The sequence below is a fragment of the Aegilops tauschii genome, chromosome 1, assembly GCF_002575655.3.
Source record: "Aegilops tauschii subsp. strangulata cultivar AL8/78 chromosome 1, Aet v6.0, whole genome shotgun sequence".
Taxonomy (NCBI): Eukaryota; Viridiplantae; Streptophyta; class Magnoliopsida; order Poales; family Poaceae; genus Aegilops; species Aegilops tauschii.
The window spans coordinates 95,040,167-95,112,255 of NC_053035.3; positions in this window are offsets into that span (position 1 = coordinate 95,040,167).

The following is a 72,089-nucleotide window of genomic DNA, read 5'->3' on the forward strand; positions in this document are numbered from 1 at the left end:
GTGCTGTGTACGATTTAGCCGCGAGAGTCGATGCATCCTCTCGTTTCCGGGCGTCCGGTCGGGACAGCGGACAGCTGCCACGCCCGCTCCTGACCAGCCTGGCCCACCCAAAGCCCCTCCATCGCCCGCGCGCGCTTCCCGCCCGAAACGGTCAGCACCGCTCCAAAGAATCGATGCTGCATTCATGACCGGGCAGAGCGGACGCGACCTCTCACTGGCACCTGCGTTGAAGGGAGAAGCGGATTCAAGAGTGATGGTTGCTTCGTCCGTCCAACTTACTGCTGGGTCTATGTGATTTGACGGCTCATTGGTCATTATTACTGAAGTGGTACGACTGGTGGATGTCCCACGCCTTCGGCGAAAGGAGGTACTACTAGATTGCAATTTTCTCCATTCTTACAATGGAGAAGAGCGAAAGCAGTGAAAAGACGCAGGCTCAGTGATTATATGGCCCATCTCACACTATGACCATATTTTCAGGACATCGTGCGACACCTAACTCTTTACATCGTACTGTACTAGTATAGTACGTACTGTAATTTCTCAGCGAGATAAATTTGTACAATGCTATGAAGCTTCCAGCTTCTGTTTCATGTATCTTGCGTCCAAGGTTGCCCGTTGCAACATTTCATCAAATACAAAGGAGATGAACATGCATGCTATTGCATCTCAATGATTGACAGATCATAGCCAATATGTACTCCCACCGTTCCAAAATAAGTGTCTCAACTTTATGCAAACTTTAGTACAAAGTTGTACTACTACTAAAGTTGACACTTATTTTGCAACACAGAGAGCTAAAGAAAAAAAACGATCCATGCAGTCCCTAGCCCTTGAACCATAAACCCTAACCAGGCTTTAATTTGCTAGCAATGTTGGAGCTTCCGAAGAAATGAAGTTTGCAACCCTTTGACCATTGTATCATTTTGTGCAGTTTCACCAAAATCGAGATGAGGATCCCTGTGGCAAAGAAATTGAAGAAGCGTGATTAGAATAAGATTACTGGGACTAGTTGATGAGACATAAACTCATCACAAATACAGTACGTAGAAGCCAGTAGAGGTATGTGTCGGTGTCAAAACCGGCGGATCTCGGGTAGGGGGTCCCGAACTGTGCGTCTGAGGGTCGAAGGTAACAGGAGACAGGGACACGATGTTTACCTAGGTTCGGGCCCTCTTGATGGAGGTAATACCCTACTTCCGGCTTGATTATCTTGGATGAATATGGGGTTTACAAGAGTTGATCTACCTCGAGATCGTAATGGCTAAACCCTAGTTGTCTAGCCTGTATGATGATTACGATTATGATGGCCTCTACGGACTAAACCCTCTGAATTATTTAGACACCGGAGGGACCTAGGGTTGTACAAAGTCGGTACACAGGGGAAGGAACCTTCATATCCGAACGCCAAGCTTGCCTTCCACGCAAAAGAGAATCCCATCCGGATACGGGAAGAAGTCTTCTGTCTTGTATCTTCCTGGCCCATTAGTCCGGCCCACGTCACATAGCCCGGACGCCCGAGGGCCCCTTAATCCAGGACTCCCTCAGTAGCGCCTGAACCAGGCTTCAATGACGATGTATCCGGCGCGCAGATTTTCTTCGGCATTGCAAGGCGGGTTCTTCCTCTGAATACTTCAACGGAGTCCTCAAACACAGAAAACGTGTCCGGCTCTGCAAAACAGGCACCAAACACAACCGCAAAGATTATAATATTCACAAGTCCCATCTACTGACAACTCTTGTAGCGAGACATTATGTCCCTGCCCGGTCATTATTTCGAACCGATTTTCAACCTCCCTCTCCATGTTTCGACATGCGGTTTTCATTTGCACGTCTTGTCGAAGCAGAGATCGTGTCCCCTTATCGCGGGATTCTCATTAATACAGGTGTGGGTAATCCAACTGCGCCGTCTGCACGACCCTTGGGGAATAGGCGAGTTTTAAGGCGAGTGGGGAGGCGCTTGATATTCGCCGCCTTTATAAGAAGATAAGGATCCCTTCTTTCACCCACGCCTTCTTCCTCTCCGCCCATCCGTTCTCGAGCTCCAGCACCCAAGCTTCCATCCTTTCCGCCCCCAAAAAGCACTTCGACCATGTCCGGATCTGGAGTGCAAGGCAAGTGGATGGCCTCCTCCGTCACGGAGGGGAACATCACGGAGCTCCGGGAAGCGGGGTACTTGGCCCAGGAGATCGCCCACCGGCTTCTGGCCAAGGGGCAAATTGTCCCCACCCCGGAGCCCAACGAGAGGGTGGTATTCATCCCCCACTTCATCCGCGGGTTAGGATTTCCACTCCACCCCTTCGTCTGTGGACTCATGTTCTACTACGGGCTATAGATTTCCATGATCTAGCCCCAAATTCTTTCCTAAACATCTCGTCATTCATTGTCGTGTGCAAGCCTTCCTCCTCATCCCACCCCACTTCGGATTATGGCTAAAGGTCTTCAACGTGAAGCCGAAAGTGGTGGATGGTCAACATGCAGAGTGCGGAGGCGCCATGGTGAGCAAACTGTCCAACGTCACATGGCCCTCAGGAACCTTTGTGGAGACCGTCAAAGAGTGGCAACGGTAGTGGTTCTACGTCACAGAGCCCCGCGACACCACCTGGGCCGCGGCTCCCGAATTCAAGTCCGGGCCCCCAATGCGGCTTACCTCCTGGCTAATAAAGGGCCTGGACTGGGCGTCATCGGACAAAGTGTCAGTGCTGCAGACGCGCATCAAGAGCATGGTGGACAAGAACATCAAGCTCGTCAATGTGATCCAGGTGATGCTTTTTTGCCGGATCCTTCCTTGCCAAAGCCGGACTTGCCATTTGTGGGAGTTCGATCCAGCCAAGCACCATACCTTGCAACAGTTCTTCTGCTCCACGCACGAAGGTATCTAGAAGGTGCTTTTCAAGGTCAATCAAACATGGCCGAAGACGACCGAGGACCGCGGATATAACCTGACTCAACCAGCCAGTCCGATAAGTTCTTCATACTTCAAGGTGTATTTCTACCTATGCATTCAAGGAAGATGTCTAAGCTTCCCCATTTGTCTTTTCAGGGCTGGATAAAGAAGGTGGAGCGGATCCAGTGTCCGGCTCCGTTACCCGAAAACCCAGTTATCCCATTTCTGACGAAGATGCTGGTTCCGGCACCATACCAGGCGCCGGAGAAGAAGGCCAAGAAGAAGGGCCAGGAGGCAAGAAGCGGCCTCCGTCGTAAAGGCGCTTCGGACGCAACATCCGAAGACGCCGAAACCCACTTCTCCCCCGCCAAGAACGACGAGGAGGAGGAGGAAAGCAACTCTCCCCCCGAGGGTGGAAGGAAGAAAAGAGCGGCCTCCACGGATCTGGAGGCAGAGGCAGAGGCGTCCAAGAAAGGGAGGGTCTCCCTTGCGGACAATCCCGAATCGGACTCCGATAGCAGCTCTGAGTGGCGTCCCAGGGAGAAGCCCCTGGCTGGATCGTAAGTACTCAAAAGGCACTTATGCACATATATATCCAGCTCCTTTCCGCTTCGTGGTTTTAACATGTTGAATCATGCACTGCAGTCCGGCCCACGTCCACCTCCAGCGATCCTCATCGAATTCGCTGGATCCAAAGGTGATGGACAGCGAGTCACCTCCTCCAGCCTCCTCCCCCAAGGCTACGGACGATGCCGAGGTGTTGTCCCGAAGGACCCTCCCAGGCCAAGGAGAGGTACAGGAGGCTGTCAAGGCAGCGCCAGAGGGCGATACCTCGGCTGCCGGACTCATGAGGGAGCAGACCCCTATGGAAACTGGCGATGGGGGCCATACCCAATTCGGCCCCCAGCCGAATACTATTCCGGAGGCCCATACGGCTCCGGAATCAGGTAAGCAGCCTCCTTCGAAAGAAGGAGGTGTACTTATTCCGCCGGTGACCTCTGTCCATCCAGAGGCACCGGATACTCTATTGGAAGCGCTTCGAGGTGCTTCCATTGTAGAGGAACACCGTATCCTTATGGGTACGGTGGTCGAGAGGGTTCAGTCTGCTAATAGTGGACTGACCGAAGCCTGCGCCAGCCTTCTAATAGGCTTTGAGGTATGTGACGTAATTATGCAAAAAGAATGTCGTAGTATAGACAGTAGCCCCTGAGACTCTGTTCGGTGTTGGAAAAGAAAGGCGGGACAGAGGATCGAATAACTTTTGCAGGAGACTAATCATATATGTCTATTTGAATAAGCAGGCATCGATGCTGGTTGCGACCTCCCATTCTGCCGACGTCTCCAAACTGAAGCAGAGTCTGGAGCAGGCCGATGAAGAGCTTGGCCGTGTCAAAAAACAACTAGAGGACAAGCAGGGTATGCAATGGCCCATTCAGATAAAAATGATATGAACTGTTTGTGTTGACCATGTTATTATGGTGTTTCATAGAAACTGCGGCCGAGGTGGAGTCCCTCAAGGGTGCGTTCGCCAAGGCCCAGAAGAAAGCGGAGAAGGAACAAGCTGCCCGCAAAAAACACGAGTCAAGGGTCGGGGAGGTTCAGCAAGAGCTCAAGGACGCCATAAAGAAATGCGAGTCCTTGGAGCGCAAGATTGCGGACCAAGAGTTTGAACTTGCTAAGGCCCGCCAAAGCGCACAAGAGGCCCGGATTGAAGCCCAGGGCGCCCTCCGGGAAATCCAGGAGGCCAAGCAGATTGCGGCGGGTAAGGCCTTTATTATGCAGAGCAAATTTGTGAAGAAAAGGTACCTCTTACTGACCCGGATTTGAAGTTCTCTAGGAGCATTTGCGGATCTGCCTCGCAGTGTTGCTGATGCTGCGGAGTTCTTCTGAGCCGAAGAGGGGAGCTCAATGGAGAAGCTGTTCTGGTCGCAATACCTTGTTCCAGAGCATCCGGTGCCCCTTAGTGATCAGTTGAAACAGCTGACCGAACTGCATAGGGTGGATGGATTGGCCATGAAGGATTTGATAATCCGTCTATGGCCTGTCAAAGCCATGCCGAGCAGCCACTTCGGGCTCGTGAAGTGGCTGGTCGAAGCTTGCCCTCGGCTTGATGCCATAAAGCGGTCAGTCTGCATTGACGGTGTGCAGATGGCCTTCGCCCGTGTCAAGGTACAGTGGGCGAAGATGAACGCCGTCAAGCTTGTGACCGAGGGACCGCCTGCCGGCAAAGAGCACCGCATGCCCGAGCGTTATTTTGATGATGTCCTGGAAGGATCCCGCATTGTAGAGGGCCAGTGTGTAAAGGACATTATCTTTGAATGAATGTATTTGTGTTAATCCGGTCCTTTATTATGGAACAAAGCCTATATGCAATGTATTGCTTGTTGTTTTTTGGAAAATATTTCCTCCTGTGCGGCCGTTTATTATTAAATCTGAGAGTTGGCCAGTCGTCAGCTTGAGCCCCCACGTAGGTAGTATGAGGGTGTTCGGGTTGGAACCTAAACACACTTGACCCAAGAGTTTGGTCCTTGAAGGAGGTGTTTAGTATAGCGAACCAGGCAATCGGACTATGTGGCTTTATCACCCTCACTTATCCATAGGAGTTTGACAATAAGAGTGTAGGCGCAGCCCCTAGTTAGTATCTGCTTATCCAGACTAGGGCGTTGTAGACACCTGATCGGGTGGAGGCCGATCCGTCGCATAATGCGGAAAAAATCGCAAGAGATTTATGTTTAGCCACCGAATAGCTGACCAGCTCTCGCCGCATCATGACAGACAGTTTTCTGCTTTCTCTACTAAGGTGTTTATCCGAATAAACCAGAAACACAATCGCAATAGTTCTCCCTTTACTACCCTAGCCGATAAGACGGAACGTAAGGTAGCAAGCACAGGAGCCGGGCAACCCAACTGTTGACCAAAGACATGATTCGGAGCCGATGCATATAATGCTATATTCGGGGCGCCGAACTATACTATAAAAAGTGTTCGGACTTGATGCAAATGTATGGGGCGCAACGGAGACCCTAGTAAGTTAAGGCGTACCAAAGTGTACGGGTGCAATCGATAAAAGTAGTGAAATATAATGAAGGAGTAAGCAAGTGCCACATATGTTGGGCCGCAAACTGTTTCCACTATAATCTGATTGATACGTCAAAGCGTATTTGTACAAATAATGCGATAAGCAACAGAGCTATTTAACATGCCAAGACCAAGGGGAAGCTGCGTGCGGGTCCTGACAATAGGCAAAGTGATCGTCAAGAAGATCATCTAGATATTCTGCCACACGTCTATGCTGCTTGTTTCCTTAGTGTGTTTATCCTTCGAAAGGATCGATGGTCAGGCCGTCGTGAGGGGCCTGTGGAAAAGAAACCTGAAAAGGGTAGCAAGAGAAAGGAAAGTATGAGTGCCCAGATAGGGTCGAGCCGTATTGTGGACCATGATCGAGTTATGCCTCCGTCTTTGCCCGTGGTATTTTTAGTGCGTAGTTATGTACGTGCGGTACATATGCCGCAATTTGGTCGGAACTGAGACGGAGGCCGAATTCCTAGTCGAACTCCTGACGAGCTGGACTGTCATGCTGCGGGGTAGTCCGGACTCGTTTAATAGTGTCCGAGGGCTTGGCCGCAGAATTGATGTTTGCTGTTTGTTGTCTACTACACAACCTTCTTCTTGTAGACATTGTTGGGCCTCCAAGTGCAGAGGTTTGTAGGACAGTAGCAAATTTCCCTCAAGTGGATGACCTAAAGTTTATCAATCCGTGGGAGGCGTAGGATGAAGATGGTCTCTCTCAAACAACCCTGCAACCAAATAACAAAGAGTCTCTTGTGTCCCCAACACACCCAATACAATGGTAAATTGTATAGGTGCACTAGTTCGGCGAAGAGATGGTGATACAAGTGCAATATGGATAATAGATAAAGGTTTTTGTAATCTGAAATTATAAAAACAGCAAGGTAACTAATGGTAAAAGTGAGCGTAAACGGTATTGCAATGCTAGGAAACAAGGCCTATGGTTCATACTTTCACTAGTGCAAGTTCTCTCAGCAATAATAACATAATTGGATCATATAACTATCCCTCAACATGCAACAAAGAGTCACTCCAAAGTCACTAATAGCGGAGAACAAACGAAGAGATTATTGTAGGGTACGAAACCACCTCAAAGTTTTCCTTTCTGATTGATCTATTCAAGAATCCGTAGTAAAATAACATGAAGCTATTCTTTCCGTTCAATCTATCCTAGAGTTCGTACTAGAATAACACCTTAAGACACAAATCAACCAAAACCCTAATGTCACCTAGATACTCCAATGTCACCTCAAGTATCCATGGGTATGATTATACGATATGCGTCACACAATCTCAGATTCATCTATTCAACCAACAGAAAGAACTTCAAAGAGTGCCCCAAAGTTTCTACCGGAGAGTCAAGACGAAAACGTGTGCCAACCCCTATGCATAAGTTCACGAGGTCACGGAACCCGCAAGTTGATCACCAAAACATACATCAAGTAGATCACGTGATATCCCATTGTCACCACAGATAAGCACATGCAAGACATACATCAAGTGTTCTCAAATCCTTAAAGACTCAATCCGATAAGATAACTTCAAAGGTAAAATTCAATCCGTTACAAGAGAGTAGAGGGGGAGAAACATCATAAGATCCAACTATAATAGCAAAGCTCGTGATACATCAAGATCGTGCCAAATCAAGAACATGAGAGAGAGAGAGAGATCAAACACATAGCTACTGGTACATACCCTCAGCCCCAAGGGTGAACTACTCCCTCCTCATCATGGAGATCGCCGGGACGATGAAGATGGCCACCGGTGAGGGATTCCCCCTCCGGCAGGGTGCCGGAACAGGGTCCCGATTGGTTTTTCGTGGCTACAGAGGCTTGCGGCGGCGGAACTCCCGATCTATTGTGTTCCCCGATGTTTTTAGGGTATATGGATATATATAGGCGAAAGAAGTCGGTCAGGGGAGCCACGAGGGGCCCACGAGGGTGGGGGCGCGCCCAGGGGGGCAGGCGCGCCTCCCTGCCTCGTGGCCACCTCGAAGCTTCCCTGACGTCTACTCCAAGTCTCCTGGATTGCCTCCGTTCCAAAAATAACTCTCCCGAAGGTTTCATTCCGTTTGGACTCCGTTTGATATTCCTTTTCTTCGAAACACTGAAATAGGCAAGAAAACAGCAATTTGGGCTGGGCCTCCGGTTAATAGGTTAGTCCCAAAAATAATACAAAAGTGTATAATAAAGCCCATAAACATCCAAAACGGGTAATATAATAGCATGGAACAATCAAAAATTATAGATACGTTGGAGACGTATCATCATCCCCAAGCTTAATTCCTGCTCGTCCTCGAGTAGGTAAATGATAAAAACAGAATTTTTGATGTGGAATGCTACCTAACATATTTATCCATGTAATTCTTTATTGTGGCAAGAATATTCAGATCCATAAGATTCAAGACAAAAGTTTAATATTGCCATAAAAATAATAATACTTCAAGCATACTAACAAAGTAATCATGTCTTCTCAAAATAACATGGCCAAAGAAAGCTATCCCTACAAAATCATATAGTCTGGCTATGCTCTATCTTCATCACACAAAATATTTAAATCATGCACAACCCTGATGACAAGCCAAGCAATTGTTTCATACTTTTGATGTTCTCAAACTTTTTCAATCTTCACGCAATACATGAGCATGAGCCATGGACATAGCACTATAGGTGGAATAGAATGGTGGTTGTGGAGAAGACAAAAAGGAAAAGATAGCCTCACATCAACTAGGCGTATCAACGGGCTATGGAGATGCCCATCAATAGATATCAATGTGAGTGAGTAGGGATTGCCATGCAACAGATGCACTAGAGCTATGAGTGTATGAAAGCTCAACAAAAGAAACTAAGTGGGTGTGCATCCAAATCGCTTGCTCATGAAGACCTAGGGCATTTTGAGGAAGCCCATCATTGGAATATACAAGCCAAGTTCTATAATGAAATATTCCCACTAGTGTATGAAAGTGACAACATAGGAGACTCTCTATCATGAAGATCATGGTGCTACTTTGAAGCACAAGTGTGGTAAAAGGATAGTAGCATTGCCCCTTCTCTCTTTTTCTCTAATTTTTTTGGGCCTTCTCTTTTTCTCTTTTTTTTTTCGTTCGGAGTCTCCTCCCAGCTTGTGGGGGAATCATAGTCTCCATCATCCTTTCCTCACTGGGACAATGCTCTAATAATGATGATCATCACACTTTTATTTACTTCCAACTCATGAATTACAACTCGATACTTAGAACAAAATATGACTCTACAGGAATGCCTCCGGCGGGGTACCGGGATATGCAATGAATCAAGAGTGACATGTATGAAAGAATTATGAATTTGGCTTTGCCACAAATACGATGTCAACTACATGATCATGCAAAGCAATATGACAATGATGGAGCGTGTCATAATAAATGGAACGGTGGAAAGTTGCATGGCAATATATCTCAGAATGGCTATGGAAATGCCATAATAGGTAGGTATGGTGGTTGTTTTGAAGAAGGTATATGGTGGGTGTATGATACCGGCGAAAGGTGCGCGGTATTAGAGAGGCTAGCAATGGTGGAAGGGTGAGAGTTCGTATAATCCATGGACTCAACATTAGTCATAAAGAACTCATATACTTATTGCAAAAATATATTAGTTATCGAAACGAAGTACTACGCGCATGCTCCTAGGGGGATAGATTGGTAGGAAAAGACCATCGCTCGTCCCCGACCGCCACTCATAAGGAAGACAATCAATAAATAAATCATGCACGACTTCATCACATAACGGTTCACCATACGTGCATGCTACGGGAATCACAAACTTTAACACAAGTATCTCCCAAATTCACAACTACTCAACTAGCATGACTCTAATATCACCATCTTCATATCTCAAAACAATCATCAAGTATCAAACTTCTCATAGTATTCAATGCACTCTATATGAAAGTTTTTATTATATCCCTCTTGGATACCCATCATATTAGGACTAAATTCATAACCAAAGCAAATTACCATGTTGTTTAAGACTCTCAAAATAATATAAGTGAAGCATGAGATTTCATCTATTTCTTCAAAATAAAACTACTGTTATGCTCTAAAAGATATAAGTGAAGCACTAGAGCAAATGACAAACTACTCCAAAAGATATAAGTGAAGATCAATGAGTAGTTGAATAATTATGTAACTATGTGAAGACTCTCTAACATTTAAGAATTTCAGATCTTGGGATATTATTCAAACAGCAAGCAAAACAAAATAAAGTGACATTTCAAGGATAGCACTCATCATGTGAAGAAGCAAAAACTTAGGCTCAACCGATACTAACCGATAGTTGTTGAAGAAGAAAGGTGGGATGCCAACCGGGGCATCCCCAAGCTTAGACGCTTGAGACTTCTTGAAATATTATCTTGGGATGCCTTGGTCATCCCCAAGCTTGAGCTTTTGTGTCTCCTTAATTCCTCTCATATCACGGTCTCCCTAAATCTCAAGAGCTTCATCCACACAAAACTCAACAAGGACCCGTGAGATAAGTTAGTATAAACCAATGCAAAAACCTTATCATACTCTACTGTAGCAAATCACTAAAATTATTATTCAACATTGCATACTAAATGCCTCTGCATATTTAATAGTCCTATCCTCAAATAGAATCATTAAACAAGCAAACATATGCAAACAATAACATAACGGCAATCTGCCTAAACAGGACAGTATGTAAAGAATGCAGCAAGATCCATACTTCCCTAGCTCCAAAAATTATGAAAGAAAATTCCCACTGTAGTAAATTTATCAGAGCTTATTATGCAAAAGGTTTCAACATTTTATCACATTCTTACTTTTCTAGAGAATTTTTTGGCAATAGCGGTAAACTTTCTGTTTTGAAACAGCAACATGTATACTTGCAAAATAAGCATGGTAAAGGCTATCCTTGACATTTTTATTGAAAATAAATACGAAAAACATTATTATAAATAACAACAAGCAAATACTAACAAAAGAAAATGACGCTCCAAGCAAAACACATATCATGTGGTGAATAAAAATATAGCTCCAAGTAAAGTTACCGATGAACAAAGACGAAAGAGGGGATGCCTTCCGGGGCATCCCCAAGCTTAGGCTTTTGGTTGTCCTTGAATATTACCTTGGGGTGGCTTGGGCATCCCCAAGCTTAGGCTCTTTCCACTCCTTATTCCATAGTCCATTGAATCTTTAGAAGGCATCCCCAAGCTTAGGCTTTTGGTTGTCCTTGAATATTACCTTGGGGTGGCTTGGGCATCCCCAAGCTTAGGCTCTTTCCACTCCTTATTCCATAGTCCATTGAATCTTTACCCAAAACTTGAAAACTTCACAACACAAAACTTAACAGAAAACTCGTAAGCTCCGTTAGTACAAGAAAATAAAACCACTTTTGGTAGTGTTATGTGATACGTCTCCAACGTATCTATAGTTTTTGATTGCTCCATGCTATATTATCTTCTGTTTTGGACATTATTGGGCTTTATTATTCACTTTTATATTATTTTTGGGACTAACCTATTAACCGGAGGCCCAGCCCAGAATTGTTGTTTTTTTGCCTATTTCAGATTTCGCAGAAAAAGAATATCAAACGGAGTCCAAATGGAATGAAACCTTCGGGAACGTGATTTTCGGAACGAACATGATCCAGGAGACTTGGACCCTATGTCAAGAGATCAAGCAGGAAGCCATGAGGTAGGGGGCGCGCCTACCCCCCCAGGCGCGCCCTGCACCCTCGTGGGCCCCACGTTGCTCCACCGACGTACTCCTTCCTCCTATATATACCTACGTACCCCCAAACGATCAGATACGGAGCCAAAAACCTAATTCCACCATCGCAACCTTCTGTACCCACGAGATCCCATCTTGGGGCCTGTTCCGAAGCTCCGCCGGAGGGGGCATCCATCACGGAGGGCTTCTACATCAACACCATAGCCTCTCCGATGAAGTGTGAGTAGTTTACCTCAGACCTTCGGGTCCATAGTTATTAGCTAGATGGCTTCTTCTCTCTTTTTGGATCTCAATACAATGTTCTCCCCCTCTCGTGGAGATCTATTCGATGTAATCTTCTTTTACGGTGTGTTTGTTGAGACCGATGAATTGTGGGTTTATGATCAAGTTTATCTATGAACAATATTTGAATCTTCTGAATTCTTTTATGTATGATTGGTTATCTTTGCAAGTCTCTTCAAATTATCAGTTTGGTTTGGCCAACTAGATTGACCTTTCTTGCAATGGGAGAAGTGCTTAGCTTTGGGTTCAATCTTGCGGTGTCCTTTCCCAGTGACAGTAGGGGCAGCAAGGCACGTATAGTATTGTTGCCATCGAGGATAACAAGATGGGTTTTTTTATCATATTGCATGAATTTATCCCTCTACATCATGTCATCTTGCTTAAGGCGTTACTCTGTTCTTATGAACTTAATACTCTAGATGCATGCTGGATAGCGGTCGATGTGTGGAGTAATAGTAGTAGATGCAGGCAGGAGTCGGTCTACTTGTCTCGGACGTGATGCCTATATACATGATCATACCTAGATATTCTCATAACTATGCTCAATTCTGTCAATTGCTCAACAGTAATTTGTTCACCCACCGTAAAATACTTATGCTCTTGAGAGAAGCCACTAGTGAAACCTATGGCCCCCGGGTCTATCTCCATCATATTAATCTTCCAACACTTAGCTATCTCTTTTGTCGTTTTTATTTTGTTTAATTTACTTTGCATCTTTATCACAAAAATACCAAAAATATTATCCTATCATATCTATCAGATCTCACTCTCGTAAGTGACCGTGTAGGGATTGACAACCCCTTATCGCATTGGTTGCGAGGATTTATTTGTTTGTGTAGGTGCGAGGGACTTGCGTGTAGCCTCCTACTGGATTGATACCTTGGTTCTCAAAAACTGAGGGAAATACTTACGCTACTTTGCTGCATCACCCTTTCCTCTTCAAGGGAAAACCAACGCAGTGCTCAAGAGGTAGCAAGAAGGATTTCTGGCGCCGTTGCCGGGGAGGTCTACGCAAAAGTCAACATACCAAGTACCCATCACAAACCCTTATCTCCCGCATTACATTATTTGCCATTTACCTCTCGTTTTCCTCTCCCCCACTTCACCCTTGCCATTTTATTTGCCCTCTCTTTTTCGTTCGCCTCTTTTTCGTTTGCTTCTTGTTTGCTCGTGTGTTGGATTGCTTGTTTGTCACGATGGCTCAAGATAATACCAAATTATGTGACTTTACCAATACCAACAATAATGATTTCCTTAGCACTCCGATTGCTCCTCTTACCGATACTGAATCTTGTGAAATCAATGCTGCTTTGTTGAATCTTGTCATGAAAGATCAATTCGTCGGCCTTCCTAGTGAAGACGTCGCTACTCATCTAAATAGCTTCGTTGATTTGTGTGATATGCAAAAGAAGAAAGATGTTGACAATGATATTGTTAAATTGAAGCTATTTTCTTTTTCGCTTAGAGATCGTGCTAAAGCTTGGTTTTCATCTTTGCCTAAAAATAGTATTGATTCTTGGAATAAGTGCAAAGATGCTTTTATCTCTAAGTATTTTCCTCCCGCTAAGATCATCTCTCTTAGAAACGATATTATGAATTTTAAGCAACTTGATCATGAACATGTTGCACAAGCATGGGAGAGGATGAAATTAATGATACGTAATTGCCCCACTCATGGTTTGAATTTGTGGATGATTATACAAATTTTTTATGCCGGATTGAATTTTGCTTCTAGAAATCTTTTAGATTTGGCCGCGGGAGGCACTTTTATGGAAATCACTTTAGGAGAAGCTAATAAACTCCTAGATAATATTATGGTTAATTATTCTCAATGGCACACTGAAAGATCTACTAATAAAAAAGTGCATGCGATAGAAGAAATTAATGTTTTGAGTGGAAAGATGGATGAACTTATGAAATTATTTGCTACTAAGAGTGTTTCTTCTGATCCTAACGATATGCCTTTGTCCACTTTGATTGAGAATAATAATGAATCTATGGATGGGAATTTTGTTGGTAGGAATAATTTTGGTAACAATGCGTATAGAGGGAATTTTAATCCTAGGCCTTATCCTAGTAATTCCTCTAATAATTATGGTAATTCCTACAACAATTCTTATGCAAACTTTAATAAGATGCCCTCTGAATTTGAGACTAGTGTTAAGGAATTTATGAATTCGCAAAAGAATTTCAATGCCTTGCTTGAAGAAAAATTGCTTAAAGTCGATGAATTGGCTAGGAACGTTGATAGAATTTCTCTTGATGTTGATTCTTTGAAACTTAGATCTATTCCTCCTAAGCATGATATCAATGAGTCTCTGAAAGCCATGAGAATTTCCATTGATGAGTGCAAAGAAAGAACCACTAGGATGCGTGCTAAGAAAGATTGCTTTATAAAAGCGTGTTCTTCTAATTTTTATGAAAATAAAGATGAAGATCTAAAAGTTATTGATGTGTCCCCTATTAAATCTTTGTTTTGCAATATGAATCTTGATAATGATGGGACTGAATATGATCCACCTTTACATAGAAGGCGTTCCAAAAATTCGGAGTATTTAGATCTTGATGCTAAAATTGATAAAAGTGGGATTAAAGAGAGCAAAACCCTAGATATTAATAAACCCACTATTTTGGATTTCAAGGAATTTAATTATGATAATTGCTCTTTGATAGATTGTATTTCCTTGTTGCAATCCGTGCTAAATTCTCCTCATGCTTATAGTCAAAATAAAGCTTTTACCAAACATATCGTTGATGCTTTGATGCAATCTTATGAAGAAAAACTTGAGTTGGAAGTTTCTATCCCTAGAAAACTTTATGATGAGTGGGAACCTACTAATTAAATTAAGATTAAAGATCATGAAAGCTATGCTTTGTGTGATTTGGGTGCTAGTGTTTCCACGATTCCAAAAACTTTGTGTGATTTGCTAGGTTTCCGTGATTTTGATGGTTGCTCTTTAAACTTGCACCTTGCGGATTCCACTATTAAGAAACCTATGGGAAGAATTAATGATGTTCTTATTGTTGCAAATAGGAACTATGTGCCCGTAGATTTTATCGTTCTTGACATAGATTGCAATCCTTCATGTCCTATTATTCTTGGTAGACCTTTCCTTAGAACAATTGGTGCAATTATTGATATGAAGGAAGGGAATATTAGATTCCAATTTCCATTAAAGAAAGGCATGGAATACTTCCCTATGAAGAAAATAAAATTACCATATGAATCTATTATGAGAGCCACTTATGGATTGCCTACCAAAGATGACAATACCTAGATCTATCCTTGCCTTTATGCCTAGCTAGGGGAGTTAAACGATAGCGCTTGTTGGGAGGCAACCTAATTTTATGTTTAGTTTTTGCTTTTGTCAAAAACAGAAACATAATTCATCAAAATAAGCAAACAACACATAGAAAAAAGAATCTGTCAAAAATAGAACAGCCTGTAGTAATCTGCATCAAACGCAAACTTCTGGAACTCAGAAAAATCTGCCAAAATAGGACGACCTAGATAATTTGATTATTGATCTACTGCAATTGGAATCAGTATTTTATCACTTTCTGGTGATTTTTAACAATTGTTTTCATGAGCAGAAAGTTTATGTCTTTTCAGCAAGATCAAATAACTATCATCCAAGAAGATCCTATAGGTTTAACTTGGCACAAACACTAATTAAAACATAAAATCACATCTAACCAGAGGCTAGATGATTTATTTATTACTAAACAGGAACAAAAATAAAGTTGGGTTGCCTCCCAACAAGCGCTTATGTTTAACGCCCCTAGCTAGGCATGATGATTTCAACGATGCTCACATAAAAGATAAGAATTGAAACATAAAGTGAGCATCATGAAGAATATGACTAGCACATTTAAGCCTAACCCACTTCCTATGTATAGGGATTTTGTGAGCAAACAACTTATGGGAACAATAATCAACTAGCATAGGAAGGCAAAACAAGCATAACTTCAAGATTTTAAGCACATAGAGAGGAAACTTGAAATTATTGCAATTCCTACAAGCATATATTCCTCCATCATAATAATTTTCAGTAGCATCATGAATAAATTCAAAAATATAACCAGCACATAAAGCATTCTTTTCATGATCTACTAGCATAGAAAATTTATTACTCTCCACATAAGCAAATTTCTTCTCATGAATAATAGTGGGAGCAAACTCAACAAAATAATTATTATGTGAGTCATAATCCAATTGAAAACTAAAATCATGATGACAAGTTTCATGGTTAAATTTATTCTTTATAGCATACATGTCATCACAATAATCATCATATATAGCAACTTTGTTCTCATAATCAATTGGAACCTCTTCCGAAATACTGGGTTCGTCACTAAATAAAGTCATGACCTCTCCAAATCCACTTTCATCAATATAATCATCATAAATAGGAGGCATGCTTTCATCATAATAAATTTTCTCATCAAAGCTTGGGGAACAAAAAATATCATCTTCATCAAACATAGCTTCCCCAAGCTTGTGGCTTTGCATATCATTAGCATCATGGATATGTTGGGGAACGTAGTAATTTCAAAAAAATTCCTACGCACACGCAAGATCATGGTGATGCATAGCAACGAGAGGGGAGAGTGTTGTCCACGTACCCTCGTAGACCGAAAGCGAAAGCGTTATCACAACGCGGTTGATGTAGTCGTACGTCTTCACGATCCGACCGATCAAGTACCAAATGCACGGCACCTCCGAGTTCAGCACACGTTCAGCTCGATGACGTCCCTCGAACTCCGATCCAGCCGAGTGTTGAGGGAGAGTTTCGTCAATACGACGGCGTGGTGACGATGATGATGTTCTACCGACGCAGGGCTTTGCCTAAGCTCCGCAACGATATTATCGAGGTGTAATATGGTGGAGGGGGCACCGCACACGGCTAAAATATCGTATATCAATTGTGTGTCTAGAGGTGCCCCCCTGCCCCCGTATATAAAGGAGCAAGGGGGAGGTCGCCGGCCAAGGAGGAGGGCGCGCCAAGGGGGGAGTCCTACTCCCACCGGGAGTAGGACTCCTCCTTTCCTTGTTGGAATAGGAGAAGGGAAGGGAGAAGGAGAAAGAAGGAAGGGGGCGCCCCCCCTCCCTAGTCCAATTCGGACTAGCCCATGGGGAGGGGTGCGGCCACCCTTTGGGGTCTTTCTCTCCTTTCCCGTATGGCCCATTAAGGCCCAATACGAATTCCCGTAACTCTCCGGTACTCCGAAAAATACCCGAATCACTCGGAACCTTTCCGAAGTCCGAATATAGTCGTCCAATATATCGATCTTTACGTCTCGGCCATTTCGAGACTCCTCGTCATGTCCCCGATCTCATCCGGGACTCCGAACTCCTTCGGTACATCAAAACACATAAACTCATAATATAACCGTCATCGTAACGTTAAGCGTGCGGACCCTACGGGTTCGAGAACTATGTAGACATGACCGAGACACCTCTCCGGTCAATAATCAATAGCGGAACCTGGATGCTCATATTGGCTCCCACATATTCTACGAAGATCTTTATCGGTCAGACCGCATAACAACATACGTTGTTCCCTTTGTCATCGGTATGTTACTTGCACGAGATTCGATCGTCGGTATCTCGATACCTAGTTCAATCTCGTTACCGGCAAGTCTCTTTACTCGTTCCGCAATACATCATCCCGCAACTAACTCATTAGTCACAATGCTTGCAAGGCATAAAGTGATGTGTATTACTGAGTGGGCCCAGATATACCTCTCCGACAATCGGAGTGACAAATCCTAATCTCGAAATACACCAACCCAACAAGTACCTTTGGAGACACCTGTAGAGCACCTTTATAATCACCCAGTTACGTTGTGACATTTGGTAGCACACAAAGTGTTCCTCCGGTAAACGGGAGTTGCATAATCTCATAGTCATAGGAACATGTATAAGTCATGAAGAAAGCAATAGCAACATACTAAACGATCGAGTGCTAAGCTAACGGAATGGGTCAAGTCAATCACGTCATTCTCCTAATGAGGTGATCCCGTTAATCAAATGACAACTCATGTCTATGGCTAGGAAACATAACCATCTTTGATTAACGAGCTAGTCAAGTAGAGGCATACTAGTGACACTCTGTTTGTCTATGTATTCACACATGTATTATGTTTCCTGTTAATACAATTCTAGCATGAATAATAAACATTTATCATGATATAAGGAAATAAATAATAACTTTTATTATTGCCTCTAGGGCATATTTCCTCCAGTCTCCCACTTGCACTAGAGTCAATAATCTAGTTCACATCGCCATGTGATTTAACATCAATAGTTCACATCACCATGTGATTAACACCCATAGTTCACATCGTCATGTGACCAACACCCAAAGGGTTTACTAGAGTCAATAATCTAGTTCACATCGCTATGTGATTAACACCCAAAGATTAATAAGGTGTGATCATGTTTTGATTGTGAGATAATTTTAGTCAACGGGTCTGTCACATTCAGATCCGTAAGTATTTTGCAAATTTCTATGTCTACAATGCTCTGCACGGAGCTACTCTAGCTAATTGCTCCCATTTTCAATATGTATCTAGACCGAGACTTAGAGTCATCTAGATTAGTGTCAAAACTTGCATCGACGTAACCCTTTACGACGAACCTTTTGTCACTTCCATAATCGAGAAACATATCCTTATTCCACTAAGGATAATTTTGACCGCTGTCCAGTGATCTACTCCTAGATCACTATTGTACTCCCTTGCCAAAATCAGTGTAGGGTATACAATAGATCTGGTACACAGCATGGCATACTTTATAGAACCTATGGCCAAGGCATAGGGAATGACTTTCATTCTCTTTCTATCTTCTGCCGTGGTCGGGCTTTGAGTCTTACTCAATTTCACATCTTGTAACACAGGCAAGAACTCTTTCTTTGACTGTTCTATTTTGAACTACTTCAAAATCTTGTTAAGGTATGTACTCATTGAAAAAACTTATCAAGCGTCTTGATCTATCTCTATAGATCTTGATGCTCAATATGTAAGCAGCTTCACCGAGGTCTTTCTTTGAAAAACTCCTTTCAAACACTCGTTTATGCTTTGCAGAATAATTCTACATTATTTCCGATCAACAATATGTCATTCACATATACTTATCAGAAATGCTGTAGTGCTCCCACTCACTTTCTTGTAAATACAGGCTTCACCGCAAGTCTGTATAAAACTATATGCTTTGATCAACTTATCAAAGCGTATATTCCAACTCCGAGATGCTTGCACCAGTCCATAGATGGATCGCTGGAGCTTGCATATTTTGTTAGCACTTTTAGGATTGACAAAACCTCCTGGTTGCATCATATACAACTCCTCTTTAATAAATCCATTAAGGAATGCAGTTTTGTTTATCCATTTGCCATATTTCATAAAATGCGGCAATTGCTAACATGATTCAGACATACTTAAGCATAGATACGAGTGAGAAACTCTCATCGTAGTCAACACCTTGAACTTGTCAAAAACCTTTTTGCGACAATTCTAGCTTTGTAGACAGTAACACTACTATTACTGTCTGTCTTCCTCTTGAAGATCCATTTAATCTTAATGGCTCGCCGATCATTGGGCAAGTCAATCAAAGTCCATACTTTGTTCTGATATATGGATCTTATCTCAGATTTCATGGCCTCAAGCCATTTCGCGAAATCTGGGCTCATCATCGCTTCCTCATAGTTCGTAGGTTCGTCATGGTCAAATAACATGATCTCCAGAACAGGATTACCGTACCACTCTGGTGTGGATCTCACTCTGGTTTACCTACGAGGTTCAGTAATAACTTGATCTGAAGTTCCATGATCATCATCATTAACTTCCTCACTAATTGGTATAGGCGTCACAGAAACTGGTTTATGCGATGAACTACTTTCCAATAAGGGAGCAGGTACAATTACCTCATCAAGTTCTACTTTCCTCCCACTCACTTCTTTCGAGAGAAACTCCTTCTCTAGAAAGGATCCATTCTTAGCAACGAATGTCTTGCCTTCGGATCTGTGATAGAAGGTGTACCCAACTGTCTCCTTTGGGTATCCTATGAAGACACATTTCTCCGATTTGGGTTTGAGCTTATCAGGATGAAACCTTTTCACATAAGCTTCGCAACCCCAAAACTTTAAGAAACGACAACTTTGGTTTCTTGCCAAACCACAGTTCATAAGATGTCGTCTCAACGGATTTAGATGGTACCCTATTTAACGTGAATGCAGCTATCTCTAATGCATAACCCCAAAACGATAGTGGTAGATCGGTAAGAGACATCATATATCACACCATATCTAATAAAGTACGGTTACGATGTTCGGACACACCATTACACTGTGGTGTTCCAGGTGGCGTGAGTAGTGAAACTATTTCACATTGTTTTAACTGAAGGCCAAACTCGTAACTCAAATACTCTTCTCCACGATCAGATCGTAGAAACTTTATTTTCTTGTTACGATGATTTTCCGCTTCACTCTGAAATTATATGAACTTTTCAAATGTTTCAGACTTCTGTTTCATTAAGTAGATATGCCCATATCTGCTCAAATCATCTGTGAAGGTCAGAAAATAATGATACCTGCCACGAGCCTCAATTTTCATCGGACCACATACATCTGTATGTATGATTTCCAGCAAATCTGTTGCTCTCTCCATAGTTCCGGAGAACGGCGTTTTAGTCATCTTGCCCATGAGGCACGGTTCGCAAGCATCAAGTGATTCATAATCAAGTGATTCCAAAATCCCATCAGTATGGAGTTTCTTCATGCGCTTTACACCAATATGACCTAAACGGCAGTGCCACAAATAAGTTGCACTATCATTATTAACTTTGCATCTTTTGGCTTCATTATTATGAATATGTGTATCACTACGATCGAGATCCAACAAACCATTTTATTGGGTGTATGACCATAGAAGGTTTTATTCATGTAAACAAAACAACAATTATTCTCTAATTTAAATGAATAACCGTATTGCAACAAACATGATGAAATCATATTCATGCTCAACGCAAACACCAAATAACACTTATTTAGTTTCAACACTAATCCCGAAAGTATAGGGAGTGTGCGATGATGATCATATCAATCTTGGAACTACTTCCAACACACATCGTCATCTCGCCTTTTACTAGTCTCTGTTTATTCTGCAACTCCCGTTTCGAATTACTACTTTAGCAACTGAACCAGTATCAAATACCGAGGGGTTGCTATAAACACTAGTAAAGTACACATCAATAACATGTATATCCAATATACCTTTGTTCACTTTGCCATCCTTCTTATCCTCCAAATAGTTGGGGTAGTTCCGCTTCCAGTGACCAGTTCCTTTCCAGTAGAAGCACTTAGTCTCAGGCTTAGGACCAGACTTAGGTTTCTTCACTTGAGCAGCAACTTGCTTGCCGTTCTTCTTGAAGTTCCCCTTCTTCCCTTTGCCCTTTTCTTGAAACTAGTGGTCACGTCAACCATCAACACTTGATGTTTTTCTTGATTTCTACCTTCGTCGATTTCAGCATCACGAAGAGCTCGGGAATTACTTTTGTCATCCCTTGCATACTATAGTTCATCACGAAGTTCTACTAACTTGGTGATGGTGACTAGAGAATTCTGTCAATCACTATTTTATCTGGAAGATTAACTCCCACTTGATTCAAGCGATTGTAGTACCCAGACAATCTGAGCACATGCTCACTGTCACGACCGGTTTTTCAATAAAATAATTATTGAGAGACCAATCCCTTTTACGGACCAGCGAGGAAGAATTCCTTCTCACTGATAGACAATATCTTGGTCACAGAAGAAAAATACCAGGAGTACTAAATATAATACAAGGTTGAGCAGAGACTGCCCAACAATTTATTACATGCACGCCGCTGAAACAAGACGGCGGTAGGGTGGCAAATTACTAACTCACGATAATAACGATGGTGGAAATATCATCGCGAAGCGAGTGATATGATTCCAGAAGACTACAACTCATCGAGCGTCGGAGTGAGGCTCGAGAAGACTTATTGCGGGTGGCGGAAGCGTATACAAAGCAGTGACCAACATTCGGGATCGCGCAAGACTGACTGGGACTCCTCTAGGCATCGGACGCGCTATCAAACTCTTCATCCAAGAGATCGCCTTCGTCAACATCTGGCCAAATCAACAAGCCAGGTGAGTACTATGAAAGTACTCGCAAGACAGTTTGGACATAAGATATAACGAATGTAACATGAAGCATATGAACAAGTTAACCAGTGCGATCAGACATAGAGATAATAAATACTGGGTGCCAAGCGAGGGTCTGAATGTCGCCTCGAGCGGAAACTGCAGAATAGTAATACTGGTGCCAAACGAGTGTCTGAAAGACTCCTCGAGCGGAAAATGCGGAATAATAATACAGGTGCCAAACGAGTGTCTGAAAGACTCCTCGAGAGGAAAATGCAGAATAATAATGCCACAGTCGGGCGTCGGGGCGACACCACATAAAGGGCTTATAACAGAAAATAAAGACAGTGCATGCCGCAGTCGGACGTCTGAGCGACATCACATAAAGGGCTTATATTTCAAGTGAGAAACGAGTACACGCCACAGTCGGACATCTGCGCGACGTCTCATTAAGGGCTTATATTGTAGCTCAATAATACAATAGTTCGGGAACATAATTTATCACAAGCATGAGACAAATATAAAGTTAGTCCATCCATAGGAATAACAATAAATCTGAATTTACCACTTGAGCTTGATCACCGGGGACAAGTTTTTCACACGGATAGATATGGATATAATGTTTACACTACTTGATCATGGATGCGATGATTTGGAAAGAATTGACTCTGCAGAGTTTGTACTTAACCACAGCCAACGGATTTCAGTAGTCACGGGGACTAGTTCCGTCTACGGTGTTTTGGAAGAAACACGTCTAACCAGTACACACCCAATTCAACCATCCGAAGCCAGGGATCACCCTCGGCAACATTCAAGAAAAACCTTGAGACGGGGAGGCTACAACCTCGCGTAGCATGGGATCAAATTTCTATACGCGCGCTCTAAGGGGGTGCCCCCCCTCTCGGTCCCAACCGGAAACACCCATGCCCCCTGACCGGATGACTGGCTTTAATCCTGGGCCAAGGTACCATCATCCCGGCCTCTCTGTTTGGTGTGTACACGGAAAGAGGTTACCAACTTACTAAACCGCATCCTGGCAATGAGACATGTGGTAGCACGGAAGGGGAAAGAACGGTAACGTGGCTCCAACCACGTTAACGTCGGAGAAAGTCGGATGACGCAAGGCTGGTATGCTACAATAGTACCACCTCGCTGCCCTTCATGTCACCACATGATTTGGCCATCTCTCATCAGAGATCATCGCAACTTTGGGACATGCGGGAAAAGAACGATAACGTGGCCCCAACCACGTTAACGTCGGGGAAAGTCGGATGACGCAAGGCTGGTATGCTACAACAGTACCACCTTGCTGCCCTTCATGTCACCACATGATTAGGCCATCTCTCATCAGAGATCATCGCGACTTTGGAACAACCGGGTCGTTGCCTTACAAGCAACGAGGTATTTACCGACACTCATATGCCACGCACAAACTCTCACGTGAACATCTAAAACACCTGTCATATCAAATGTTCAAAACATGCTTGCCTGGTTCGGAGAAGTCGGAGTCTAGCTCGGCGAAGTTCGCGGCTCCGTCACCTCTCCCGGAACCTACGGCAATCACGAAACGGATACTAACGTGAAAACCAACTCTTGCACAGAAACTTTTCCAAATATCTTTCAAATAAATCCCATAAAAAACTAGACAAAATTTGAAGATTGTCAGAAAAAGAATCACTCAAAAATACCTTTTTATTAAAAAGTTATAAAGGTTTCTGTCCAGGGACTTATCTGTAATGAAACAGAAAAGTTCCAGGGTTTTAACTGAGAAAGCAGAAAACGCTTCGGTTGGGAATGCGCAAGCGCAAAGGAGAAAACGTATTTTGCCCGAAGGCGCCAACAGAAAATGGTTCGCGAATAAAAGAACAGAGGCTGACACGCGGGGTCCACATGTCAGGTTTGAAAAGCTCGCCGGCGCCCGAAGACTGCGGTGGACGCCGGCGTCGAACCACGGTGAGTTAGGAGAAACGGAGCGTACCAAGAGCTTCAGCGTCTTCTTCCGCGTCGGTGGGTGGTGGACTCGTCCAACGGGGAGCACCACGTCGACGGCGACACTATCTCCGGCGGACGGCGGCTCGGGTGAGGATGGGGAACTCCGGTGGAGGGCTGCAAACTACGAATTGAGGCGCGGGTCAGAACGAGTGATGCAAGGTGAAGCTACTGGCAAGAGAATGGAGGCGGAGGAGCGCACACGGGGGTGAATCGGGCTGGATCCCGTGGCGGGTCGCGGCGGCCGGAGTCGAGGAAGGAGATCTCCTCGGGGCTCTACCAGTGGCTAGGCTTGCTCTAGGGGGAGTGCAGGGATGGTGGGTGCTCGAGTTGAAGCTCGGGGCCTCTATTTATAGGCAGATCGACGGGGTGGCCGTGAACGGAGAATCTCCGGCGAGCGATTACGGCAGAGCAGTGGATTGGCAGGTGGTTTGAGCGGCCAGGCAGCATCAGTGGAGGTTACTAGAGTCGTTTCACAGCTAAACAGAGATGGTCTTGGCGTAATGGCGTCGGTCCATGGTGAGGTGACCGCACGGGCTCAACGGCGGCAGAGAGCGCGCTCCGCGCCCTGCGGTTCACGACAAGAGCGGCAGCGCATTCGGGGGAGTGGAAGGCCACGCGGCGGGCTCCGATGGTTTGGGCGGCGCTGGGTGGCCTCGTCGGCGCCGTGTCTCCCGCTGGCGCCCGCAAAGCCGCCGCCGGCGTCGGTCACGGGGCGGCGCACCTTCTGCTGCTCGTCGCCGACGCCTGCAAGGCGCCAGGCGTTCGTGCGGTGCAGGAACAAGAGGGCGGGGACGAGGAGCAAGGCGACGCGGTGGCACTGGCGAGATCGAAGTCCTTCTCTGAAGAAAACGACAGCAGCCACTGCAGTGTTCTCTGAACTTTCTGAACTTGACATAGACAGTGCACTGCAGGTGTTCGACAGAAGGTTTTGGCTATGAGATAAATTTTTCTGGAGCTGTAACTTGGTGAGATGACCACTCAATGCACCCAGAGGCTGCCTGATTTTACTTGGAATTTTTGGAGAAGGTTTTGAATGAATTTCACCAAATTTGTCAAATCTGGTCCAAACTTGCAGCAGGTGTAGTTTGAAAATTTTGAACTGAAGACCAGTGGATCTTCATGGTTCTAGGTTGAGGGTTCAAAGGACTAGGAGGGGGAAAAGGTTTGGTGGCAAAAATCAAGACAGAAAGTGGAGTTCCTTTGTAAATCTCCAAGTGCTAGAAAAGAAGGCAGAAATTTATTTGAATAGAATTTGAATGGAAATAATCACATGGGGAGGTTCAAATTGCTGGATTTGATGCAAATCATGATCCAAAGGTGAGGAAGTGGTTAGGAGAGAGGATTTGCACTAATGCCATGGCAAGAAGGAATTGTTGAAAGTGGCAAAGGACTTTCCAAAAGCCATAGTGCAAAATTCAAAAAGATTTTCAAAAGTTATTTTCCCAAATGAAAAGCATTTTGTCTTGAGACCAAACGAAAAGCAAGAACTTCCAAGACCAAAGGCAGATCTTGGGTGAATCCAAACAAAACCTTTGCCATAAAGAAAAATATATGAGAGGGAGAGTTCTCTTGAAGAAAAATTTAAATCACTCCCCTCAAGTCAAATAAAATCTTTTGAAAAATCCAAATAAAAACTTGGGTGTCACAACACCTACCCCCTTAGGAAAAATCTCGTCCTCGAGATTTCTGCTGATCCTCAAATAGATATGGATACTCTGCTCGAAGGAAATCCTCCCTTTCCCATGTAGCTTCATCCTCAGTGTGGTTGCTCCACTGGACCCTGAAAAACTTTGTCGTTTTCTGACGGGTCCTCCGTTCAGACTCTTCTAAAATCTTTACTGGTCTTTCTCTGTAGGTGAGATCTGGTTGCATATCAATGTCCTCATGAGGTACATGTTTTTCTGGGTTGCTCACACATTTTCTTAACTGTGAGACGTGGAACACGTCATGGACGTCTGACAGCTCCTTGGGGAGGTCTAGTTGGTAGGCCACCGTGCCTCTTCGTGCCTTTACACAAAATAGTCCAATAAATCTTGGGGCTAGCTTCCCCTTTATTTTGAACCGTTGCAGACCCCTCATAGGAGATACTCGGAGGTATACGGAATCACCGGGTTCAAAGCTGACCTCACGGTGCTTCTGATCATAGTAGCTCTTTTGGCGGCTCTGTGCTGTCTTGAGTCTGTCCCGGATTTGTTTAACTTTCTCCTCGGCCTCTTTAAGCATATCTGGGCCGAAGATACGGCTGTCACCTGTCTCTGACCAATTCAATGGGGTACGACACCTTCGTCCGTACAATGCTTCAAAGGGTGCCATTTGCAAGCTGGCTTGGTAACTGTTGTTGTAAGCAAATTCGGCATACGGCAAACTCTCTTCCCAACTGGATCCATAGGTGAGCACACAGGCTCTTAGCATATCCTCTAGGATCTGGTTCACACGTTCCGTCTGTCCATCAGTCTGAGGGTGGTATGCTGTACTAAAAGCTAGTTGCGTGCCCAGAGCTTGTTGTAGGTGATCCCAAAATTTGGAGACGAATTGTGTGCCTCGGTCTGATATTATAGTCCTTGGGACTCCGTGCAAACAAACTATACGAGATAGATAAAGTTTTGCCAGTCTTTGGGTGGAGTAGGTAGTCTTCACGGGAATGAAATGAGCAACCTTGGTTAGTCGGTCTGTGATGACCCATATGGCGTCATTCCCACGTTGTGATCGGGGTAATCCGACGATGAAATCCATTCCTATTTCATCCCATTTCCACTCTGGTATCCTGTTTGGTTGGAGTAGCCCTGCTGGCTTTTGATGCTTGGCCTTGATGCGCTGACACGAATCGCAACAAGCAATGAATGTGGCTATATCTCTTTTCATACCGTGCCACCAAAATCTTTCCTGAATGTCCTTGTACATTTTGGTTCCTCCGGGATGAATCGAGTATGGAGCGGTGTGGCTCTCCGTCAAGATCTGTTGCTTGAGTTCCTCAATGTTAGGTACGCAAAGTCTGTCTCGGTACCATAATGTTCCTTCACTGTCGGTGACGAACTCGGAAGTCTTACGAAGATTCATTTTCTTCTGTATGCCTTCGATGCTGGGATGTCCCTGCTGAGCCTTCTTGATTTGTTCCACCAGGCTGGGTTGTATCTCCAGGTTCGATACGGTGCCCTCAGAGACTAACATCATGTTGAGCCTAGCGAACTCTCGCTGAAACTCAGGCCTCAAATTTTGCGGACCGTCATTGTCCGGGCTGGGGTTTCGACTAAGGGCATCGGCCACTACATTAGCTTTCCCTGGACGGTAGTGAATACCGACGTCATAGTCCTTGACCAGTTCCAACCAGCGTCGTTGGCGTAAATTCAGCTCTGGCTGTGTGAAAATATATTTGAGGCTCTTATGGTCTGTATATATTTCACAGCGATTTCCCAACAGAAAGTGCCTCCACTCCTTGAGTGCATGTATGACTGCTGCTAGCTCCAAGTCATGTGTTGGGTAATTTTCCTCATGTTTTCGCAGCTGCCTGGAGGCATATGCGACAGCCTTGCCATCCTGCATTAGCACGCATCCGAGACCTTTTCGGGACGCGTCACAATACACTTCAAAGCTCTTGTGTATGTCTGGCACAGTTAAGACTGGTGCGGTTGTCAGCTTCTTCTTGAGTTCTTGGAAGCTCTGCTCGCATGCTTCCGTCCATACAAATTTCTTGTCCTTCTTTGAGTAACTATGTCATAGGTTTCGCCACCGTGGGGAATCCTTCAATAAATCTCCTATAATATCCGGCCATTCCTAGGAAACTCCGCACATCTGTGACGTTGGCGGGCGGCTTCCAGTCCAGTATGGCCTTGACTTTTTCTGGGTCTACGGCCACGCCTTCTTGGTTCAGTATATGGCCTAAGAAACCAACTTGTCTTAGCCAAAATTCGCATTTGCTAAACTTGGCGTACAACTGATGCTTCCTCAATTCTCCCAAAACAATTATGGTGTCCTTGAGTAAACCAGAATATCGTCAATGAATACCACCACAAATTTGTCCATGAATTTCATGAACACTTTGTTCATGAGGTGGACGAAATATGCGGGGGCGTTCGTTAGTCCAAAAGGCATCACTGTGAACTCGTATAACCCATATCTGGAAGTGAAAGCTGTCTTGGGAATATCTTCTGTCCGTACCTTCAGTTGATGGTATCCCGATCTCAAATCAATCTTTGAAAATACCTTGGCTTGTGCGAGCTGGTCAAACAAATCATTGATCCGTGGCATCGGATATTTGTTTTTGATGGTGACCATATTGAGGGCTCGATAGTCTATGCACAGCCTCAGTGTCCCATCTTTCTTCTTAGCGAACAACACAGGCGAACCCCATGGTGAGGAGCTGGCTCGAATAAATCCTTTGTCCAACAACTCCTTTATCTGCTTCTTCAACTCCACCAATTTTGAGGGTGCCATTCTATACGGCTTCTTATAGATGGGAGCAGTGCCAGGTGCTAGTTCAATGCTGAATTCGATCTATCGGTCTGGTGGCATGCCTGGCAGTTCTTCCGGAAACACATCAGGGAACTCGCATACCACTAGAACTTTTCTCAGTTCTGCAATGTCCATTTTGTTCAGTTTTGGTTTCTGGGATTGTGGCCTTTCTTGAGCGGAAACTCTTATAGTCTTGCCGTGATGGTGAGTGAGAATCACTGTCCGATTGAAACAGTCGATGAATCCTTTGTTGGTGGTCAACCAGTCCATCCCTAAAATGACATCCAGTCCTTTACTTTCCGACATGATGAGATTCGCGTGGAATTGTAGTCCTCCGAACTCAATGACCACTCCTTGGCAGTAACCTTGAGCGATTTGCTTATTTCCGGGGGACTTGATGATCATAGATTTTTCCAAGGGAAGTATCGGAAAACCGTGTTGCGAAACAAAACTCTTCGAAACGAACGAATGGGAAGCTCCAGAATCAAACAAAACCGTGGCAGGTACTGTGTTGACAGGGAACGTACCGAGCACGATGTCTGGGGCATTCTGCGCTTCTTCCCTGGTCACATGGTTCAGGCGACCCTTCCTGTGGTTGTTGCTGGGATTGAAGTTGTTGCGCTTGGGGGCTGGATTGTTTCCACCATTGTTCGGCTTGGGTGCCGAGTCTCTTGGCTTCGGGCACTATTTAGCATAATGCCCTTGTTGACCACATACATAGCAGGTGACCCCTGGACGGTATGTGAACTCCTTGTCCCTGGCATGAAACTGTCCAACGGGCCTTGGCTCGGTGGTCGTGGATCTCCTTGCGTCTGTCCTTGGGACCTCAGTCTTGCCTCGGTTGCTGCGGGCAAGAGTCGTCTTGTCCCTCTTCCGCTTACGGATATCTTCCAGACTACGGCGCTCATTCTCCAAGGTGATGGCCTTGTCCACCAGCGTCTTAAAATCCGGAAAGGTGTGTACAATCAGTTGGCATCTCAGTGCTGGTGCCAGGCCGTCCAGGAATTTTTCCATCTTTTTGCTTTCTGTCATGTGCTCGTCGTAGGCATAACGAGACAGCTGAGTGAACTGACCATTGTACTCCGTCACTGACATGCCTCTTTGCTTCAGGTCATCAAACTCTCTCTTCTTGATCTTTAGGATGCTCCTGCGGATGTGTGCCCCACGGAAGCCTTCCTTGAACTCTTCCTAGGTGATGTTGTGTTCCCTGGGATGCATGTGTAGGAAGTTTTCCCACCATGCTGCGGCCGCTCCAGTAAGATAGTGTGGTGCATAAAGCACCTTCTCATGATCTGAGCACTGAGCAATAATCATTTTCCTTTCAATCTCACGAAGCCAATCATCAGCTTCCAGCGGCCTATCGGTGTGAGCAAAAGTTGAGGGGCGAGTCTTCTGTAACTCGGATAACTTGGAATGTGGTTGATAGGGTTCACGGTGGTTTCCCATATTGATGACATGGTTCATCATCTCTTGGTGCTGTTGCTGGCTTTGTTCGAAGAGACGACATACTTGAGACAGTGCTACTTCGCTGTCCTGTTGGCTGGACTGACCCTGAGTGAAATTGTTGCTGGTCTGTGTCCCGTAAACCTCATCTGGCTGATTGGGCATGGAGCGAGTCCACGGGCGAGACATTTTTCCAGTCTGGGGTATTATTTGCAAAACCCATGAGAAAAATTGTGTAGCACAAAAAAATCTCGCAAAGGCAATAATCAAAAGGCTTCAAGGTTTTCAAAGAAACACAAATGATTTTTCATGGAGAAGAAGTGCTTAACATAAATCTTACATGCGAAAAGCAAACACAAGATACAGCACTCAGGATGCGCGTACACAATCCTGACATGTTATTAAAAACTAGCGTACTACTCCGGAAGGCAGCAAATACACCAATACAAACTAGCGTACAGATAAAACAACACATCATACAAGCAGGCATAACACGCGGCTACTCGGTGCTCTCAGTCGGAGATGGTGAAGATCTCCTTCCCCTTGCCGATGGCAAGGCTCAGCGGTCCAGGAGAGTCAACCTCCTCCTCTCTAGCTGGCTCCTGGCGCGTGACGCTGCGCTGCGGTGATGGTGCGGGGGCGACTGGTGGTAGAGCGCGTGCGGCAGGCGGTGCGGCTCTGACTGGAGTAGGAGCGATGACTCGGTCGAACTCCTCAGTGGTAGGCAGATGGCGAGCAGTGGCCAAAACGGCCGGTGCATACGAGGCTGAAGACGAGATGAATGTCAGAGGCGGCGCCGTGTGGAGAAGCTCCTTCCTGCTGGCAGGACCGCCCCGGACTAAGTCCATGCGGGCAGCCACAAGATCATCTACGAGGTTGTCGAAAGACTCCTCCAGAGCCTTGAGATACTCCACAACCATCTCGATGGCTTCATCTCGCTCTCCCCGATGGCAGGCGAACGCATAGTGGCTGGTGTAAGGCACATGGCATGGGAGGTAGCGGTAGCGACGAGTCTTCATCGTAGGAAGGATGTCCCGAAGGCGAGCTATCGCCTCGCGGGCAGCCATCTGCATGGCATGCCTCTCCGTAGGCATGGCCCTTCCCACGAAACGGAAGTGGCGAGCAGCAGATCGTCCTCCCTTGAACTGCACCACAGCTTGGTGCATAGACACGTCGTCACTGAGCTTGTGCTGATAGAGTGTGAACTCCGGGCGAGCTGCTGGCCCGATCGCGAGCTTGGTGATGGAGACGAGGAGTTTGACAAACCCCTCGGGCACGTTGGTGAACACTCGATTCTCACAGCTGCTGCCAGCCATCTACAAAAGTAGGCAAAAATTCTGAGTAGTCATGTCATAAATTTATGATGACCAACAGAAAATAGCTACAATTGCAAAATGCTGAAAAAGCACAAAAGACGCTAATAACCGATTAGCGATCGCACCTAGTGGCTTCCTACAGTCAGCCTGGCTCTGATACCAAGCTTGTCACGACCGGTTTTTCAATAAAATAATTATTGAGAGACCAATCCCTTTTACGGACCAGCGAGGAAGAATTCCTTCTCACTGATAGACAATATCTTGGTCACAGAAGAAAAATACCAGGAGTACTAAATATAATACAAGGTTGAGCAGAGACTGCCCAACAATTTATTACATGCACGCCGCTAAAACAAGACGGCGGTAGGGTGGCAAATTACTAACTCACGATAATAACGGTGGTGGAAATATCATCGCGAAGCGAGTGATATGATTCCAGAAGACTACAACTCATCGAGCGTCGGAGTGAGGCTCGAGAAGACTTATTGCGGGTGGCGGAAGCGTATACAAAGCAAGTGACCGACATCCGGGATCACGCAGGACTGACTGGGACTCCTCTAGGCATCGGACGCACTATCAAACTCTTCATCCAAGAGATCGCCTTCGTCAACATCTGGCCAAATCAACAAGCCAGGTGAGTACTATGAAAGTACTCGCAAGACAGTTCGGACATAAGATATAACGAATGTAACATGAAGCATATGAACAAGTTAACCAGTGCGATCAGACATAGAGATAATAAATACTGGGTGCCAAGCGAGGGTCTGAATGACGCCTCGAGCAGAAACTGCAGAATAGTAATACTGGTGCCAAACGAGTGTCTGAAAGACTCCTCGAGCAAAAAATGCGGAATAATAATACAGGTGCCAAACGAGTGTCTGAAAGACTCCTCGAGAGGAAGATGCAGAATAATAATGCCACAGTCGGGCGTCGGGGCGACACCACATAAAGGGCTTATAACAGAAAATAAAGACAGTGCATGCCGCAGTCGGTCGTCTGAGCGACATCACATAAAGGGCTTATATTTCAAGTGAGAATCGAGTACACGCCACAGTCGGACGTCTGCGCGACGTCTCATAAAGGGCTTATATTGTAGCTCAATAATACAATAGTTCGGGAACATAATTTATCACAAGCATGAGACAAATATAAAGTTAGTCCATCCACAGGAATAACAATAAATCTGAATTTACCACTTGAGCTTGATCACCGGGGACAAGTTTTTCACACGGATAGATATGGATATAATGTTTACACTACTTGATCATGGATGCGATGATTTGGAAAGAATTGACTCTGCAGAGTTTGTACTTAACCACAGCCAACGGATTTCAGTAGTCACGGGGACTAGTTTCGTCTACGGTGTTTTGGAAGAAACACGTCTAACCAGTACACACCCAATTCAACCATCCGAAGCCAGGGATCACCCTCGGCAACATTCAAGAAAAACCTTGAGATGGGGAGGCTACAACCTCGCGTAGCATGGGATCAAATTTCTATACGCGCGCTCTAAGGGGGTGCCCCCCCTCTCGGTCCCAACCGGAAACACCCATGCCCCCTGACCGGATGACTGGCTTTAATCCTGGGCCAAGGTACCATCATCCCGGCCTCTCTGTTTGGTGTGTACACGGAAAGAGGTTACCAACTTACTAAACCGCATCCTGGCAATGAGACATGTGGTAGCACGGAAGGGGAAAGAACGGTAACGTGGCTCCAACCACGTTAACGTCGGAGAAAGTCGGATGACGCAAGGTAGGTATGCTACAATAGTACCACCTCGCTGCCCTTCATGTCACCACATGATTTGGCCATCTCTCATCAGAGATCATCGCAATTTTGGGACATGCGGGAAAAGAACGATAACGTGGCCCCAACCACGTTAACGTCGGGGAAAGTCGGATGACGCAAGGCTGGTATGCTACAACAGTACCACCTTGCTGCCCTTCATGTCACCACATGATTAGGCCATCTCTCATCAGAGATCATCGCAACTTTGGAACAACCGGGTCGTTGCCTTACAAGCAACGAGGTATTTACCGACACTCATATGCCACGCACAAACTCTCACGTGAACATGTAAAACACCTGTCATATCAAATGTTCAAAACATGCTTGCCTGGTTCGTAGAAGTCGGAGTCTAGCTCGGCGAAGTTCGCGGCTCCGTCACCTCTCCCGGAACCTACGGCAATCACGAAACGGATACTAACGTGAAAACCAACACTTGCACAGAAACTTTTCCAAATATTTTTCAAATAAATCCCATAAAAAACTAGACAAAATTTGAAGATTGTCAGACAAAGAATCACTCAAAAATACCTTTTTATTAAAAAGTTATAAAGGTTTCTGTCCAGGGACTTATCTGTAATGAAACAGAAAAGTTCCAAGGTTTTAACTGAGAAAGCAGAAAACGCTTCGGTTGAGAATGCGCAAGCGCAAAGGAGAAAACGTATTTTGCCCGAAGGCGCCAACAGAAAACGGTTCGCGAATAAAAGAACAGAGGCTGACACGCGGGGTCCACATGTCAGGTTTGAAAAGCTCACCGGCGCCCGAAGACTGCGGTGGACGCCGGCGTCGAACCACGGCGAGTTAGGAGAAACGGAGGGTACCAAGAGCTTCAGCGTCTTCTTCCGCGTCGGTGGGTGGTGGACTCGTCCAACGGGGAGCACCACGTCGACGGCGACACTATCTCCGGCGGACGGCGGCTCGGGTGAGGATGGGGAACTCCGGTGGAGGGCTGCAAACTACGAATTGAGGCGCGGGTCAGAACGAGTGATGCAAGGTGAAGCTACTGGCAAGAGAATGGAGGCGGAGGAGCGCACACGGGGGCGAATCGGGCTGGATCCCGTGGCGGGTCGCGGAGGCCGGAGTCGAGGAAGGAGATCTTCTCGGGGCTCTACCAGTGGCTAGGCTTGCTCTAGGGGGAGTGCAGGGATGGTGGGTGCTCGAGTTGAAGCTCGGGGCCTCAATTTATAGGCAGATAGACGGGGTGGCCGTGAACGGAGAATCTCCGGCGAGCGATTACGGCGGAGCAGTGGATTGGCAGGTGGTTTGAGCGGCCAGGCAGCATCAGTGGAGGTTACTGGAGTCGTTTCACAGCTAAACGGAGATGGTCTTGGCGTAATGGCGTCGGTCCACGGTGAGGTGACCGCACGGGCTCAACGGCGGCAGAGAGCATGCTCCGCGCCCTGCGGTTCATGACGAGAGCGGCAGCGCATTCGGGGGAGTGGAAGGCCACGCGGCGGGCTCCGGTGGTTTGGGCGGCGCTGGGTGGCCTCGTCGGCGCCGTGTCTCCCGCTGGCGCCCGCAAAGCCGCCGCCGGCGTCGGTCACGGGGCGGCGCACCTTCTGCTGCTCGTCGCCGACGCCCGCAAGGCGCCAGGCGTTCGTGCGGTGCAGGAACAAGAGGGCGGGGACGAGGAGCAAGGCGACGCGGTGGCACTGGCGAGATCGACGTCCTTCTCTGAAGAAAACGACAGCAGCCACTGCAGTGTTCTCTGAACTTTCTGAACTTGACATAGACAGTGCACTACAGGTGTTCGACAGAAGGTTTTGGCTATGAGATAAATTTTTCTGGAGCTGTAACTTGGTGAGATGACCACTCAATGCACCCAGAGGCTGCCTGATTTTACTTGGAATTTTTGGAGAAGGTTTTGAATGAATTTCACCAAATTTGTCAAATCTGGTCCAAACTTGCAGCAGGTGTAGTTTGAAAATTTTGAACTGAAGACCAGTGGATCTTCATGGTTCTAGGTTGAGGGTTCAAAGGACTAGGAGGGGAAAAAGGTTTGGTGGCAAAAATCAAGACAGAAAGTGGAGTTCCTTTGTAAATCTCCAGGTGCTAGAAAAGAAGGCAGAAATTTATTTGAATAGAATTTGAATGGAAATAATCACATGGGGAGGTTCAACTTGCTGGATTTGATGCAAATCATGATCCAAAGGTGAGGAAGTGGTTAGGAGAGAGGATTTGCACTAATGCCATGGCAAGAAGGAATTGTTGAAAGTGGCAAAGGACTTTCCAAAAGCCATAGTGCAAAATTCAAAAAGATTTTCAAAAGTTATTTTCCCAAATGAAAAGCATTTTGTCTTGAGACCAAATGAAAAGCAAGAACTTCCAAGACCAAAGGCAGATCTTGGGTGAATCCAAACAAAACCTTTGCCATAAAGAAAAATATATGAGAGGGAGAGTTCTCTTGAAGAAAAATTTAAATCACTCCCCTCAAGTCAAATAAAATCTTTTGAAAAATCCAAATAAAAACTTGGGTGTCACACTCACTGCTTGAGCTATTCTCCTCCATCTTTTAGCCATAGAACTTGTTGGAGACTTCATATCTCTCAACTCGGGTATTTGCTTGAAATATTAACTTCAACTCCTGGAACATCTCATATGGTCCATGACGTTCAAAACATCTTTGAAGTCCCGATTCTAAGCCGTTAAGCATGGTGCACTAAACTATCAAGTAGTCATCATATTGAGCTAGCCAAACGTTCATAACATCTGCATCTGCTCCTGCAATAGGTCTGTCACCTAGCGGTGCATCAAGGACATAATTTTTCTGTGCAGCAATGAGGATAATCCTCAGATCACGGATCCAATCCGCATCTTTGCTACTAACATCTTTCAACATAATTTTTCTCTAGGAACATATCAAAAATAAACACAGGGAAGCAACAACGCAAGCTATTGATCTACAACATAATTTGCAAAATACTATCAGGACTAAGTTCATGATAAATTTAAGTTCAATTAATCATATTACTTAAGAACTCCCACTTAGATAGACATCCCTCTAATCCTCTAAGTGATCACGTGATCCATATCAACTAAACCATGTCCGATCATCACGTGAGATGGAGTAGTTTCAATGGTGAACATCACTATGTTGATCATATCTACTATATGATTCACGCTCGACCTTTCGGTCTCAGTGTTCCGAGGCCATATCTGCATATGCTAGGCTCGTCAAGTTTAACCTGAGTATTCCGCGTGTGCAACTGTTTTGCACCCGTTGTATTTGAACGTAGAGCCTATCACACCCGATCATCACGTGGTGTCTCAGCACGAAGAACTTTCGCAACGGTGCATACTCAGGGAGAACACTTTTATCTTGAAATTTTAGTGAGAGATCATCTTATAATGCTACCGTCAATCAAAGCAAGATAAGATGCATAAAAGATTAACATCACATGCAATCAATATAAGTGATATGGTATGGCCATCATCATCTTGTGCTTGTGATCTCCATCTCTGAAGCACCGTCATGATCACCATCGTCACCGGCGCGACACCTTGATCTCCATCGTAGCATCGTTGTCGTCTCGCCAACTATTGCTTTTACGACTATAGCTACCGCTTAATGATAAAGTAAAACAATTACATGGCGATTGCATTTCATACAATAAAGCGACAACCATATGGCTCCTGCCAGTTGCCGATAACTCGGTTACAAAACATGATCATCTCATACAATAAAATATAGCATCATGTCTTGACCATATCACATCACAACATGCCCTGCAAAAACAAGTTAGACGTCCTCTACTTTGTTGTTGCAAGTTTTACGTGGCTGCTACGGGCTTAGCAAGAACTGTTCTTACCTATGCATCAAAACCACAACGATAGTTTGTCAAGTTGGTACTGTTTTAACCTTCGCAAGGACCGGGTGTAGCCACACTCGGTTCAACTAAAGTGAGAGAGACAGACACCCGCCAGTCACCTTTAAGCAACGAGTGCTCGCAACGGTGAAACCAGTCTCGCGTAAGCGTACGCGTAATGTCGGTCCGGGCCGCTTCATCTCACAATACCGCTGAACCAAAGTATGACATGCTGGTAAGCAGTATGACTTATATCGCCCACAACTCACTTGTGTTCTAATCGTGCATAGCATCAACGCATAAAACCAGGCTCGGATGCCACTGTTGGGGACCGTAGTAATTTCAAAAAAATTCCTACGCACACGCAAGATCATGGTGATGCATAGTAACGAGAGGGGAGAGTGTTGTCCACGTACCCTCGTAGACCGAAAGCGGAAGCGTTATCACAACGCGGTTGATGTAGTCGTACGTCTTCACGATCCGACCGATCAAGTACCGAACGCACGGCACCTCCGAGTTCAGCACACGTTCAGCTCGATGACGTCCCTCGAACTCCGATCCAGCCGAGTGTTGAGGGAGAGTTTCGTCAGTACGACGGCGTGGTGACGATGATGATGTTCTACCGATGCAGGGCTTCGCCTAAGCTCCGCAACGATATTATCGAGGTGTAATATGGTGGAGGGGGCACCGCACACGGCTAAAATATCGTATATCAATTGTGTGTCTAGAGGTGCCCCCCTGCCCCCGTATATAAAGGAGCAAGGGGGAGGCCGCCGGCCAAGGAGGAGGGCGCGCCAAGGGGGGAGTCCTACTCCCGCCGGGAGTAGGACTCCTCCTTTCCTTGTTGGAATAGGAGAAGGGAAGGGAGAAGGAGAAAGAAGGAAGGGGGCGCCCCCCCTCCCTAGTCCAATTCGGACTAACCCATGGGGAGGGGTGCGTCCACCCTTTGGGGTCTTTCTCTCCTTTCCCGTATGGCCCATTAAGGCCCAATACGAATTCCCGTAACTCTCCGGTACTCCGAAAAATACCTGAATCACTCGGAACCTTTTCGAAGTCCGAATATAGTCGTCCAATATATCGATCTTTACGTCTCGGCCATTTCGAGACTCCTCGTCATGTCTCCGATCTCATCCGGGGCTCCGAACTCCTTCGGTACATCAAAACACATAAACTCATAATATAACCGTCATCGTAACGTTAAGCGTGCGGACCCTACGGGTTCGAGAACTATGTAGACATGACCGAGACACCTCTCCGGTCAATAACCAATAGAGGAACCTGGATGCTCATACTGGCTCCCACATATTCTACGAAGATCTTTATCGGTCAGACCGCATAACAACATACGTTGTTCCCTTTGTCATCGGTATGTTACTTGCCCGAGATTCGATCGTCGGTATCTCGATACCTAGTTCAATCTCGTTACCGGCAAGTCTCTTTACTCGTTCCGCAATACATCATCCCGCAACTAACTCATTAGTCACAATGCTTGCAAGGCTTAAAGTGATGTGTATTACTGAGTGGGCCCAGAGATACCTCTCCGACAATCGGAGTGACAAATCCTATTCTCAAAATACGCCAACCCAACAAGTACCTTTGGAGACACCTGTAGAGCACCTTTATAATCACCCAGTTACGTTGTGACGTTTGGTAGCACACAAAGTGTTCCTCCGGTAAACGGGAGTTGCATAATCTCATAGTCATAGGAACATGTATAAGTCATGAAGAAAGCAATAGCAACATACTAAACGGTCGAGTGCTAAGCTAACGGAATGGGTCAAGTCAATCACGTCATTCTCCAAATGAGGTGATACCGTTAATCAAATGACAACTCATGTCTATGGCTAGGAAACATAACCATCTTTGATTAACGAGCTAGTCAAGTAGAGGCATACTAGTGACACTCTGTTTGTCTATGTATTCACACATGTATTATGTTTCCGGTTAATACAATTCTAGCATGAATAATAAACATTTATCATGATATAAGGAAATAAATAATAACTTTTATTATTGCCTCTAGGGCATATTTCCTTCAGGATATTCAAGGAATTCATACTAACAACATTGCAATCATGCTCATCATTCAAAGATTTAGTGCCAAACATTTTATAGACTTTTTCTTCTAGCACTTGAGCACAATTTTCCTTTCCATCATTCTCATGAAAGATATTAAAAAGATGAAGCGTATGAGGCAAACTCAATTCCATTTTTTGGTAATTTTCTTTTATATACTAAACTAGTGATAAAACAAGAAACTAAAAGATTCGATTGCAAGATCTAAAGATATACCTTCAAGCACTAACCTCCCTGGCAACGGCGCCAGAAAAGAGCTTGATGTCTTCTACACAACCTTCTTGTAGACGTTGTTGGGCCTCCAAGTGCAGAGGTTTATAGGACAGTAGCAAATTTACCTCAAGTGGCTGACCTAAGGTTTATCAATCCGTGGGAGGCGTAGGATGAAGATGGTCTCTCTCAAACAACCCCGCAACCAAATAACAAAGAGTCTCTTGTGTCCCCAACACACCCAATACAATGTAAATTGTATAGGTGCACTAGTTCGGCGAAGAGATGGTGATACAAGTGCAATATGGATAATAGATAAAGGTTTTTGTAATCTGAAATTATGAAAACAGCAAGGTAACTAATGGTAAAAGTGAGCGTAAACGGTATTGCAATGCTAGGAAACAAGGCCTAGGTTTCATACTTCCACTAGTGCAAGTTCTCTCAACAATAATAACATAATTGGATCATATAACTATCCCTCACCATGCAACAAAGAGTCACTCCAAAGTCACTAATAGCGGAGAACAAACGATGAGATTATTGTAGGGTACGAAACCACCTCAAAGTTATCCTTTCTGATCGATCTATTCAAGAGTCCGTAGTAAAATAACATGAAGCTATTCTTTCCATTCAATCTATCCTAGAGTTCGTACTAGAATAACACCTTAAGACACAAATCAACCAAAACCCTAATGTCACCTAGATACTCCAATGTCACCTCAAGTATCCGTGGGTATGATTATACGATATGGGTCACACAATCTCAGATTCATCTATTCAACCAACACAAAGAACTTCAAAGAGTGCCCCAAAGTTTGTACTGGAGAGTCAAGATGAAAACATGTGCCAAACCCTATGCATAAGTTTACGAGGTCACGGAACCCGCAAGTTGATCACCAAAACATACATCAAGTAGATCACGTGATATCCCATTGTCACCACAGATAAGCACATGCAAGACATACATCAAGTGTTCTCAAATCCTTAAAGACTCAATCCGATAAGATAACTTCAAAGGGAAAACTCAATCCATTACAAGAGAGTAGAGGGGGAGAAACATCATAAGATCCAACTATAATAGCAAAGCTCGTGATACATCAAGATCGTGCCGAATCAAGAACACGAGAGAGAGAGAGAGATCTAACACATAGCTACTGGTACATACCCTCAGCCCCGAGGGTGAACTACTCGCTCCTCGTCAGCGAGATCGCCGGGATGATGAAGATGGCCACCGGTGAGGGATTCCCCCTCCGGCAGGGTGTCGGAACAGGGTCCTGATTGGTTTTTCATGGCTGCAGAGGCTTGCGGTGGCGGAACTCCCGATCTATTGTGTTCCCCGATGTTTTTAGGGTATATGGATATATATAGGCAAAAGAAGTCGGTCAGGGGAGCCACGAGCGGCCCACAAGGGTAGGGGCGCGCCCTGGGGGGGCAGGCGCGCCTCCCTGCCTCGTGGCCACCTCGAAGCTTCCCTGACGTCCACTCCAAGTCTCCTGGATTGCCTCCGTTCCAAAAATAACTCTCCCGAAGGTTTCATTCCGTTTGGACTCCGTTTGATATTCCTTTTCTTCGAAACACTGAAATAGGCAAGAAAACAACAATTTGGGTTGGGCCTCCGGTTAATAGGTTAGTCCCAAAAATAATATGAAAGTGTATAATAAAGCCCATAAACATCCAAAACGGGTAATTTAATAGCATGGAACAATCAAAAATTATAGATACGTTGGAGACGTATCAATGTTCTGCTTGATAAGGCCGCCCTGTACTTCCGCTGCCAGGGCCGCGGGGTGCTCCTCGGTACGAATGGAGCGTTCCATGTTTCCGTTGACTGTTATGACACCGCTGGTCCGGGCATCTTAAGTTTGAGATAGGCATAGTGTGGCACCGCATTAAAGCGAGCAAATGCAGTTCGTCCAAGCAGTGCATGATAGCCACTGCGGAAGGGGACGATGTCAAAGATCAAGTCTTAGCTTCGGAAGTTGTCCGGCAATCTGAAGACGACCTCCAATGTGAATGAGCCCATGCAACGGGCCTCTACACCTGGTATTACTCCTTTAAAGGTAGTTTTTGTGGGCTTGATCCTTGACGGATCAATGCCCATCTTGCAGACTATGTCCTGATAGAGCAGGTTAAGGCTGCTGCTGCCGTCCATGAGGACTCGCATGAGGTGGAATCCGTCAATGATTGGGTCGAGGATCAGTGCGGCTGAGCTGCCGTGATGGATACTGGTCGGATGGTCCCTGCGATCAAAAGTGATCGGGCAAGATGACCATGGATTGAATTTTGGGGCGACTGGCTCTATCGCGTAGACGTCCCTAAGCGCGCGTTTGCGCTCCCTCTTGGGGATATGAGTAACGTATATCATGTTCACCATTTTGAATTGGGGGGGATTTTCTTCTATCCCCCTATGTTCGGTGGACGGGGCTCCTCGTCATCGTCCTCACTTGGCGACCCCTTCTCCTTGTTCTCGGTATTTAACTTACCGGCCTGTTTAAAGACCCAACAACTTCTGTTGGTATGATTGGCTGGTTAATCGGGGGTGCCGTGGATCTGACATGGTCGATCGAGGATTTGGTCCAAGCTGGATGAGCCCGGATTGATTTTTTTAAATGGCTTCTTCCGCTGACCGGACTTGGAGCCACCGAATTCGGCGTTGACCTCCGTGTCATCGGTATTGTCACTGTTGTTTCGATGCTTGTGCCTATTGCGTCGGAGCTTGCCGTTGCTATTTCTGGCTTCAGAGGTGCCAGGTTCGCTTGCAGTGTTGCTACTATGGGCTATCCAACTATCTTCGCCCGCGCAAAAGCGGGTCATAAGTGCCGTGAGGGCTGCCATGGACTTCGGCTTTTCTTGGCCAAGGTGCCGGGCGAGCCATTCGTCGTGAATGCTATGCTTAAGGGCCGCTAGGCCTTCGGCATCCGGGCAGTCGACGATCTGGTTCTTTTTAGTTAGGAACCTAGTCCAGAATTTTCTGGCCGACTCTCTGGGCTGTTGAACGATGTGACTTAGGTCATCGGCATCCGGAGATCGGACGTATGTACCCTGGAAGTTGTCATGGAAGGCGTCTTCCAAGTCCTCCCAGGTGCCAATGGAGTTCTCTGGCAGGCTATTTAACCAGTGCCGAGCTGGTCCTTTGAGCTTTAGCGGGAGGTATTTGATGGCATGAAGATCATCACCGCGAGCCATATGAATGTGGAGAAGAAAGTCTTCAATCCATACTACGGGATCTGTTGTTCCATCATATGATTCTATATTCACGGGTTTAAACCCTTCTGGGAATTCATGTTCCATTACTTCGTCAGTGAAGCACAGGGGGTGTTCGTCGCCTCTATATCGGGCCAAGTCGCGACGCAGTTCGGATGGAGTCCGTCTGCGGTTTTTGGCCCGGACATGGTGATGCTTGTCGCGCCCGGCTAGATAGCCGTCCTCGCGCATCGGGGCACGCCCCCGCGATCTATAGATCGATCTGGTCTAACCTGCTCAATTCTCCAAGTCCTGTCGTAGGTTGTACGTATATCCCCGAGCTGTTGTGTTTCTGCTTTTACAGCGAGGTTGTCTGGGCTGGTGTTCGGCTTAATTTGCCGTGTTGTCACGGCCACGTGGTGGCCGGTCGGCCGCGTTACGTGCTGATGGTACGGGCTCCAGCACCTCGTCGTCGAATTGAGGTAGCATCTTACGCTTCGGGTAGCTCTTGGTTGGGCGCCTGAGGCCGTATTCCTCGGCAGCCAGGACATTAGTCCACCTGTCGTTGAGCAGATCTTGGTCAGCTTGAAGCTGCCGTTGTTTCTTTTTTAGGCTCCTTGTAGTGGCTATTAGGGGGCGCTTAAAGCGCTCCTGCTCAACGGGTTCCTCAGGCACGATAAAGTCTTCGTCACAAAGGCTCACCTCATCTTCGGAGAGTGGAAGATAATTACTATCCTTCGAGTCTTCGTTTGCAGCCTGTTCATCAGGGCCAATTTGCCCATCTTCCCGATCGTCCTGTTCGGAGGTTGGCTCGACGGGGTCTTCTTGGTCTTCGGCGTCATCCGGAGTATTGTTATCTCCGGTGCCGGTATTGCTGTCTCTTCCACGGCGTGACTTGGAACGGCATCGCTGACGTCGGCGCTTTGGTTGTATCTCAGGAGGTTTATCCTCAACTAGATCTTTCTCGTTATTGCCGTTACCCTCTTTGGGTATGTCCATCATGTACACGTCATATGAAGAGGTGGCTGTCCAGCGTCCGGTAAACGGTGGGTTTTTGGCCTGCTCTTCTCCGGCATCATCGTCCATACCGTCGATGTCTTCGGAGCCGTAATTGAGCATGCCGGTTAAGTCTTCGACAGTGGCTGTCGGAGTAAATGGCCACGGGTAGCCTAACCGACTCCCCCTGGCTCTTTGAAAAATTATCAGGCCATTCGAGCCTTCAAGCCTACAGAGCTCAAGGCCGCCTTCCCCCGGCCGGCTATCCCCAGGGCCGACTACCAGAAGGCGACCCGGCCTCAGAAACCTTCCCCACGGAGGTTACGAGATGGCCGACTCCAGGAAGCCGGCCCCAAGAGGACCGACTCCCAGAAGCCGGCCATGAAGAGAGCCGACTCCCAGAAGCCGGCCATGAGGAAAGCCGACTCCCAGAAGCCGGCCAAGACTACACCCACCAAGACTGCATCCACATAACGGCGACAAGATGGGGGGTGGCCGCAGTACAGCCCACTACCCCCGAATCCCGAAGCAGGCATGGCCACAGGGCGCTGTACGGGCCAGCCATCCCCCGTACAGCGCGACACTGTAGCCATGTTGACCCTGATGTCACCCACGACAGGCGCCAGTACGGCCCGCGGGCGGCGGGCCCCTTTAGCCAGAGAAACGCTCGAAGGCGGCCCGGCCTCCCCTAGTCGGCCTGAGGCGTAGCCGGCTCCCCGTAGCCGGCCGCTTCCCTCCCTCAAAGCATGCGCCTCATTAAGGAGACAAGACGAGGTAAGGCTACGGTGAGAGCCCGCAAGGCGGCGGCACTGTAGCCATGCCTACCTCGGCGAAGCCCTCGTCATCAGAGGCAAGGCAACAGTAACCAGCCGCCGACAAAGCCCCCAAGCGGTGGGGCCGGCCTGTCGGCCAAGAGGCCGGCAACCGGCGGGACCCACCAGTCGGCGGGCCCCAATAACCGGCGGAGAAGTCGGCAAGCATAGACACTGATGGCTAGGACCCACCCCAGCCAGATTACCAATGTATCCCTGGGGGGTAGGCCTATATAAACCCCCCAGGGCACCCATGCAAAGGGTTGATCTCATAGAGTTTCACACACCACATAGAGGGAAAAGGAGAGCTAGCCTTGCCCTTCTTCTTCCCCTAGCAAAACAGCTCGAGGAGCACTTGCAGCTACTTGTATTGATCCAGTGATCATGCGGAGACCCCGCAGAGCAGGACTAGGGGTGTTATCTCCACGGAGAGCCCCGAACCTGGGTAAGATTCGCCGGCGTGCATGTCTTTGCCTCATCCTGTTTCCAGGCACCGGCGATGTCTTACTGGCTCCCACAATGATAAGCCACCCGTTGGCATATGTCGCACCTACCACCCGACAGTGGCTATGAAGTGGGTGGCGGGTGGGTCGTAAAATTCCCTGCTCTCAGCCCCTAGTCCAGGCTGGGCGTAGTTCGGACGTTTCCCCTCCGTAATGACGAGGGATCACATTAAGTCGAGAGCCTCGCTTAAAGGTGAGGTTTGGTCCGGGAGAAAAGAGACCGTGGAGTACGGCGGGAGGAAAACTCCTCGGCCGAGCTCACACGATGCTGACTCAGAGGGTTTGGAGTCAGTGTTTGGAGAAGAGTCCGGCTTCATGATGATTGCCGGTGGCGCTGCTTCCTCCGGCTCTCCCGTACTAGGCTCCATAGCCATAGAGAGTCCGGCGGGCTCGGGAATCCCATCTTTCGGACCTGGTGATGTGCTCTAGATCTAAGGCCAGAGCGGAGGTTGGGGTTGCGAACCCTTGGAAGATCAAGTCTCCTCGGATATCGGCGACATAATCCAGATTTCCGAAACTAATCTGGTGACCTGGGGCGTAGCTGTCGATCTGCTCTAGATGGCCAAGCGAGTTGGCCCGCAGTGTGAAGCCGCCGAACACAAAGATCTGGCCGGGGAGAAAGACCTCCTCAGGGCAGCATTGTTGTAGATGACTGGCGGAGCCATCGAACCTTCTGATGACGACACAGAGGAACTCTGAATGAAAGAACCAATGTCGGTGTCAAAACCGGCGGATCTCGGGTAGGGGGTCCCGAACTATGCGCCTGAGGGTCGAAGGTAACAGGATACAGGGACACGATGTTTACCTAGGTTCGGGCCCTCTTGATGGAGGTAATACCCTACTTCCTGCTTGATTATCTTGGATGAGTATGGGGTTTACAAGAGTTGATCTACCTCGAGATCGTAATGGCTAAACCCTAGTTGTCTAGCCTGTATGATGATTATGATTATGATGGCCTCTACGGACTAAACCCTCCGGTTTATATAGACACCGGAGGGACCTAGGGTTGTACAGAGTCGGTACACAGAGGAAGGAATCTTCATATCTGAACGCCAAGCTTGCCTTCCACGCAAAGGAGAATCCCATCTCGATACGGGAAGAAGTCTTCCTTCTTGTATCTTCATGGCCCATTAGTCCGACCCATGTCACATAGCCCGGACGCCCGAGGACCCCTTAATCCATGACTCCCTCAGTATGTGCGGGGCAAAGAAGTAGAGAAATATCCACATGGAGTGATGTGGGCAGCTGGAGCAGTGGTGCAAGCCGGCTGTAAAGGAAGTTGTACCTGAGGGATGTCGAGACGTAGCTCAACCTAGAGGATGGCTGCGGGAGGCGGCAACTTCCCACGTCGTGGCAGTGAGTAAGGGACGAAGGCAACCTCACCGGCTTTGTGAGAGAGAACGGTGGGGACCCCTAATCGGGACGTGCCGACAGTGGGTTTTCACCATCGGCGATGGCAACCGCATCTACACTAAGCATCCACCCCTTCCCCCGGTGGGCGTGATCCGCCGGGATGTTAGAGATGTGGCCACGGTTGTTTTGCGTGAGAGAGTGTGAAGAGAGTAACCCCAGCAAGCAACTGTGTAGGCTCGTCCTGGCTATGTATATAGTGGAGCGGTTTCCTTTTCTCTCCATATGAACATATTTATATTGCGTATGTGCCACTGAAGAAAAAAACTTTATTTATAAATGACGCGACATCGTTCATGCGTGGTTCCCGACCCTCCATTATTTATAAGTGAGTAACTACTACTAGATGCAGCAAATTATCACGTGGGCTGCATCATCTTACAGAAATGAGCTCCACCGTGTCACGTATGTGGTTAGGGATGACGCAGAAGACGCAAAGAGTGCTACTAGTACACTACGTGCATGGGTGCGTGCACCTCTTCTCTTCGAGCATGGTTTTTAAAAGTATAGCCCACTACTGTACTACCACGCAGTTATTATATATGGGCAAAGAGTATAGGTAGTAATAATGACTAATAAGCCGTGAAATCAAGAGGCCCACCTTTCTCTATGTTTGACCGAGGAAGCAGCCATCATTTCACTCCTCGTTAAATATCCATCCGCTGCTACCTCCAAGAATAAATGAAAATCCGCTTCTACCTCCGTAGCATGGTTAATAATATAGCCATGTCAACGACTTAGAAATATCATTCACTGATACAATAGGGATGGATCTAAGGCTGGTGATTTTTTTACTTTGTCTCTTTCTCTTTTTGTCTCATTTACTCATTTTACATAGGAGCACGTGTAGAGGATGGCTATTCCTTTTGATGGGACTTCTTCATGGGGTTTAAGACTAAGAAGCTCCGAATTATGCCTGCTGCCCACTGCTCTGAATCGTGCCATCTATGATAGGGAGTAGTCCCATAGCAACAATGAGGTCCACTAGGTCTAGCACATCCTGTAAGAAGAGACTGTCATGCAAAACATACATCTTGTTGCCTTCTTCCTCGTACAGTACATACCACTGGTACGCACTACTAGTTCTACTACTACTCGTTCTCCTATAGACCTTGCGCTTGGCATCTCCAAAATATTAACCTTGCGATTGACTCTTCGCCTCTTCGGGAAGTCGAGCAATAATGGTACTGCAATATATATCGTTCTGGCTATATGAGACCGAATGAATTGCTGCACGTCCACCACGTGGCGAGGGAGAGTGTGTACTATTACGTCCATTTCAATATTGACTACATACGGAGCAAAATGAGTGAGTCTACACGCTAAAATATGTCTATATACATGAGTGTTTGGAGTATGTACTAGTAGTTCATATTCAAATCTACTAAAGGACATATATTCCAAACAATATGATAATCTCTCTAACCAAGGTAGGGACGAGGAGTAAACGGAGGGAGTAGTAAAATTTTATCCTCGTCCTGCGAGCCACCACGCGCGTGGGCGAGGGAGCGGGCGTAAGGCGTAGTAAGAAAGCTTCACCTCGTCCTGCGAGCCACCGCGCTCATGGGCGGGGGAGACGGCATACTAAGCAAGCTTCTCCTCGTTCTACGAGTTGATGGGACACATCAATAGTAATACGCACAGAGCATCCCGAGTGTATAGAGCATTGCCTCTAAGGTAGGCCCCACATGGTTTGCCTCTTTTTTAACAAAGCGCGTCACGTCGCAATTTGTTTGTTCACCCATGGTAGACAATCCTCCATCAAGTGGACAACCAGTACACGTGTAAAATTACCACGTGGGCTGCCTTTTCGTACAGAAATGAGCTCCACCGTGTACCCGCGCGGGTGTGGTTGGGAAAGAGACGGGAGTACGTGCGCCGTGCGTGCACCTCTTCTCTTCATGCACGTCCCCCACCTACGTGAGTGTGTGTGAGAGAGATACAAACCTAGACGGATGGCGTGTGCATTCGTGAGTGTTTTTTGTTTGGGGGGGTGATTTCGTGAATGTATTTGTGGGAATATGTGTCGATGACATCTCAAACAAAAATTTGACACATGCAATGTGTGTGAAATAGAGGCCTATCAATATCATATATAGAGGGGGAGATCCACGAGAAGAGAGGGAGGGGTCATAGATATCGATAGAGTCGAAGAGCGGATCAAGTGGGTGGGTGCAAGATCGACGAAGAGAGCCATCGAAATTGTGTGTGTGCAAGTCAAAGATATTGGGCGACTGACCTACCGGAACGTCGGAGGGCACAGGGCAAGTTTGTGTGTGGCGGGGAGACATGACTAGAGCGCTCGATGTATCGGTGTGTGTGGGGGGAGGAGGGGGAGGCCTAACTAGAGAGGTAGAACGACTCGTATATGTGTTGAGAAGGAGAGACCCAGCTATGTCTTGAGGGAGATCAGTCGACATCCATACATAACTGAAGGACGAGATATAGGTTGGGACAGAGAGAGAGAGAGAGAGGGGAGAGAGAGGGGGAGGGAGAGGGGTAGAGTGCTGGATGGGTGATGGAGTTGCTTCACGAAGATGGTGGGAGAGGCCTACTAGACAAACTGAGGGTAGAACTGCAATATTATCAATAAGAGTGGGGATGTGTTTCTGTGTGTGCATGTGCGTGATAGATGTGTCGAGACGCATGCATGGATGATGAAGGGGAACCATGTGTTTGGTAAGCAAACCTAACAAGATCGGTAGATCAATTGTTGTTTGTCGGAGGAAGGGAGAGAAATAACTAATGAGGTAGATCGATCGACGCGTGGGAAAAAACAAGTTATAAGGACCTAGCTAGCTATATGTATGGCGGGAGATCGGTTGGTGTACATCCATTTGTTAGAGGCAAATAAGGCCCAACGAGACGGATAGACAGAGAGAATGGAGCTAGGAGGTGGTGCGAGATGCCGAGCTACTAGCTAGATAGGGGGAGGAGTGTGCGATTGTGAGATCGATGAAAAGAGGGGCGAGAGCTTACATGTGTGTGGGACCATATGAGAGACACGGGGCATGGACACAGAAAGGAGGAGATGGAAGGTGCGTGTGTATGTTGTAGGCAGACATCGCTGGAGAGGTTTATCGATCGGTGTGTGTCAGAAAGGAGTTGTGGAGACTGTGGGAGAACGACCAAAAGAAAAAAAAGAATGTGCGCGATGGATAGAATGCTGAGGGAGGGGGAGGGCGAGGAAGGCGTGTGCATGCACGAGTGAAAGTTAGTGCTAGCTACAAAGGTTAGAAGATTGTGTGGGTGTAAGAGACTAACAAAGATGATAATTTGATATGAAAGTGGATTCATATATTTGAATAGGAGATCATAGTGTTATAAACATATGCATGCATGAATATAGCGGTGATACGCGTGCTGTGGTTTTGCACATGTTATACCATAACGTGATAATGCATGGCGTTTGCAACTCACTGCTAAATGTCGAACAATCTAAACCATACTATACATTGAACAATCTCACATTTTATTTGAATTTGTGATAATGTGTGGCGTTTGCAGCTTGCAACTAAATATCGAACAATCTAAACAATACTATATATCGAACAATCTCACATTTTATTTGAATTTGTGGTAATGTGTGGCGTTTGCAACTCACATCTAAATACTTGTAGGAGTAGGGGGCGGGGCACCATAGATTATGTGATAAACACATTATACATATGAGACATGGTTTAGATTATGAAGATCTAGCTAGAGGTTGAAATGTACTGTGATTTGAAATCAACATAAAGTGGATTCAAAAAATCGAGTTCGAGTTCATATAGTACACATAGTCCATATCTAACGCGACAGTAATCATGTGGTGTGCTGTGAAGATAATACACAAACGATGGTTTAACTTGACAATAATGATGATTGTAGATCTTATTAAAATAGAGAAACAAATTCAAATGGTTTGACTCCACAACAATCATTATTGCAGATCTTATTCAAATAGAGAAACGAATTCAAATTTAGTTCATATTGAAGCGGTAGTATATATGTTTGGAATGCACTAAAACGTTCATTTGAGTAGCACGTTGCATGCATTATACACGTAGCGAAATATTTTAATTGAACATAACATGAATTCAAAGTTTTGAATGGCATTTGTAGTGAGAATTGACTTGGTACAGTACACGGGACTAGACTCTCTTGTGTGGTGCGAATTAATTTCTTTTTGTTTTTTTGTCGACGGAAGTGCGAATTAATTTGGTACAGTACACGTTAGGCTTGTCCGGAAATTTCAACCCACGCCTTGTTACCCCGAAATATTTAAGATACTTCTTTGTCTCATTGTGCTCCGAAAACTCCCTCCATCTCAACCCGCGCCTTGCTATCCCTAAATTACAACGCGCGCGAAAACTCCCACCTCCTGCGAAATCCCAACACGCGAAATGCCCGTGATACCCTTGAACTGAAAGAACCGCCTAGCACAAAACGGTGGGGGTACTTCTGTAACTTACCCCACATTTCGGACAAGTGCGTCCCTAAGCCATGGTTCCCCACTCCCATCCCATCAGTCCACCCATTCGTACACCGAGGCCGCGAAAACCCGCGAAGCCCCACACCCTCCTCCGTCCGCCACCCAGCCGGAGCATCTTCCCCGACGACGTCGTCCACAGCAACACCTCGACATCCCTCATCCACCATACCGGATGAGGATCCGTCGTCGATCTCGTCGTCCCGCCGGTTCAGCCACCCCTTCCTCCACCTCCAAGGAGCTGCCCCGACGTTCCCCTCGTCTTTCGCACCACCTCCATTCCCACACCGCCGTCTTCACCTGCACCACTGGAAGAGCAGCATCATCACCGTTTCCTCAGATGAAGCTGAGGCCTAATCGGCGCCACCAAAGAGGTTGTACACTAATCGCCGCATTTTCTTCTTGATTCGATCTCACGGTGCTACCGGCGCCCGGTCCTTAGCCGACATGGCGCGGCTCCATCCACGGCGGCGTCGCCGGCCACTTCCTCCATGTCGTCGCTCCCTCGGCGGCGACGTCCACATCAGTAGGAGATGCTGCTGCTTTAGCTCTCGCACGCGTTGAGGGAGTCCTGGACTAAGGGGTCCTCGGGCGTCCGACCTGTTATCTGTGGGCCGGACTGATGGGATGTGAAGACACAAAGGCCGAAGACTATACCTGTGTCCGGATAGGACTCTCCTTGGCGTGGAAGGCAAGCTTGGCGATCAACTATGAAGATTCCTTTCTATGTAACCGACTCTATGTAACCCTAGATCTCCCCGGTGTCTATATAAACCGGAGAGCTTAGTCCGGATAGGGAGATACTCATTACCATAGTCATACATGCTAGGCTTCTAGGGTTTAGCCATTACGATCTTGTGGTAGATCAACTCTTGTAATACTCATAATCATCAAGATCAATCAAGCAGGAAGTAGGGTATTACCTCCATAGAGAGGGCCCGAACCTGGGTAAACATCGTGTCCCCCGTCTCCTATAACCATCGACCTTAAACACACAGTTCGGGACCCCCTACCTGAGATCCGCCGGTTTTGACACCGACATTGGTGCTTTCATTGGGAGTTCCACTGTGCCATCGACGAAAGGTTTGATGGCCCCTTCGATCGTCGATAGTGACGCTGTCCGAAGGGAAACCTTCCTTCCTAGACAAATCTTCATGTTCGGCGGCTTCGTACTGCGGGCCAACTCGCTTGGCCATCTGGAGCAGATCGATAGCTATGCCCCTGGCCACCATGTCAGATTCGGAAGCTTGAACTATGTCGCGAACATCCGTGGAGACTTGATCTTCGACGGATTTGAGACCGCGGCGATCGCTCCCCCTCGCTCCGATGAACATGACTTAAATCTATCATCGAACCACAATCAGGAGATGGTTCCTGATACTGCTCTGGCCTTAGATCCGGAGCGGGTCGTGCCATCCGAGGCCACGGAGTCCGCGGCGCTGGAGCCGCACACAGACTCAACCTCACGCAATACCTGCGTTACCGGAACTCCGGACTCGTCTCCAGCTATAAATTCTGAACCACGTATGCATGCGGACACCGAGCTTGATCGGCTATCGATTTTCGAGTTCAGTGCCGCAGACATCTTCCAACACTCGCCCTTGGCGATGTGCTAAACTCATTAAAGAACCTGTCCTTGGTGGAGGACTCACAACCGAACTATGTTCGGTTCGAACTAGGGGCTGAGGATGGAGAATTTAGCTTCCCACCCGCCACCCACTTCATAGCCACTGTCGAAGACTTAACCGACGTGCTTGATTATGGCTCCAAATACATCGATGGTATGGACAACGATGCCGATAAGGAGCAAGGCCAGGACCCGCCATTCACTGGATGATGGACGGCCACTTCCTCATATGACATCTACATGGTAGATACACCGAAAAATAATAGCTGCGATGACAAGGAAAACCCAGCAAAGGACGACCCTCCTAAAACACAACCAAAGCACCGGCGTCAGCAGCGCCGCTCTAAATCCCGCCGCAGTAGGGATAATAACACCGGCCCAGGAGACGACAATACTCCGGATGGTGCCGAAGACACAGAAGAATCCGATGAACAAACTGCCGAACGAGACAATCGGGAATCAGGGCATGTCAGCCCTGAAGAACAGGCCATAGAAGAAGACTCGGAGGACGGTAGTTACCGTCCGCCCTACGAGGAGGAGACGAGCCTCGGCAACAAAGACTTCATCGTGCCTGAGGTGCCTCTGGAGCAGGAGTGCTTTAAGCTTCAGCTCATAGCCACTACAAGGAGCCTGAAAAAGAAACAGCAGCAGCTTCAAGCTGAACAAGATCTGCTCGTCGACAGATGGACTGATGTCCTGGCAGCCGAAGAATACGGCCTCAGATGCCCAGACAAGAGTTATCTGAAGCGAAGGCTGCTACCCCAGTTCGATGAAGAGGCGCCGGAGCTCATACCTCCCTCGCGTAATGCGGCGGACCGACCACCATGTGGTCGGGATAGAACGACAACTCAGGCCGAACAACAGCTGCCCCACCGCCCCGTAAAAATAGAGACGGAACAACTCGGGGTCACACGTATGACCTTCGGCAGACCCTGGATAGTAGAGCAAGACATACAAGATCGATCTACGGATCGCGTGGACGTGCCTTGACACACGACGATGGCTACCTATTTGGACGTGATAAACCTAACCACGCCCGGGCCGAATGCCGCAGACGGACTCCATCAGAGCTACGTCGCGATGTGGCCCGATACAGAGGCGCCGTGCACCCTCTTTGCTTCACTGACGAAGTAATGGACCATGAATTCCCAGAAGGGTTCAAACCCGTAAATATTGAATCATACGACGGGACAACCTATCCCGCGGTATGGATCGAGGACTTCATCCTCCACATCCACATGGCCCGGGGAGATGACCTCCATGCTATCAAGTACCTCCCGCTAAAGCTTAAAGGCCAGCTCGGCACTGGTTAAACAGCCTGCCCGAAAATTGTTTTGGCAGCTGGGAGGACTTGGAAGAGTCCTTCCTCAATAACTTCCAAGGTACATATGTCCGGCCACCAGACGCCGATGACTTAAGCCACATAGTTCAACAGCCGGGGGAGTCCGCCAGAAATTTCTGGACTAGGTTCCTAACTAAAAAGAACCAGATCGTCGACTGTCCAGATGCTGAAGCCCTAGCGGCCTTTAAACACAGCATCTGTGACGAATGGCTCGCCCGCCACCTCGGCCAAGAAAAGCCAAAATGTATGGCAGCCCTCACGGCACTCATGACCCGCTTTTGCGCGGGTGAGGATAGTTGGTTGGCTTGCAGCAAAAACACAGCCAGCGAGGCAGGCCCCTCCGAGGTCAAGAAACAATAATGGCAAGCTTCGACGTAACAGACACAAACGCCGAAGCAATGGCGATAACACCGATGACACTACAGTTAACGCCGGATTCAGTGGCTCCAAGTCCGGCCAGCGGAAGAAGCCCTATAGAAGGAACAGCGAGGGACCATCCAGCTTGGACCGCATACTCGACCGTCCGTGCCAGATACATGGCACCCCAGACAAACAAGCCAATCATACCAACAGAGATTGTTGGGTTTCTAAACAGCCTGGCAAGTTAAACACCGAGAACAAAGAAAAGGGATCACAAAGTGAGGACGATGACGAAGAGCCCCGGCAGCCGAACACTGGGGGGCAGAAGAAGTTTCCCCCTCAAGTCAAAATGGTGAACATGATATATGCTACACACATTCCCAAAAGGGAGCGCAAGCGCACACTCAGGGACGTCTACGCGGTAGAGCCAGTCACCCCAAAGTTCAATCCATAGTCGTCATTCCCGATCACCTTTGATCGTCGAGATCATCCAACTAGTATCCGTCATGGCGGTTCGGCCACACTGGTCCTCGACCCAATCATCGACGGATTTCACCTGACACGAGTCCTAATGGACGGTGGTAGCAGCCTCAACATGCTCTATCAGGATACAGTGCGCAAAATGGGCATTAACCCCTCACGGATCAAGCCCACAAAGACTACCTTTAAAGGAGTCATACCAGGCGTAGAGGCCCGTTGCACGGGCTCAATCACACTGGAGGTTGTCTTTGGTTCCCCGGACAACTTCCGAAGCGAAGAGCTAATCTTCGATATCATCCCCTTCCGCAGCGGCTACCACGCACTGCTCGGACGAACCGCGTTCGCTAGATTCAACATGGTGCCACACTATGCTTATCTCAAGCTCAAGATGCCCGGTCCACGCGGCGTCATAACAGTCAATGGAAACACAGAAGGCTCCCTCCGTACAGAAGAACACACCGCCGCCCTAGCAGCAGAGGTACAGAGCAGCCTTCTCAAGCAGAAACATAATCCGGCTGCCGAGCCCCTGGACACTATTAAGAGGGTCCGGACTACATTGCAACACGACAGCTCGGCTCGTCAGGAGCTCGATTAGCAATTCGGCCTCCATCCCAGTCCCGATGAGGTAGTGGCATTTGTACCATGCATACATAATTACGCACTCAAGATTCCATGGGCATCGACGGAGGCACAACTAGCTTGTGATCCACAGTTCGGGTAGACCGATCCCAGGGTCACATATAACTTCACTACTTTCTTTTCCCCTTTTTCAGGTTTCTTTTATACAGGCCTCCTTCGACGGCCTAATTACTGGTCCTGTCAAAGGATAAGTACACTAGAATGGCAAGAAGCACAGGCGTACAGGGGAAGCTCTACATGTCAATTCAATGATTACTCTACCTGTTTTCAGGACCCACACGCAGCTCGCCTTTGATTGTGGCATGTTAAATAGCCGGTGGCCTAGTGCACTATTTGTATCAATGCGCTTTGACGCATTAATCCAATTATAATGGAAATAGTTCATGGCCCCAGTTCAAGGGCCCCAGATACTGCCAATGCTCTCTTTCTGTTTTCCTTTTTTTACTTACCTTCTAGCATCCGTACACTTTAGTACGTTTAATATCTGCCAGGGGCTCCTTACCGCCCCATAATACGGCAACAAAGTCCGAACACTTCTTATAGGTAACTTCGGCACTCCGAATTTAGCATTATATGCATTGGCTCCGAATCATGTCTTTGGTCAATAGTTGGGTTGCTCGGCTCCTGTGCTTGCTACCCTACGTTCCGCTACAGCGGCTAGGGTAGTAAAGGGAGAACTACTGCGATTTTGCCCTGGTTCACCCGGATGAGCACCTCAGTAGAGAAAGCCAAAAACTGACTATCATGATGCGGCGAGAGCTGGTCAGCTATTCGAGAGGTTGCAAATCGCTGGAGATTTTTTCCGCATTACGCGAAGGATCGGTGCTTCCCGATCAGACGGCCCACAACAGCCTGGTCCGGATACTAGGGGCTGCGCCCATGTTTTATTATAAAATTCCTATGGCTAAGTGAGGGCGTTTAAGCCGCATAGTCTGATTGCCTGGTTCGTTGCGCTAAACAACTCCTTCAAGGACCATATAATTGGATCAAGATTGTTTAGATTCCATCCCGAACACCTCCGTACTACCTATGCGAGGGCAGAAGCCGACGACTAGCCAACCCTCAGATTCCATACAACACGGCCGCACAGGAGGAAACAATTAAAACATAAACAGCATTGTATTACAAACCTGCTTTGTTTTTCATCATACAAGGCAAAGACAACACGAATGTATTCATTCAAAAATAATGTGTTGCCCACACTGCGTTGCCACAATACGAGTCCCCTCTAGGACATCCGCAAAATATCGCTCGGGTGTGCGCTGCTCCTTGCCCTCTGGCGGCCCCCTGGTCACCTCGACGGCGTCCATCTTCGCCCACCACATCTTGCAACAGGCGAAGGCCATGCGTGCACCTTCGATGCAGGCTGATCGCTTGACAATGTCTAGCCGAGGACAGGCCTCCACCACCCGCTTCACGAGGCCAAAGTAACTGCTGGGTATCGCTTCGGCCGGACACAGCCAGATTATTAAATCCTTCATGGCCAGTTCGGCCACCCTGTGCAGCTCGACCAGCTGTTTCAGCTGATCGTTAAATGGCACCGGATGCTCTGGCGCAGCGTACTGCGACTAGAACAGCTTCTCCGTGGAGCTCCCTTCTTTGGCTCAGAAGAACTCTACCACATCGGACACGCTGCGTGGTAGATCCACAAAAGCCCCTGGGCAACTCCGAATCCGGGTTAGTAAAAGGTACTTCCTCTCTGCATACTTGCTTTGCATGTTAAATGCCTTACCCGTCGCGATCTTCTTGGCCTCCTGGATCTCTTTGAGGGCGTCCTGGGCCTCACTTCGTGCGGCCTCCGCACTCTGATGAGCCTTGGAAAGTTCGGTCTCTTTAGCCGACGCGTCACGCTCCAAGGTCTCACACTTCTTCACCGCGTCGTGGAGCTCTTGTTGAACCTCGCTGACCCGGGCCTTGAGCTTCTTACGGGCAGCCTGCTCCTTGACGTCCTTCCCCTCGGCTTCGCCCAGGGCCTTTTTCAGGGCCTCGACCTCGGTCGTGGCTCCTATTTATATCAAGACACTTCTGTCAATATACAACATCTTACTCTTTTCGAGTACTTCTTGGGTTCTTACATACCTTGATTCCCCTGGAGCTGCCTCTTCACCTGGCCGAGCTCCTCCTCGGCCCGCTCCAGCCTCCACTTAAGTTCGGAGACTTCGGCAGCACGTGAGGCCACGACCAACAGCGACGCCTGCATATGCATTCCAAACAAATTTAGTTAGTTCCCTGCAATAAAGGAATGATCCTCTGTCCGGCTTTTCTTTCCGAACACCGGACAGTGTCTCAGGGGCTACTGTCTATATGCGGATTTTCTCTTTTTGAGTCGCTTACCTCAAAACCTGTCAGCAGGCTGCTGCAGGCTTCGGTTAGTCAGCTCTGGGCAGACTGAACCCTTTCAATCACCGTGCCCATAAGAATACGATGCTCATCCACAATGGAAGAGCCTCGCAGCGCTTCCAGCAGATCATCTAGTGCCCCTGGTTGGACAGGGGTCACCGATGGAATAGGCATACCCCCTTCTTTCGAAGGAGGTTGTGTGCCGGATTCCGGAGCCGTATCCGTCTCCGGAATCAACTCCGGTTGAGGTCCGAATTGAATACGGCCCTCCTCCCTAGTCTCCCGGGGAATTGGATCTCCCTGGTGTTCAGCGATGGGGGCTTCGCCTTCGGGCACTTCTTGAGCCTCTCCCCGGCCTAGGAAGGTTCGTTGGGAGAGCACCTCGTCGTCCCCTTTGTCCTTGGGAGAGTAAGCAGCTGGCGGCGTCCCGCTGGCCATCTCCTATGGGTCCAACGAACCTCTTGATGAGGATCGTTGGGAACTGTCGTGGGCCGGACTGCAACAACATAAGTAGCCATGTCAATACATTGAAACGGAGAGGCTGGACATATGGGTATGCGGGAGTCATTCCACTTACGAAGCATCTTGAGGCTTGGTTTGGGGGTGTCGCTCCAGACTACTGTTGACTTCCCACGCGGATTTATCCATGAAGGAGCCCTTCCCCTTCTTGGACGTCCTGGCCTCCAGGCTCGTGGAGGCCGCCCTCTTCTTCCTTCCCCCATCGGGCGAAGGGTTGTTCTCCTCCTCCTCCTCATCGTCGTCATCTTCAGTGGCGGGGGAGCGGGTCTTGTCTTCGGACGTCGCGTCCGAAGCACTCTTGTGACGGGGGCCGCTCCGGACCCCCTTGGCCTTCCCTTTGGCCTTCTTCGCCGGCGCTGTATAGGGCGCCGGCACCAGCATCTTCACTAAACGTGGAATGACCGGTTCTTCAGGTAGCAGATCCGAACACTGGATCCGCTTCGCCCTCTCCATCCATTCCTGAAGAGGCAATGATAGTAGAGGATCAGATATCCTCCTTGAAGCAAACAAGTAGAGGGCGTGATGGAAACTTACCTCGCTAGCAAGATGATTAATGTCATGCCCCCGATGCGAATCCGTGGCTGGCGGTATCTCGTCGCCCTTGAAGAGCAACTTCCAGGCATCTTCGTGAGTCGTTCCGAAGAGCCTCTCCAGGGTTTGGTACCTCCTTGGATTAAATTCCCAAAGGAGGCGTTTTCAGCTTTGGCAAGGGAGGATCCGGCGAACCAGCATCACTTGGATTACATCGACAAGTTTGACGTTCTTGTCCACCATGCTTCGAACGCGCGTCTGCAGCGCTGTCAGCCCATCTGGCGAACACCAGTTTGGGCTCTTCTCTACCCAGGAGGTGAGTCGCATGGCAGCGCTGGAGTTAAATTCGGCAGCCGCGGCCCAGCTTGTGCCGCGGGGCTCTGTGATGTAGAACCATTGTTTTTGCCACTCCTTGACAGTCTCCATGAAAGTGCCTTTTGGACAGGAGACATTGGCTAGCTTACTCACCATGGCTCCTCCGCACTCCGCGTGCTGGCTGTCCACTACCTTCGGCTTCACGTTGAAGACTTTGAGCCACAGCCCGAAGTGGGGTTGGATGCGGAGGAAGGCCTCACACACGGCGATGAACGCCGAGATGTTGAGGAAAGAGTTCGGAGATAGATCTTGGAAGTCTATCCCGTAATAGTACATCAGCCCGCAGACGAAAGGGTGGAGAGGAAACCCTAGCCAGCGGACGAAATGAGGGATGAATACCACCCTCTCATTGGGCTTCGGCGTGGGGACGACTTGTCCCTGGGCCGGAAGGCGATGGGCGATCTCCTTCGCCAAGTACCTGGCTGCCCGAAGCTCAGTGATGTCCTTCTCCTTAGTGGAGGAGACCATCCACTTGCCTTGACCTCCGGATTCGGACATGGTTGGAGTGCTAGCTCGAGTGGAAAGGAGATGAGAACTTGGGCGCTGGAGCTCGAGATTGGAAGGGCAGAGAAAGAGAGAAGGCGTGGGGGAAGAAGCGAATCCTTATCCCCTTATAAAGGCAGTGAATATTGAACGCCTACCCATTCGCCTCGAAACTCGCTTATTCCCAAGGCCTATGTAAACGGCACGGTTGGGTTACCCACGCCCGTATTGATGAGAATCCCGCGATAAGGGGACACGATCTTTGCTTCGACAAGATGTGCCAATGGCCACCGCATCTCGAAACATGGAGTGGCAGAAAGACGGTTCGGAATTATGACCGGGCAGACATGATGTCATGTTGTAAAAAGTTATCAGCGGATTGGACTCGTGGAAGTATTATATTCTCTCTGCGGTTGTGTGTGGTGTGTGTTACAGGTCCGGATACAGTCATTGCGTCTGAAGATTATCCTGGAGTTCAGGAAGGGGAACCTGCCTTGCAATGCCGAAGACAATCTGCGCGCCGAACTCCTCGTCATTGAAGCCAGGTTCAGGGGTTACTGAGGGAGTCCTGGACTAAGGGGTCCGCGGGCGTCCGGCCTGTTATATGTGGGCCGGACTGATGGGCTGTGAAGACACGAAGGCCGAAGACTATACCTGTGTCCGGATAGGACTCTCCTTGGCATGGAAGGCAAGCTTGGAGATCAACTATGAAGATTCCTTTCTATGTAACCAAATCTATGTAACCCTAGATCTCCCTGGTGTCTATATAAACCGGAGAGCTTAGTCCGGATAGGGAGATACTCATTACCATAGTCATACAGGCTAGGCTTCTAGGGTTTAGCCATTACGATCTCGTGGTAGATCAACTCTTGTAATACTCATATTCATCAAGATCAATCAAGCAGGAAGTAGGGTATTACCTCCATAGAGAGGGCCCGAACCTGGGTAAACATCGTGTCCCCCATCTCCTGTAACCATCGACCTTAGACGCACAGTTTGGGACCCCCTACTCGAGATCCGCCGGTTTTGACACTGACATGCGCTGCTGCTCTGCTCTTGCTCACGCTGCTGCTCTCGCTCTTGCTCTTGCTTGGGATGCTGCTCCGATTTGGCTACACTTCAGACGACTGAATCGACTTTTGGGTCAGTCGATTTTCAGGGGGTGGGGGGCTCGCCGGAGTTAAGGAAGAACCAGCCGCAGCAGGGAGGGGGGCTCGCCGGAGAGGTACCCCACTATCTATCTTAGGGTTCAGGGTGGGGGCAGTGTGGTCGCCGGCGATGGTGGGGCGGTGGCGTGGGGATTCCCGGAGAAATAGCTCGGCACGGGGGGCCTTGAGGGATGGCCGGGGCGGCGGCGGACCGGTAGTGGGGAGTGATTTCAGGGCGGGCGAGGCGGCGCACCGCCGGCCGCGGGCGGCTGGGGGCGGCGGTTTGGCCGGTGGTGTCAGTCGACTGATGCTGCTACACGACCAGTTGCCCGGCTCTTGCACGTGCTGCTGCTACTGCTTTTCTGCTACTAGTGCATTCAGTTTCGACAGTAAAATTCAGTGTCGACAGTAAAATTTAGTTTCGATAGTTAAGTTCAGTTTCGATAGTTAAATTTAGTTTTGACAGTTAAGTTCAGAGATGAGCGGCTGATGTATTTTACATCTAGCACTTTGTGGTTATGTATTTTATGTCATCTGTTGGAGATGCTGTTACAATTCGACTCAGGTTAACGTTGTCTCTCTTGTCCTGCTTTAGCCTCGGCGTCGTACAACTCACCGGAGCTGCTCCAATGACGAAACCCTCCATCATAGCGGAGCAGTACCCCGGGCTCCATCTCAAGATGCCTAAGATGTTCTTCCCCTCCTCCGATAGCCAAGTCAGCCGGATCATCCTCACCGACCAACCCAATCACGCTGAGATCGACATGGCTTCGCCAAAGAGGTTGTACACTTGATGCATCTTTTTTTTTACTCTACATGCTATATATATTGTCCACTAAGCACATGTAGTAACGTGAAATACGATTAGTTTCTCCTACTATATGACAAGCAGTGAGGTACCAGGCAACTTAGCTATCCGTGATGGACTCTCTTGAACGCCATCATTATTTATATCTGCGCGTTTGAGCTGTGCATTTGTCGATGGGCCTGGGAGTTGAGCTAGTAGGGCAGTGGCCTGGGTCCAAAGTAGTAGAAGTAGCACAAAAACATTTTTTGAGTGTAGGCTTTTCCTTGCTCAAGCCTGCCTACTAGAATCGCTAGTGCTTGAAAGGAAAAGTGAAGGAAAAAACATTGGAATTGGAAAGTTTCCTATGGTACTACTATTCATGCATTTGGTTCAAAGGAATGGAGCAAAGGAAAATTGTAGGATTGTTCCTTTAGTGTCTCTTTGAAACAAAAACCATAGGAATTTTAATATCCACTTGTCCTCCTTTTCAAATTCCTATTCATGAAGCACAAGACTAAGAGATAGTAGCATAATAGCATTATAACCGTACATTTTCTTGTGGTTTGACTTAATCTCACCATGCTTCTTTGCATCCTGTGATCTTCCAATTCTTGTGAACCAAACCCAGATTGGCGAAATCCTGTGTTTTTAAATTCTCTGTTTTGCACGCGCATTCCTATCCTATTACTGTGTATTTCCTATCCCTGCGTTGTTAGAATCCTCCAATTCAAACGAGCCCTTGCAGAATTACTTCTCTTACAGATAGTTGTCTAATAAAACCTTGTGTGGTTTGTCCCGCTCCTGCTGCACCGTCGTCCACCCCGGCTCAGCTGCTCCAACGATAGAAAGGTCCAGCATAGCAGGGATCCGGCCTCCAGACTGTCCTTTGCCGCCTCAGATCTTCTTCCCCGCCGCGGGCAGCCATGACAACTACATTACCATCATCAACCGAGCAGATGACCTCGAGGACTACATGGGTCCGCAAGAGAGGTCGCACTCTTTCGTGTCTGCTTACCTTATGCATCGCTTAATATTACATGCTACTTTATCATCCTTTTCACCGATTAGACTCTGAGTCAGCTCCAAACTAATGGTCAAACTTGAGTTTTTAAATGGTTGTGGGGTACATATCGGGGCCGTAATCAATAGTATCTATCTACTATCTGGTTAATCTTTGGTGTCTACTATGAGTTTCATGTTGGGTGGGAAACAAACAGTAAAGAAGCCATTATCTGTATTTTTTAACTGAAGCCATTATCTGCCTGCTATCATTGGTTTTGGGTCTATCCACAGGTTGCTACCATCACTCTGGATTTATGCATGCACTCCTTACATAGTCTCACTATGTTTTATTCCTATGCATGTCAGTTATTGTACACAATGGAACTGGACATGTAGAGCAAAAAAGATGAGCCTTACGTGGTAATAAAATTTCATGCAGACGTCGCTCCATGGTAGGCGCAAAGGCAGCTCCCCTCCACCCATTTCAGATTGTAATCGAGAGGAAGATATCTATTCTGAGGGGGATTCGGAAGGAGAAGACCACTCCTATTTACCCCGTGAGGTCTTTGCTCTAACTTGGCATGCTGATGTTGGTTATATCATGCATATGGTGCCTTGCATTGCTTACTTTATACATCAAATATGTCATCTGCTTAGTTTAGACATGCTTTGTGTGAATGTCATCTGTTTAGTTTATTCATCGTTTATGTGAATTATGCAACGCCATCTTGTTTAGCCAGGCATCATATATGTGAATTTTGCAATGCCATCTTGCTTAGCCAGTCATCTTATATGTGAATTATATGAGGCCATCCTTTTATTCGTTACGTATTAGATTTGTCAACAATGTTAGTACATTCAACTACTGTTCGTGTGCATCAGCCATTTGACACGGTGATGGAAAATTCTGGAGTGAAAACAAGGTCTTCAGAGCAGACTATGCTATGTGATGAAGCGCATATCTCGCTGGTTACGGATAGCTCCTCAGAGGAGGATTCAGAGACAGATGACCAGTCCTATCCCCCCCGAGGTGTATGCTCTAACTTGGCAGGGTTATGTTGCTCATATCGTGCGTATGGCGTCTTGCATTGCTATGTCATTTGATTAGTTTAGACATGCTTTGTGTGAATGCCACATGTTTAGTGTCTAATTACCATATATGTGAATTATGCATTGCCATCTTGTTGTAAGACATTATATATGTGAATTATGCAATGATATCTTGTTGCAAAGGCATTATATATGTGAATTACGCAATGCCATGGTGTTTAGCCAATCATCATGTCTGTGAACTATATCATGCTATCTTTTTTTTTGTATTACGTGTTCCATTTGTCAACAACGTTTGTATATTCAACTACTCTTCCTGTGCATCAGCCATTTGAAACGGTGATGGAAGTATCTGGAGTGAAAACAAGGTATTCAGAGCAGACAATGCTACCTGCTGAAGCGGACATCTTGCTGGTTACAGAGAGCTCCTCAGAGGAGGATTCAGAGACTGATGACCAGTCATATTTACACCCTGAGGTCTATGCTCAAACTTGGCAGGGTTATATTACCCTTGTCATGCATGTTGTCTTGCATTACTTAGTTTTTACATCATATATGGATTGCCATCTGCTTACTTGATTACTATATAAATCAAATATTTTAATTATATCATGCCATCATCTTTACATACACATCATCTATCTGAATTATGGCATGTCAACCCATTTAATAAAGACATCATATAGTTATATCATCTCATCCTGTTTAGTCTTTACAGTCATCATATTTTGAATTATGTCATTCTATCCGTGAATTATATCATGCTATCATGTTTCCATAGGCGGCATGTATGTGAATTATGGCATGCCAACCTATTTAATAAACACATTATATAGTTATATCATGTCATCCTGTTTACATAGTCATCATATTTTGAACTATGTCTTTCCATCTTTTTTAGTTAGCCATCATAATGTGAAATTGTGTCATGCTATCCTGTTTAGTTAGCCATCATATATGTGAAATCGTGTCATGCTATCTTGTTTGGTTAGACAACATAAATGTGAATTATTTCATGCCCTCTTTTATTCCCCACTATCCATTGCACATGTCTATCATACAATGTCTGTACATTCAATTACTTTTCTTGTTTATCAGCCATTTGAATTGGAGAGGGTGATGGTAGTATCTAAGGGAGTAACAACACGGTCTTCAGAAAAGATAGGGCTACCAGTTGATGCAGATAGAACCACGGTTGTACTTGCCCAAGAACCAGCCCCACCACACATAACCCAGACTCTCGTAGATTGTACCCCTACCCAGTTGGACAGAGAACCATCTACACCCCTTCTAACCCCAGCCCCAGTAGATAGTAATCCAGTTCCAGTTGACACAGCATCGTCTCCACCACAGAGCACCCAAACACGAGCAGTTAGTAAGGGAACTGCAGTGCCCAAAGCACGAGGACCACCACTCCTTATCCCAACTCAACGCTTAAAGGAGAAGAAGAATTGTTCTCAGGTCAGGTTCTGTAGCTATGGTTCATACTCCTTTGCTCTTGCATCACTGTATTTACTCATACCAACTATTTTCAAATTTGAAGGATGGAATTGAAACTCCAATGGCGCAACAGGTATGTTTTAAACCTGTTTCTTTAACTGGTTTGCTGTTGTAACTTGATCTATGTTGATTTCAGTTTCAATTGAATAAACAGTTATGTTCTCATGTCATGCACATTACAAGTGTTGTTATTGCTCTATAGTTTCCCACACTTATATTCTGTCTATTCTGCTTTGTCTTGAACAAATATTATTTGAACTATGTCTCTATCTTGATTTGGCAACAAAAACTAGAATGATATAGACCATAAACTCACCATGGTACATAGATATATGTTTGTTTCACGTTGTTATCCTGTCCACTTTACTACTGAGCTGATTTACCAAAATGAGTTTCATATACAACATGGTAAACCTGTGATGTGTCTGCTTGTTTCTCTTTTAGAATGCGGACAAAATATTGGAGAACAGTACCCCATTATGCAATGGTAAAGGAAGTAATGCAAACAAGGTTCAAGATAGTGAGACATCCCTGTCGGTCTCCAAGAAAGCTGATAAAAACTATCTTGACAACAGTGAGAGAACCCAAAAGTCCTGCCTTGATGTAGTGTTCGAGTTACTGGCCACTACTGCTGGCACAAGCTCTTCGAACTCGCTGCCTGAATCAGTTCATCTTCTTGAGTCTCAACTTCAAGTTGAAAGACATCGATCAGATGTGCTGCGACAGGAAGCTGAAGGACTGAGGAAGTCCCTACAGAATTCAGATGCATACTTTATGGTGCAACAGCAAACGCTAGAGGATTTAAGCGCCAAACAAGAGAAAGTTAATAAGCTTGCTAAGCATCTTGCCAGCATTATGGGTACCCAGGATATTGTTTCTTGAGCTCATCTAAAGTGGTTTCAGTTCTGGACTTGTTTTGCTGCGGCGTTTATTTGTACTGGTCGCCAACTTTGACAACCAGTGTATATGATATGCTGCTTTGTTCCCTATATTTGCACTGGGGCGAACTTTGATGCCCAGTGGATGTAGTATGTGTAATAGCCGTGATAGCCTAGCGTAAGTTGCTTGCTTATTTATTCCCTTGTTGTCTTGTTTTTTTGTTTGCTTGTAGTAAGTGCAGTTCTTTTTCCGCGGTTTGCTAGTGGCCGCAATAACCTATTTTTTAAAACTAGGCCACAATAACCATGGGCTACATATTTACTGTAGTTACAATGGGCCTCCTATGGGCCGTAGAAACAACGACCTTCTAAGGTCCGTAGAAACAATGGGCCTTCTACGTGCCGTAGCATCAATGGGCCTTCTACGGGTCGTATGATCGATAGGCCAAACATGGGCCAATAACAAACCGCATTATGGGTCGTAAACGGGCTAGATTCGGAATCGCCCGTTCATGGGCCAACAATAACGGGCCGTCGTTAATCGGACGTTTTTGATGACGCTATGAAAACGGCCCAACGGATTACGGGCCGCAAACGGGCCAATTGTAACCACGGGCTGAATTTGGCCCACAAGCAGAAAAGGCCAATAATGGGCCGTAAGTAAACGAATGCTGGAAGTGAGCCCAAGAATAAATGGGCCCTGAGAAGGCCGAAAGATAGCATGGGTTGGAAACGGCCCAATGGAATAATGGGCTGTTGATGGGTATAAAGCGGTACATTGTTCATTGCGGGCCAAATTCACCACGGGCCGTTAATGGGCCAAGAGTTACAAATGGCCTCGTATGGGCCGAAAGACATCATGGGCCATACATGGGCCGGAAGTTACAATGGGCTGGAATTATATTGGACGGCCTAGATGAAGCTACTGGGCTTAATTCCGATAGGCCGTAACGGGCCATGAGTTAGCAGGCCGTAAATGGGCTATATACGAACAGGTCGTTAACAGGCTTTCCGTGGGCCGGCCCGTTACCTTTTGACCAAGTCAAACGGGCTGGCCTTTTCATCGAAATGGGCCTCTGTTGGGCCGTGCCATGTGTTGACGTATCATAGGTGCCTCCTGTCCAATGAATGGATGACATCTGTCCCAACGGTGAGCCAACACGTGTTTCCTCCGGCAAATGAGAATTTTACACGTGGAAAATCCTCATTGGTCGGGGCTGTTAGCGGGTTATCGGATCCAAAACCGGACCCGATAGCTTAACGACGACCCGTTACGGTGGATGCCACGTGTCGGTCACCCTTGACGAAAGCACTTCCATGACACGCCATTTATCGTCATGGAAGTGGACACTTCCGTGATGATAATTTTGGTAATGTCATGGAACACTTCTACGACAGCACAGGTATGACTATCTTGATTCTGTCATAAAATTGTCATGGATGTACATGCATGACAGAAAACGTGACCTACTGTGACAAACACGTATCATCACGGAAGTGTATTTTTTTTGTAGTGTTGGTCTCACGCCCTGGACACATGCATGGAGTGCCATGGCATTTAAATTCCAAAAAATTAAAAAAAGATCAGAAACACATGAAACCTTGCTTGATGTAATTTCATGCCACCAAGATGATGTGGTAAAACATTGGCATGTTTGACGAAAGTTTGGACACACACCCCTCACAAGCCGGATTAACTCACTAGAAGGCCCGTGGTTCCGAGAGGGAACAATGCATGATTCATAACAAACGGGAGATAGCTTCCTCTTACGGCCTTCAAATTTTTTCTACATTTAACATGCACTAATACAACCGTCATGTGAAAATTTGGAAAATTCTAGGTCATTTGACCTTTTAAAGACATTTAAGTGATTTTCTAGCCATTTAATGATCGTAATTCAAAGTTGAACTACATCTACATGCAACAGCTAACCATAACGGTTTGAAAAATCATATTTGTGTACTTGTGTGCGAGTTAATTCCATGTCCAGTAAATTAGAAGGAATTTTCAAACATATTGGTGTCACGGCATGGACACATGCATGGAGTTCCATGGCATTTTAATTCTAGAAAAATAAAAGTGATCAGAAAAACATGAAACCTTGCTTGATGAAATGTCATGCCACCAAGCTGATGTGGTAAAAAAATTGGCCTGTTTGACGAAAGTTTGGGCACACACCCCTCACAAACCGGAGCAACTCATGTAACGCCCACGATGCGGCTATATCTCCCACGTGTCGAGGCATGACTTAGAGGCATAACCGCATAGTGGTTTTGTCGCAAGAAGGGTCATCTTCACACAATCCCATGTAATGAACAAGAATGGGATAAAGAGTTGGCTTACAATCGCCACTTCACACAATACATAAATATAGTTCATACATCATCCAAAATACACACATAGACCGACTACGGTCAAGATCCAAAAGAAAATAAGATAACCCCAAATGCTAGATCCCCGAACGTCCCAACTGGGCTCCACTACTGATCATCAGGAAAAGACACATAGTAACGACCACGTTCCTCATCGAACTCCCACTTGAGATCGATCCCATCATCTGCACTGGCATCGTCGACACCTGCAACTGTTTTGGTAGAATCTGTGAGTCATGAGGACTCAACAATCTCACACCCGCGAGATCAAGACTATTTAAGCTTATAGGAAAAGGATGGTGTAATGAGGTGGAACTGCAGCGGCAATAAGCATATATGGTGGCTAACATACGCAAATGAGAGCGAGAAGAGAAGCAACGGAACGGTCGTCAACTAGTAATGACCAAGAAATGATCCTGAACTCCTACTTACGTCATTCATAACTCAAACCGTGTTCTCTTCCCGGACTCCGCCGAGAAGAGACCATCGTGGCTACGCACACAGTTGATGTATTTTAATTGGGTCAAGTGACAAGTTCTCTACAACCGGACATTAACAAATTCCTATCTGCCTCATAACCGCGGGCACGGCTTTCGAAAGATAATACCCTGCAGGGGTGTCCCAACTTAGCCCATCATAAGCTCTCACGGTCAACGAAGGATAAACCTTCTCCCGGAAAGACCCGATCAGTCTCGGAATCCCGGTTTACAAGAAATTTCGACAATGGTAAAACAAGACCAGCAAAGCCACCCGAATGTGCCGACAAATCCCGATAGGAGCTGCACATATCTCGTTCTCAGGGCACACCGGATAATCAAGCTACGAGTAAAACCAGACCTCGAGTTTCCCCGAGGTGGCCCCGCAGGCTGCTCGGTTCGGACCAACACTCGAAGGAGCACTGGCCCGGGGGGGGGGGGGGGTTAAAATAAAGATGACCCTCGGGCTCGCGAAAACCTGGGGGAAAAAGGCTTAGGTGGCAAATGGTAAAACCAAGGTTGGGCCTTGCTGGAGGAGTTTTATTCAAGGCGAACTGTCAAGGGGGTCCCATAAATCACCCAACCGCGTAAGGAACGCAAACTCAAGGAACATAATCCCGGTATAACAGTAACTAGGGCGGCAAGAGTGGAACAAAACACCAGGCATAAGGCCGAGCCTTCCACCCTTTACCAAAATATATAGATGCATTAATTAAATAAGAGATATTGTGATATCCCAACATATCCATGTTCCAACATGGAACAAACTTCAACTTCACCTGCAACTAGCAACGCTATAAGAAGGGCTGAGCAAAAGCGGTAACTTAGCCAAACAACGGTTTGCTAGGAAAGGATGGTTAGAGGCTGACATGGCAATATGGGAGACATGATATAGCAAGTGATAGGTAGCACAGCATGGCAATAGAGCGAACAACTAACAAAGCAAAGATAGAAGTGATTTCGAGGGGTGGTCATCTTGCCTGCAAGGTTCTCAGAGTTGTCGAAAGCTTGATCCTCGTAAGCGTACTCAACAGGTTCCTCGTTCACGAACTCGTCTTCCGGCTCTACCCAAGACAAGAACACAAGCAACGGAACCACAATCAATCAGGAGAAATGCACAAGCAACATCATGCAAAACATGTATGACATGCAAGATATGATATGCGATGCATATGCGTGCTCCGGAAGGAAAATGATGAACAAGGCAGTAACTTGGCAAACCAAGCATGCCACTGGAAAGATGAGATGATCTCGGTCGAAATCGATATAAAGATCACCGGAAACGGATACACGGTTTGCAAATGGCAAGCAAAACAAGAATGACACGAATCTGCGATTAACAACAAGATAGCACTTAAAATGCAACAAGTAACAATGCTACAGCACTCCAACATAGCAACAAAGCATATGGCAGTAATCTACAGGAGATGCTTGACAAAAGATGAACACTGAGCTACGGCTAGATCACAACATAACAAGCTCAAACAAGCATGGCAAAAGTGCAAAAGATAACAGGTTCACAGACACTGAAATTACTGGACATGTCTGAAAACAGCATAAGGTAGCAATGTTCAGAGCACGAAATCAACATGCTACAGGAACTCGACATGGCAAAACAAGGCATGGAAGTATTCTACTAAATGCATATAACAAAAGTCCCTTACTGACCATAAGCCAAAAAGGACCAGAAGATATGATGGCAACCTTGTAAACATAGCAAGTTTCGTTATCAGGTTTCAGACTTAGCAGAAAAACAGAGCATGGCAGAAACAACAATATGAAGGCATGTTGGTGAGCTTGATGCACTCACCACAAGGAAATGAATGACAAAACAAGCATACCTACAGCAATATGGCATGTTTATGAAGCTAACCATGGCAAGAACAAAAGCATAGTATGTATGAATCAACTACAATAAGCTTGGCAAAAATGAATATCATGTTACGAATCTGCCAGAAATATTTTATAGCAAAAGTAGAGCAATATTGAGTCATGCTATGGTACTCCATAATTGCAAACAAAGGCAGGAATGGATCAATTACAACTATATCTTCAAAACATCCGTACTGAACATCTCCAAAATATGCATGGATCTCTCTGTAGCATCAAGTTTACATGGCAACAAAATAACAGCAGACAAAGACTTAGAGAAATCACTAAGTCCCTGAAATCAGAAACATTACGGAGCCTACTTTGCATGCTTGTGCTAGTCACCAAAAAGATCACAAAAATACATGGCATACACCACTGGAAAAATGGCATGGCATACAACAAAACACATGTAGAGCTCATGCCCATAAGATGCACAAATTAAATGATACAAAAATGACAAATCTCCAAGTTCTGCTAAGAACCAGCAGATAACAGCAACTAGCCCTCTTGCAACAGAGATTTGGGCATCAAGATGACCTCTAATGAACATGGTATAGTTGAACAAAATGTAGAGCATCACGAGGCGAACAATTTGACATATTACACACGCGAAACAGAGCTATATGCAGAGAGTTATGCGCTGTTGAACAGGGGCACATATCGGAAGAATTCAAAGACTTGGAGAAAATCGGGGTCTCGGGAAAGTCAGGTAGCAGTAGATCTGGATCGGGGATGAGCTCGGGCTCGGTCTCGTCGGCGGCGATGGAGGGAAGGCGAGGCGGCGGCCAGAGGAGAGGAGGAGGGAGGCCGGGGCGCGGGATCTGGCGGCGAGGAGGAGAAGGATGGCGGCAAGCGCGGCGGAGGAGCCGGACGGGTAGGCGGCGGCGGCGTCCGGTCCCGGGGCGCGGCGGCGGCGTCCGGTCCCGGGGCGCGGCGGCGCCGGCGATGATGGCGGCGGTGGGCGGTGGCATCGGCGGTCGGAGGCGAGCAGGCCGGCAGGCGCGCGGGCGCGGCCCGGGTGGGCGACGGCGAGGCGGCCGGCGCGCGGGCAGGCGGCGGCGCGAGGGAGGCGAGGCCGCGGATGGCGCGCGGGCCGCGCGGGCTAGCTGCGGGCCGGGCGGGCCGCGGCGGTGGGGGAGCCGACGGGGACAGGTGGCGCGACGCGGCTGGCCGGGCGGCGGCGGCGACTTCGTCCGGCGCCGGGCGGACGTGTCCGGCGCTCGGAGGGACGAAGGTTAGGGTTTGGTCTGCGATTCGTTTTCGGGAGGGCTCACATATAAATAGGTAGAGGGAGCTAGGAGGCTCCAAAGGAGGTGCGGTTTTCGCCCACACGATCGTGATCGAACAACCTAGAGCATGGAAGAGAGGTTGGTGGGTTTTTGGGCTGGTTAGAGAGGGGGTTTTGCTGCAACACACAGAAGGCATCTGCGGTTACCCGGTTAACCGTTGGAGTACCAAACGACCTCCAAATGGAACGAAACTTGACCGGTGGTCTACCGGTGGTATACCAAGGCCATTTCACAAGCCTCGGTCCATTCCAAGAAAGTTTGACACCCACACACGAAAGAAAATAAGAGGGGTGCACCGGAGGAGATAGGAGCGCCGGATTGCAAAACGGACAACGGGGAAAATGCTCGGATGCATGAGACGAACACGTATGCAAATGCAATGCACATGATGACAAGATATGAAATGCATGACAAAACAAAATGCAAAACGAAAG